General features: G+C 41.1%; 4 protein-coding genes across 7 annotated transcripts; 2 read left to right on the top strand and 2 right to left on the bottom strand.

Moving 5' to 3' along the window:
* The first annotated feature begins 13,795 nt into the window (after positions 1-13,795).
* On the top strand, positions 13,796-32,288 carry tp53bp1 (tumor protein p53 binding protein, 1). Of its 4 annotated transcripts, none has more exons than XM_076078603.1 (28): positions 13,796-14,309; positions 15,815-15,902; positions 15,983-16,064; positions 16,152-16,219; positions 16,323-16,457; positions 17,903-17,957; positions 18,046-18,206; positions 18,366-18,492; positions 18,593-18,687; positions 18,775-18,962; positions 19,143-20,229; positions 21,390-21,506; positions 21,598-21,777; positions 21,867-21,933; positions 22,731-22,823; positions 23,868-24,141; positions 24,616-24,684; positions 24,777-24,929; positions 25,687-25,898; positions 26,198-26,368; positions 27,518-27,900; positions 28,101-28,292; positions 28,551-28,736; positions 29,650-29,841; positions 29,934-30,028; positions 31,145-31,341; positions 31,759-31,904; positions 31,984-32,288. In XM_076078603.1, the coding sequence occupies exons 1-28, from the start codon at positions 14,130-14,132 to the stop codon at positions 32,178-32,180; spliced, it is 5,190 nt and encodes a 1,729-aa protein (XP_075934718.1). In that variant the 5' UTR covers positions 13,796-14,129; the 3' UTR covers positions 32,181-32,288. The 4 variants fall into 4 exon arrangements, with proteins under 4 accessions (XP_075934718.1, XP_075934720.1, XP_075934719.1 ...); XM_076078605.1 differs by having other exon boundaries at positions 22,734-22,823; XM_076078604.1 differs by having other exon boundaries at positions 17,906-17,957.
* On the bottom strand, positions 32,278-42,562 carry tubgcp4 (tubulin gamma complex component 4). Its single transcript, XM_076078607.1, has 18 exons — positions 42,391-42,562; positions 41,461-41,589; positions 41,163-41,285; positions 41,026-41,079; positions 40,844-40,900; positions 40,360-40,439; positions 39,692-39,893; positions 38,835-39,000; positions 38,632-38,756; positions 38,016-38,066; positions 37,830-37,935; positions 35,157-35,264; positions 34,710-34,854; positions 34,380-34,557; positions 33,629-33,763; positions 33,381-33,497; positions 33,156-33,295; positions 32,278-33,067 (listed from the first exon to the last, which is right to left on the bottom strand). The coding sequence occupies exons 1-18, from the start codon at positions 42,466-42,468 to the stop codon at positions 33,061-33,063; spliced, it is 2,001 nt and encodes a 666-aa protein (XP_075934722.1). The 5' UTR covers positions 42,469-42,562; the 3' UTR covers positions 32,278-33,060.
* A 394-nt stretch (positions 42,563-42,956) lies between these two features.
* cdkn2aip (CDKN2A interacting protein) lies at positions 42,957-47,054 on the top strand. Its single transcript, XM_076078709.1, has 4 exons — positions 42,957-43,088; positions 43,833-44,109; positions 44,694-44,809; positions 45,629-47,054. Exons 2-4 carry the CDS (start codon positions 43,850-43,852, stop codon positions 46,180-46,182), a joined length of 930 nt encoding a protein of 309 aa, XP_075934824.1. The 5' UTR covers positions 42,957-43,088; positions 43,833-43,849; the 3' UTR covers positions 46,183-47,054.
* Positions 47,055-51,740: 4,686 nt separating this feature from the next.
* cart3 (cocaine- and amphetamine-regulated transcript 3) lies at positions 51,741-52,669 on the bottom strand. The gene is made up of 3 exons (XM_076078699.1): positions 52,442-52,669; positions 51,966-52,049; positions 51,741-51,848 (listed from the first exon to the last, which is right to left on the bottom strand). Exons 1-3 carry the CDS (start codon positions 52,634-52,636, stop codon positions 51,741-51,743), a joined length of 387 nt encoding a protein of 128 aa, XP_075934814.1. The 5' UTR covers positions 52,637-52,669.
* Between the last annotated feature and the right edge of the window lie 19,232 nt (positions 52,670-71,901).

Below are 71,901 nucleotides of genomic sequence, written 5' to 3' on the forward strand. Positions count from 1 at the left end.
GTATCTGTGTAGTAAAACTTTGATAAATCTTTCTCCAAAATCCTTTTGTACAAAAATCCATGTTTTTGCCTGTACTGTCTCCCTGTATACAGAGAGGTGTTTCTGTTATTTGGCATTGCCTCATTGATATAAATGGGGAGTAATAGAACATAATAGAGACATCTAGCTGAAACAGGGTTGTCTGTGCATCTGCATGCAGCAAAATCATCTGCCTCTCAGCTCAAGGACAGCAAACTCTCAAGGGGGGAAAAGGGACTGAACACTGATTGATATGCAGCTATTAATTGTGCAAACACACAAACGTCTCAACACTACTGTGTCTCCATCACGGTCAGATTCCCTTGTCTGAAGTGTGTTTTTTGAATAGGTTACAGATGTCTGAAATAAGGTCTGTGGTTAACACAAGAGATTTTAGAAGAGTTTTGTTCTCTGATATAAAAGGTGAATTTAGAAGCGTCTACGTGAAGATTATCTTGATGAACAAAATGTGTGAAATCATAAACGTTTGCTTGACACATTATTTTCTGCAATAATCCAAAATCCAATGGAAGAATCTCATTGGATTATGCGGTTTTGAAGCCTCAAGTTCGGAATTTTGTCTGTCGCCATCTTGATTTTCTTGCAACCAGAGGGGGTTAAAGGGTTAAACCTGCACGATGTAAACACGGACAACTCCCAGACCGGACAGCGCCACGGTAGCAGCCTATCAATCACAGTAGCCCCGCCCTAAAGCATCCCCTGCTTTATGGTCTGTTTGACTCTAAATCAGGGGTGTCAAACTCATTTTCACTCCGGGCCACATCAGTGTCATGGTCGCCCTCAAAGGGCCGGTTGTAAATGTAAGACTGTATAACTGTAACTACTCCCTAACATATTGGTAAATAACTGTCTCTGCATTTGATTATTGTTTATTCAAGTGTTAAAATATTGTACATGCAGTTATATAAATGAAAAATTATATTTAAACACATTTCTGTTATTATAACTTAAATCATTTTAATTTAGGGTTAGGAAACCCACATTACTCTATCAAAGATCAAACTTTTAAAGAAAATAACAAAGACAAATATCATCAAACAAGTTATGACATTAACTTTGTTCAAAGCTATTTTTGTCACCTCTCTGCATCACTAATGTCCCCGTCGTCGTCCCGCGCATGGCAGCTACATCCAAGAGCTCCTCACTGAGATCAGGTCTTATAAACATGGATAGATGCTCTGTATCCATGTTGTCTGTGCTTTCATCAACAGCTAATGAAGAAGACGAGTACCTGCTCGTCTCTTAGCTAGCTGTGTTGTTAGATTGCTGCTAGTTCCTGAACTCGGTCTGCGATGGTGTTTCTTCACAAACTGACATTTGTAAAAGTCTGTATCTGGTCGGAGCTCACCTGCTCACACACCTTTAGCAGCACTGGGCTGTAGCTTCTGTAAATATATTCTGCTGTGATTGCAGTCTGCCTTTTAATTCTTGGACAATTTGATGTTTTTCTTGGAGGCTAAATTTAGCTCCGTGTTTGGTGTCAAAATGCCGACGTGATTTATATTCCTTCATCACCGACACGCATCATAGCACAGAAGACAGACCCGTTTTTCTCCTTGAAGAACAAACATGTATTCGCTTTCCCATCTTAAATTACATTTTCTTCCCTCTGCATCAATTCTTCTCTTCGTGGACATTTTGGGATTATTTGTCGATCTTTTTCAACTCAATCACTTGTTGGAAAACCTCTTTACGGTCTGTTCCCTCTCCTGTCCACCTGTTGTGATAGTTTTAATGTCGGTACACAGACAACATGCTGTCTCATAATTTCAACGTTCTATCTCATAATTTCGACCATGGGGATATTTTTATTTTCAAGTCTAACTTTTAATTTATTTTCCAAAATTAAATATTTTTTTTTTTTTTTTTTGCTGGCGGATTCACGGGCCACATTAAATGACGTGGCGGGCCGAATTCGGCCCTCGGGCCTTGAGTTTGACACGTGTGCTCTAAATGGACCATGATTTACTGAATGAACATCATGCTGTATTGAAGAAGACTTGAAACTAGAGATTGAGACCATAAACTCATGTTTACAATGTTTACTGAGGTAATAAATCAAGAGAGAAGTAGAGTCATTTTCTCATAGACTTCTATACAACCAGAGGAGTCGCCCCCTGGTGGTCACTAGAGAGAATGCAGGTTGCTATCTGGTCTTTCTTCATATTAGACTGCAAATGTTTTTCCTTCGTGTTTCCTAATAAACTGACAACTGGGTGTGTATGTGATTAGTTTAAAATATATTGCTGTCATAGCTGGATCTCATTTTAATGTCAAGCCAGATGTTATGTGATTTAAATCTGTTGCAACATTTATAATTCGTATTATTCTATAATCCTCCTCTGTTCATATCAACGCTGGTTTCTCTACAGCCGCTGGAGCTGGAAGACAGTGACTCCTCCTGCGGTGGTGATGGAGTTTCATTTGGATCTCTTCTCTGTGTGTAAATCTCTCCTCAGGAGGATGTGAGTTACAGGGAGTGAGTCAGCACTCCAGTCTCACGCACTCCAGAGTGTCTACTGGCCTCTGCTGGGAGGAGAGGGAGCTACAAGAGCACTGCTTTTTATTCCTAATTAATCCCCCAGTGGTTTGCAACCGAAGAACAAAATGACTGATAAATAATTTCAGTCATTTCAAACAGTTAAAAATCTAATTTCTTTAGAAATGCTGAAGAAATGGATTAAGTATAATCGTTTTTTTTAAATATATATATTTACTTATATGAAGAGAGAATATGATACAAAGACTAAGAAAATGAGGTTAAGAAAATCATGAAAAGTGACAATTTGAAAAACAAAAACAGATTAATGCATTATATATTTCACTTGAATATCGTTGTGCATAGTGTGTGTTAACATGTGCTGATGTTTGACAGCCTAAGTAGAAAATAAAATAACTTTAACTGAAGTATCACAGAAACTTTTTCTTTTCTTTTATTAAGTCTTGAAATTTACAAACTGCATGTTTACTTTCAAAGCAAGAACACATGATAACAAAATACGTTTTTTACATCCTGTCCGTCTTGATTTATCTATTTGACATTTACACATTTTCCGACACAATACATATGGTGGGTATACATTATTATTATAAACGATTGCATTTGCAAAGTTAAATGTAACATTATTTTGCTTTGGATTGCCTTTTTCCATCGTCTTTCATTTTTATTTTTAAGTTATTTTGAAGTGGTATTTAAATAATTGCGCAATTTCTGTGTTTCTAAATCAATGTAATCCCTGATCATCGTGCACGTGAAGCAGCTGTGTGTGTGTGTGTGTGTGTGTGTGTGTGTGTGTGTGTGTGTGTGTGTGTGTGTGTGTGTGTGTGTGTGTGACTCCAGAGGAGGAAATGGCATCTACATTTAAAAAAAATCCCTTTTCATCTTTACGTGCCATGCGTGTTGTATTCCACACCCTGACTCTCAGCAAAACAGAGGCAAGGGAGGACTGAGCGATGTTGGACGCGTTATCATCGCAACCAGCGGGACGGTGAACGAAACAAAAACCCCAAACAGCTGACATATTGATCTCTATAAGGTAAGAAAAGCGTTTTATGTTTCCTTTTCTTCTTACATTGCGGTAGAAATAACAGTGATGGTGAAGGACGCGGAGCAGCTTGTGATCTGTCAGCTCCAGCAGAGGTGGCTAAGATTAGACATTTTTTTGGGGGGGTAGTGGCTGCGCATTTTTTTTTTTCTTAACGTGGCATCCAGCCCGACCTGCAGAAATGACGACGTGACGCTCAACTTTGAGGTGCCAGTTACGGTTGACTGCACGAGGCTGATACACACCTGCATCCAAACCGGGGTGCTGGAATTTATATTTCCTGATCTTTGTCTGTGCGTGTTTGTGTGCGTGTAGGTGTGTGTGTGTGTGTGTGTGTGTGTGTTGCATGAATAGATGGATAGACGTGAGCCGCAGGATTCATTGTTGCCTCGTTGCCAGCCTGCATGTCTCCACCTCACTAATAGTATTGCTGCTGCTATCCTGTTAATACTGATGAGTGCAGGCCGCCCTGCTGCTGCTGTCTGGCAGTACATAGACACCTTCAGCTGACTTGGAGCACAGCAGGACAAAAAAGACCCAGAAGGGCTTGAAACACAGAGATTATAGGCTCTGCATGCTAGCATTCATATTTTTGGATTCTGCAGGATCCCTGCAGGAAATTGCAATTTCACCCTCTGACGAATCACTGTAATAGGAAGTTACAGTCTGCCTGTAGAGGGAATTAAAATGACCTCATCCTGCTTTTAATGGCGACAGTCTGATGAGGCTTTCTTTGTGGTACAAGCAAGCATCACCTCCAATACTTAAATCCCTTCATTGGCTTCCCATACAACAGAGTGTTCAATTAAAATATCCTCCAATTGGCTTTTAAGGCTTCAGCTCCTCTGTATATTTTTGACCTGCTGACTGACTACATCCCCCATCAGACCCCTGATGGCTTTTTCTAGTTGTCCCCAGAATACGATCAGGAGCTGAAAAATGTGCTTTTATTTACTCTGGACCTTCCCTCTGAAATGCTTTGCAGGAAGAGCTGTGATCTAAAAACTGTACATTTAAAGCTACTTCCTGTTTTCTTATAGGTCAATGAACAGTGTGTGTGTGTGTGTGTGTGTGTGTGTGTGTGTGTGTGTGTATGTGTGTGTGTGTGTGTGTGTGTGTGTGTGTATGTGTGTGTGTGTGTGTGTAAACAATATGTATGTGTATGTATGTCAGCGATGAGTATTGGGTGTATGTATCAATTTGTTGCATTCTTTTTTATATTCTTCTGTTAATATACAGATACCTTCTGTTAATATACAGTTACCTTCTGTTAATATACAGATACCTTCTGTTAATATACAGTTACCTTCTGTTAATATACAGATACCTTCTGTTAATATACAGTTACCTTCTGTTAATATATAGTTACCTTCTGTTAATATATAGATACCTTCTGTTAATATACAGTTACCTTCTGTTAATATACAGTTACCTTCTGTTAATATACAGATACCTTCTGTTAATATACAGTTACCTTCTGTTAATATACAGATACCTTCTGTTAATATACAGTTACCTTCTGTTAATATATAGTTACCTTCTGTTAATATACAGATACCTTCTGTTAATATACAGTTACCTTCTGTTAATATACAGATACCTTCTGTTAATATACAGTTACCTTCTGTTAATATATAGTTACCTTCTGTTAATATATAGATACCTCCTGTTAATATACAGATACCTTCTGTTAATATACAGTTACCTTCTGTTAATATACAGATACCTTCTGTTAATATACAGTTACCTTCTGTTAATATACAGTTATCTTCTGTTAATATATAGATACCTTCTGTTAATATACAGTTATCTTCTGTTAATATATAGATACCTTCTGTTAATATACAGATACCTTCTGTTAATATACAGTTACCTTCTGTTAATATATAGATACCTTCTGTTAATATATAGATACCTTCTATTAATATACAGTTACCTTCTGTTAATATACAGATACCTTCTGTTAATATATAGATACCTTCTGTTAATATACAGTTACCTTCTGTTAATATATAGTTACCTTCTGTTAATATACAGTTACCTTCTGTTAATATATAGATACCTTCTGTTAATATACAGTTACCTTCTGTTAATATACAGTTACCTTCTGTTAATATACAGTTACCTTCTGTTAATATATAGTTACCTTCTGTTAATATACAGTTACCTTCTGTTAATATACAGATACCTTCTGTTAATATATAGATACCTTCTGTTAATATACAGTTACCTTCTGTTAATATACAGATACCTTCTGTTAATATACAGTTACCTTCTGTTAATATATAGATACCTTCTGTTAATATACAGATACCTTCTGTTAAGATACAGATACCTTCTGTTAATATATACGTAGATACCTTCTGTTAATATACAGTTACCTTCTGTTAATATACAGTTACCTTCTGTTAATATACAGATACCTTCTGTTAATATATACGTAGATACCTTCTGTTAATATATAGATACCTTCTGTTAATATACAGATACCTTCTGTTAATATACAGTTACCTTCTGTTAATATATACGTAGATACCTTCTGTTAATATACAGTTACCTTCTGTTAATATACAGATACCTTCTGTTAATATACAGATACCTTCTGTTAATATAAAGTTACCTTCTGTTAATATACAGATACCTTCTGTTAATATATACGTAGATACCTTCTGTTAATATACAGATACCTTCTGTTAATATATAGTTACCTTCTGTTAATATACAGATACCTTCTGTTAATATACAGTTACCTTCTGTTAATATACAGATACCTTCTGTTAATATACAGTTACCTTCTGTTAATATATAGATACCTTCTGTTAATATACAGTTATCTTCTGTTAATATACAGATACCTTCTGTTAATATATAGATACCTTCTGTTAATATACAGTTACCTTCTGTTAATATACAGTTACCTTCTGTTAATATATAGATACCTTCTGTTAATATACAGTTACCTTCTGTTAATATACAGATACCTTCTGTTAATATATAGATACCTTCTGTTAATATACAGTTACCTTCTGTTAATATACAGATACCTTCTGTTAATATACAGTTACCTTCTGTTAATATATAGTTACCTTCTGTTAATATACAGTTACCTTCTGTTAATATACAGATACCTTCTGTTAATATATAGATACCTTCTGTTAATATACAGTTACCTTCTGTTAATATACAGATACCTTCTGTTAATATACAGTTACCTTCTGTTAATATATACGTAGATACCTTCTGTTAATATACAGTTACCTTCTGTTAATATATAGATACCTTCTGTTAATATACAGATACCTTCTGTTAATATACAGTTACCTTCTGTTAATATATACGTAGATACCTTCTGTTAATATACAGTTACCTTCTGTTAATATACAGATACCTTCTGTTAATATACAGATACCTTCTGTTAATATATACGTAGATAACTTCTGTTAATATACAGATACCTTCTGTTAATATATACGTAGATACCTTCTGTTAATATACAGATACCTTCTGTTAATATATAGTTACCTTCTGTTAATATACAGTTACCTTCTGTTAATATACAGATACCTTCTGTTAATATACAGTTACCTTCTGTTAATATATAGTTACCTTCTGTTAATATACAGTTGCCTTCTGTTAATATATAGATACCTTCTGTTAATATACAGTTACCTTCTGTTAATATACAGATACCTTCTGTTAATATATACGTAGATACCTTCTGTTAATATACAGATACCTTCTGTTAAGATACAGATACCTTCTGTTAATATATACGTAGATACCTTCTGTTAATATATAGTTACCTTCTGTTAATATACAGTTACCTTCTGTTAATATATAGATACCTTCTGTTAATATACAGTTACCTTCTGTTAATATACAGTTACCTTCTGTTAATATATAGTTACCTTCTGTTAATATACAGTTACCTTCTGTTAATATACAGATACCTTCTGTTAATATATAGATACCTTCTGTTAATATACAGTTACCTTCTGTTAATATACAGATACCTTCTGTTAATATACAGTTACCTTCTGTTAATATATAGATACCTTCTGTTAATATACAGATACCTTCTGTTAAGATACAGATACCTTCTGTTAATATATACGTAGATACCTTCTGTTAATATACAGTTACCTTCTGTTAATATACAGTTACCTTCTGTTAATATACAGATACCTTCTGTTAATATATACGTAGATACCTTCTGTTAATATATAGATACCTTCTGTTAATATACAGATACCTTCTGTTAATATACAGTTACCTTCTGTTAATATATACGTAGATACCTTCTGTTAATATACAGTTACCTTCTGTTAATATACAGATACCTTCTGTTAATATATACGTAGATACCTTCTGTTAATATACAGATACCTTCTGTTAATATATAGATACCTTCTGTTAATATACAGATACCTTCTGTTAATATACAGTTACCTTCTGTTAATATATACGTAGATACCTTCTGTTAATATAAAGTTACCTTCTGTTAATATACAGATACCTTCTGTTAATATATACGTAGATACCTTCTGTTAATATACAGATACCTTCTGTTAATATATAGTTACCTTCTGTTAATATACAGATACCTTCTGTTAATATACAGTTACCTTCTGTTAATATACAGATACCTTCTGTTAATATACAGTTACCTTCTGTTAATATATAGATACCTTCTGTTAATATACAGTTATCTTCTGTTAATATACAGATACCTTCTGTTAATATATAGATACCTTCTGTTAATATACAGTTACCTTCTGTTAATATACAGTTACCTTCTGTTAATATATAGATACCTTCTGTTAATATACAGTTACCTTCTGTTAATATACAGATACCTTCTGTTAATATATAGATACCTTCTGTTAATATACAGTTACCTTCTGTTAATATACAGATACCTTCTGTTAATATACAGTTACCTTCTGTTAATATATAGTTACCTTCTGTTAATATACAGTTACCTTCTGTTAATATACAGATACCTTCTGTTAATATATAGATACCTTCTGTTAATATACAGTTACCTTCTGTTAATATACAGATACCTTCTGTTAATATACAGTTACCTTCTGTTAATATATACGTAGATACCTTCTGTTAATATACAGTTACCTTCTGTTAATATATAGATACCTTCTGTTAATATACAGATACCTTCTGTTAATATACAGTTACCTTCTGTTAATATATACGTAGATACCTTCTGTTAATATACAGTTACCTTCTGTTAATATACAGATACCTTCTGTTAATATACAGATACCTTCTGTTAATATATACGTAGATACCTTCTGTTAATATACAGATACCTTCTGTTAATATATACGTAGATACCTTCTGTTAATATACAGATACCTTCTGTTAATATATAGTTACCTTCTGTTAATATACAGTTACCTTCTGTTAATATACAGATACCTTCTGTTAATATACAGTTACCTTCTGTTAATATATAGTTACCTTCTGTTAATATACAGTTACCTTCTGTTAATATATAGATACCTTCTGTTAATATACAGTTACCTTCTGTTAATATACAGATACCTTCTGTTAATATATACGTAGATACCTTCTGTTAATATACAGATACCTTCTGTTAAGATACAGATACCTTCTGTTAATATATACGTAGATACCTTCTGTTAATATATAGTTACCTTCTGTTAATATACAGTTACCTTCTGTTAATATACAGATACCTTCTGTTAATATACAGTTACCTTCTGTTAATATATAGATACCTTCTGTTAATATACAGATACCTTCTGTTAAGATACAGATACCTTCTGTTAATATATACGTAGATACCTTCTGTTAATATACAGTTACCTTCTGTTAATATACAGTTACCTTCTGTTAATATACAGATACCTTCTGTTAATATACAGTTACCTTCTGTTAATATACAGTTACCTTCTGTTAATATACAGATACCTTCTGTTAAGATACAGATACCTTCTGTTAATATACAGTTACCTTCTGTTAATATACAGATACCTTCTGTTAATATACAGTTACCTTCTGTTAATATATACGTAGATACCTTCTGTTAAGATACAGATACCTTCTGTTAATATACAGTTACCTTCTGTTAATATACAGATACCTTCTGTTAATATACAGTTACCTTCTGTTAATATACAGTTACCTTCTGTTAATATACAGTTACCTTCTGTTAATATACAGATACCTTCTGTTAATATACAGTTACCTTCTGTTAATATACAGTTACCTTCTGTTAATATACAGATACCTTCTGTTAAGATACAGATACCTTCTGTTAATATACAGTTACCTTCTGTTAATATACAGATACCTTCTGTTAATATACAGTTACCTTCTGTTAATATATACGTAGATACCTTCTGTTAAGATACAGATACCTTCTGTTAATATATACGTAGATACCTTCTGTTAAGATACAGATACCTTCTGTTAATATATACGTAGATACCTTCTGTTAATATACAGATACCTTCTGTTAATATACAGTTACCTTCTGTTAATATATACGTAGATACCTTCTGTTAATATACAGATACCTTCTGTTAATATATAGATACCTTCTGTTAATATACAGATACCTTCTGTTAATATATACGTAGATACCTTCTGTTAATATACAGATACCTTCTGTTAATATATACGTAGATACCTTCTGTTAAGATACAGATACCTTCTGTTAATATATACGTAGATACCTTCTGTTAATATACAGTTACCTTCTGTTAATATATACAGATACCTTCTGTTAATATACAGTTACCTTCTGTTAATATATACGTAGATACCTTCTGTTAAGATACAGATACCTTCTGTTGATATATACGTAGATACCTTCTGTTAATATATAGATACCTTCTGTTAATATACAGATACCTTCTGTTAATATATAGATACCTTCTGTTAATATACAGATACCTTCTGTTAATATACAGTTACCTTCTGTTAATATATACGTAGATACCTTCTGTTAATATATAGATACCTTCTGTTAATATATAGATACCTTCTGTTAATATACAGATACCTTCTGTTAATATATAGATACCTTCTGTTAATATACAGTTACCTTCTGTTAATATACAGATACCTTCTGTTAATATACAGTTACCTTCTGTTAATATACAGTTACCTTCTGGAGCTTTTATTTTGAAAAAAAGTAAGTCCAGTCGTAGTTGCCTGATAACAAACAGTGAGATACAGTTTTGTTCCATTTTTTGTATTAAATGTTAAGCACATTGAGTTTCTCGATGATGAAATGTGCTCTGTAAATAAAGCTGCCTTATCCATAGCTCTCTAATCTCTTGTGGTGCTCTTATGTTTCTCAAATGACATAATTTGATACATGAAGCACTCTTCTACGATGCATTCATCGCTAATTCTTTACTGGTAGATTCAAAGCATTTGTGCTTGTGATGACTGTTATTTGGGGCCTTGACTCTTGAGGAAGATGGTTTCTGACATGAGAAGACAACAACGTGTCAGTGTGACTTAGTTCAACCGGATTTCAGCTCATTTTGAAGACTTGCTGTGGAGCAACTCGCTTTCTTCAAGCAGCCTCAATCATTCAAATGATTGCTGCTTTAATACTTTCTCTCCCTCTCTGATCTTTGTTTGCTCAGACTGCAGTGTTACAGGAAATGTGTTGTCACCATGGAAACTGAGGCTGTCAAATGAGGATGACAAAGTGATGTTAATATTTGAGAGGCCACCTGCTATTCTTCAAAACCGTGAGCGTCACAGCAGTAAAAGCTCCTTATAAAATGGATCTGATCTGAATTTATCTGCAATTGGGCAGATTATACACGCAGATACATTGTTCTTAATGCACTGGTTAATTTGAAAACATCTGAAATACACATTCAGGTGTTTATTTTATTACTTTGTTTGTTTACGTCTGTAGATTTCTCTTAAATTCACCAAAAGTTACCATTACATAATGCCTCATTTGCATATAAAAACATAACATTTCAGTAAACTTGTAATACAATAAATAATGATCTTAATGTGAGTGATGAAGTGGTGAAGTTTCATGGTGATATCTATGAGTTCATGTTTTGACCCTATTCACCTGTAGAGTCTCTAAATGTCTGTAATGTAACTAAACGTCTCTTTAAAGGACGTTTCCTCTAAATGAGTTTGTTCTCAGACTCTGATCCAGAAATCTCCACTTCAGCAGCTCTTACATTCACCAAACTTTACTCTTTCATTCCTCTCTGTGTGCTGAAGGTTCACACAGAGGTTTGTTCACACAGCACTCAGAGACTCAGTTATACTACATTTATTAATAAAAACATGGAGAAAATAGTTTATTTTAAAAATGTCTTTTTACAGTATTTCCTGATTCATGGAATGATACAAAGTGATATCCAAAATATTCTCTGTTGAAAACCTTTGACTAATATGTCAAAAAACTGAAACAAGAATTTAGAACCTGACTTTATCCGATGTTCAGATTTCTGTTCTGGAAATACTGTATATGCAAATTAGCATATATTTGGTAAGATAATGCCTAATTTGCATATTTAAACTTACATATTCACAAAACTTGCAATACAAAAAGCAATTGTCTTAATGTAAGCAATGACGTGGAGAAGTTTCATGATGATATCTGTTAGTTGAATCTTTTACCCTATTCACCTGACGTGTCTCCTCTTTATCTCTTTCACAGTCAAAGGTACGATAGAGATTCATGTCTGTTATGACTTCAACACAGATATCACACTTTGTAGAGGAGAAGAAAAGATGAAGGATGAAGATAAACTGCTCTTAACTTGTCATTCAGTCTTTGTCTTAAAGTATTTATTAAGAACGGCCCGGACGCACATTCATTACTCCTTAAATCCCATTCAGTACTTTTATCGATTTCTTTCTGTAAAATGTACCTCAGTGATGAATAACACATGAAATCAGAAAGCTGGGTTTGTGCAGGAGGAGTGGAGGTACAACAGCAGGGGGAAATAAATCTCTCAAAAAGCGTGTAAAGCCAAACTGAGTGTGAGCTGAAAGTTAACCTATATTTCAGTCCCTGAACGCCTCTCAAGGACCTCTGGAGGTCTGTGAGATCCCACTGTGGGACGCTGTGCCCTGGATTTATCTCTTTCATAGGATTTATCATTACAGAGGGAAGAACTCCACAGTAATACATCACGTAGAAGCATCTTTATAATTATAAATACAAGACAATACCAATACTCTAGGGCAGCAATACTGTCGATGCAAAGGGACCAAACAGTGTGAAAGAAGGATTATAGACTTTGTGACACAATGAGAGTAAATACTTCATTCATTTCCAGATTCCAATATAAATGTTATTGATGATACACAGTGTATGACAACATACTGATATGTTCAATTAAAAACTCAAATATTCATCATTCCAAATCAAATAATGAAATATATGAATGAGTACTATATAATATAGAATTCATATTTAACTATATTTGTAAAGACTAAATGAAAAAAAAGTTTATTAAATATATATATTTTTTAAAAACTGTTTATTGATAAAAACAATTAAATATACAAACATTGCAAACATTACATAACATATACAGAAAAACAGAAATATGAATTGAGATAAAGAAATAATAATAATAATTTAAGAAAATAGACTTAAGATAAATAAATATTACATCATAATAATGAAAAAGAAGTTATTCTACCAAGCTGTTCTACTATATTTTGCGTTGATTAGTTTAATAAGAGTGTACATATATTCTTTAAATTCACATTAAATAAATTCAGCGGCATTTGGTATAACTTTTGTTTTTTTGCATTTGTGTCTGTAAAAATCCACCATATGTAATCAATAAGTTTGAAATAAAGTAAATGTTGTATTTATGACATTTTTTTACTCTCAATTTTGATATTATGATTAATGTTATACAATATATACTCTTTCATTCGAGTCCAAAAAGTTGTGGTTCATTGTTGCAAAAGATTACATTTTGGAGAAATATAGATATTGTGTAAAATGTTGATGTGTAGGTTACTTATTTAACCTTGGCTTTATTGATAATACAGGATAATATATGATATAGTAAAAGCTTTAAAAACCACGCCCTCTGCTACAGTAACCTGTAAAAAAAAAACTAACCTGGAACCATAAAACTAATCTTTCTCACGTGACGTCACCCCGCCGACCCGACCAATGAAATCGCTTCTTCAAAGTTTTGCCGCGAGGAGCGGTGCAGAGCTGAGCTGAGGTGGTGTGTGCGTGTGTGTGTGTTTTCTGAAGAGAATAACTGGTTAGCTGGTTTAAATAGATGTATGATTGAATCAACACTTTGATAACTTGTTAACGTATCAGTTACGGTGTTGAGTTCAGGCTCCGTGTGTGTGTTGAGGTTTCCTTACTGACTTTTCAATGTTGCAGCAACCACACGCTTTGTTGTTGTTGTGGGCTGAGCGTTAGCATGCTAGCTGCTAGCCTTTAGCTAACACCGGCTACTTCCAGGTAACAATAACAACAACCGTCTGTGGACTCGCATCCCGTCTCCTGTCCTCGGCCCCGACCTCATGGATCCCGGTGGAAGTGAACTGGACTCCAGCCTGCCTCAGCCCGAGAACCCGTGTCTGATCGTGGAGGACTCCCAGCCGGACGGTGTCGCTCTGGAGGACGACCCCGAGAGCAGCTACCGAGCTCTGCTGGCCCGGCGCCTGTCCAGCCTGCAACCTACGTCCCGCAGCCCGGTGCTGGTGAGCTGCAAACTGATTATGTACCAAAGTAACTTAAACATCCGAGGCTGGTTTCTGGTTTCTGATGCAGCAGTTGAGACTGTTTCATGTAGTCTTTTGAATATAATTGGTCAGCAGTGGTGCATGAAGTGTTCAGGTCATATATTGTGAGCAATTTAAGTTTTAAAGCGCTCCTAATTATGGATATTATGTGATACAGTATATTTACTTCAGTCTGGTCATTTCATGCATTAAGTGTCTGTGAGGGGGGTTGAGGAATGTGTTGGAAGCGGGGGTTGGAAAGTGGCTGGGTGAGGTGTGAAGTTTAGGACAATGGGTCAAGGGCCAAGGAGGGGCTTAGTTCTCTCTGTGTCCAAAAGTTATGGACCTAACAATATGCAGTTAAAAGCAAGTTTCCCTGTCCAATGAAGTAGTTTAACATGTTAAAGAAACATCTGCTGTTAGTGTTACAGTATCATATGTTATATCATTGGGTTATTGCATGAGCAGCGTTTATCATCACGTTAACATGGACACTATTACTACTCTCAGGTATCTTACACGATAACAATTCATGTTGTTAAAAGAAGATAATTTTTAAATTTTGTGTGAAATATTTGAATCTGGAAAAATATCACGTAACCGTCAAATACATTTCGTGGAGTAAATAGTACAATATTTTCTTCTGAAATACTCAAGTAAAGTACAAGTACCCTTTAGATTGTACAGTACTTGAGTAAACATAGTTAGTTGCTTTCCACCACTGCTGGTCAGCCATCTTGTTGACACTTTTCCACCAATATATTTTGGGTTTTTCTAACCCCATGAGAGCACAACATGTCCACAGATGGAGACATCCATCCATCCCATATTCAGGTTACTTGGTGAGATCGGACAAGAGGCTGAGAGGCTGAGAGCACTCTGGACAAGTCACCAGACATGTTTTTAATCTTTAAATGTGTTTGACGAGTCGACAGTTTATCACAAAGCTAAGCTGAGTGATATGCTGAGGAAGCAGAGAGAGGTTGAAATATTCAGAATTTAATCGTTTTGTTTATAATTAATTTGTTAGTTTGATCTTATTTTCTGCCAACTACGAGAAATCTTTTTATAGTAGTTTGTTTGAGAACAGAAGCAGACTGGAGTGTATAGTGACTCAGACGATGTAAACCACTGTCCTTCATTAAAGGCACACTGAACTCTTATGTGCAGTGCTATTTATTACAATAAGGTCTGTGGATTATCTTGAGTAAACGGGTCAGGATTTCTGAGAAGAGACGTTGCTGCTAAGTTACTTTTTTGGTGCTTTTTGAGACCCACAAGCTGAGTGTCGCATAGTGCCGTTATATTGGACAAAAGGCAGACATCTCTACGGCTCCAAAAAATAGGAAACTCGCACCAAAACAATCTGAATTGATGAATAGCACTACAGGTAAGAGGACAAATTGTCCCTTTAAAGTTAGAATTGTTGAGATTTATCTTGAAGTTCGTTACTTTGTTAAACTAGTGACGATTTTGTTTTACAGGAACTGATTTCCTCCCCGCTAGGAAGCAGATACTCTCAGAGTGACAGCCAATCAGAGAGCTCCCTCAGTAACAACCAAGCTGAACCTGGTCAGTGCCTTTCTAACAACATGTACTTCTATTTAACTTATACTGTACGAAATAAAAACAATGCTATTTTCTTTGTTTAGGCATTCTAATGGCGGCCAATCCCAGCTCTGCATTCGAGGAGGAAAGTCAAGTTCTAAACATTTGCCCTCCGAACAAGAAAAAGTATGTGAGGACCAGACATGTTTACTTGATGCTCAGGGTCAGACGAGGATAAAGTCTTCTCACTTTCTCTGCTCCCTATTGGTTCAGGTGTGCAGCAGAGGACACGGAGATGGGTTCTGGAGCTGATTCTACCACACACTGCATTCAGTCTGAGGGTACGAGTTCCTCTCACGTATTCAGAAAGAATAACGCCAACATCCAGTCTAGAGTTGAACATGACGGCATGTGTTAATGGCATCGATGTGTCTTGTGTTTCAGGGGGAGCCTCTCAATTTGGTTTTCTGGAGCTCTCTCAGAGTCAGGATCTGCGCGGTGAAGTGATGAACAGTCGGGAGGAAGAAGGAGAAGAAGACAGTGTTCCTCAGCCAGACGCCAAGAGACGCACCAAATTAGGTATTAACCCTCTGAACCACAAGCAGTTTGTTTGTTTTTTTGCTCCTTTCACATTTTACGCTCGAGGCCTCGTGGCCTCCATTTTCACAGCAATATAAAAGTCGTGCTCCTCTACGGAAACAGAACCATCGTGACTAGAAGTAGAGAGAACTCAAACATGTCTTTAGTGCAGAACAACACAGTTATGACATAAATCACAAAAAAGAAAAAATGCAAGTTGAATTGGTTTCATCATTTATTTTACAAAAATTGAAAAACAATGGAATCCATGTATTGTTCCTTATTTTCATATGCCCACAAGTGTTACCAATGTTGGGGAAACTTCTGGAGGTTTTTGACAATTTTAAGCTTTGTTTTTGTTGCTTTTTCTGACTGAAACACGTGATGTGTTCAAGGACTTTCAGAGAGATGAAATCTGACTTTAATGTCGGTTTTCACAGCATCAGTCTATTATAATGTGTGTAGTTCTGGTGGCTGTTTAAAGAAAACATGACATCAATCCTGCTGGCGGGTTCTGCTGTTCAGAGGGTTTTAAGACTAAAATTCTAGACGCTGGGAGTTTCTTGATATTTAGGCGTCAACTTTGAACTGATGCGGAGAACGTGAGCTACACTTCTCCAATGATTTACACATTTAAAAGGCTGCAGTCGGGCCCGGTTCCTGGGTGATTCAATACAATTCAATTAGAATCTATTGACTGTGGAAAACCCTGAATGAATGAGAAACAACACATGCAGCAGCAGCATCCATACAGAACGCTACAGGTCACTCAGCTGAACTGAGACATGGCTCTCCACCACCATCATGATCACAGCACCACATGTGGGAAGATCTCCCAGAAGGACGGAGTTCCTTTCCAGTAGAGTTTAGAGATTTGAAGAATCTGAGAAGGAAAAACAACTCACGAAGGCACTTAATGTTTCCTTTCATCAGTACGTAGCTCCAGTACATCTGGGTTGCTCCCCTTTTTTAGACTAATAAATATACAAAATCAACTCGCAAAATCTCAAGACGGGAAATATTCTTCGACCTATTTTCCTCATTAAACAGAGAAATACAAGTTTCTCTCCTGACCGAACTAAGACGGCTTAATTGCCTCGTTAACTCAGCGTAGAACACACTTCATTAAAACTGGACAGTAGTGTGAGGAATTTAGGTTTAAAAGCATTCCTAGTATGTTTAAATGCACCCTAGTGGTGGATATTATATGTCAATATTTACTTATGGAAGTTTTAAACCGTGGAGTGTGGTCATTGAATATATTGAGTGTCTGTGAGGGGAGTTTCCAGGTCACGACCATATAAAGTGGTGAGTGAGGTATGTGCTAAGAGCGGGGGATGGACGCAGCATGGCAGCGAGTGTAATGGTTCATTATTTAGTACCTGATCACAGCGTTCACACCGTTTAAAGACTCAATCTAACTTCTACCTTCTTTTCATCGCCAGCAGAGCAGAACGTCAGCTCCAGGACCTCAGAGAGTCCGGACAACAAAGCAGTGAGGTTCGGCTTCATTCTGTGTTTAAATCTCATCACCGGGACGCATGCTGGCCTGGGGTGAGCAGTGTTGTTTGTTTCTGTCCTCCTCCAGGTCTGAGGTGAGCTCCAGCAGCTCACTGGAGTCTTCGGGTCAGTCAGGGAGGCAGCTGGGCATCCAGGCTCTGCTGCACTCTGAGGGCCTGCAGGCCTCCGATGAGCAGGACTGTGAGATCCTGTCCTCACAGGAGGACATGTTCGACGCCGACAAGACCGGTAAATGTGTGTGTGTGTGTGTGTGCCGTGATTTGTAGCAAATGGGCTAAAACGTTAGAGCTGCAGGGAAGGGATGTCACGATACCCGAAAGACCTGAAAGTTAAGACTTCTGTCTTTTGTTCTTTGTCCCCTCTCCGTTACCTCGGGGCTCCTCTCAGGTGCTGCGGTGGACAGCACGGTCTCTGAGCCGGAGCAGCAGGGTCGCTCGACCGCGACGCCGGCTCAGTCCTTGCGGCTGCTGCATCTGTCTGGACAGGGAACACTGGTGCAGGAAAGTCTGTCCCAGTAAGTCACGGGAGGAGCTCTCATATTGCTGTCAACTCACAAGCACAACGCAGAAAATACCCTGAAGTTCTGCTCTCTCTCTTTGCCCACTTTTTCCTAGGAGCTCCATTGACTACGTTGCCCCGACCCCAGACACCTTCAGCCACACCCCTTTAATTATTCCCAGCTCACCGACGGGACCAGAGAATGAACGCGGTAAATGATTTGACCGACTTTGACGACTGAATTTTAAATAGACGGAACAAGTCGGCTGGTGAAAAGAGCTAAAACTTTCCTCGTCAGGTGCCGATGAACCGATGGATACCTCGCTGCCCCCAGAAGACCGAGCGGGAGAGAAGGAGGAGGAGCCGATGGAGACGGAGGCCGCCTCTAAGCCACACCCATCCGCCTCGACTCCCGTCTCCCAGAATTCCCCTGGTTTTGTGTTGGAGCGAACTCTCTCTTTACCCTCCCAGCCAGAGTTCTCTCATGTATGTACTTCTTTATTTATTTTCTCATTTGACTTATGCAGTCTTTTCCTTTACTTATTTGCTGTAAGGCTGCAGCACACGACACACTACTGACATTTAAATGAATCTACTAATTGTTGAGTAAAATGTCAGAAAATTGGAAAATATTCCAAATATTCCACGTGTGTGTTTGTTTCTCAGGACGTGTTTGTCCCGACGCAGAGCCAGGACGCACCGCAACAGTCCGATAAGAAGACAGGCGAGACGCAGTCTCAGCGCCCGGAGTCGGCTTCCTTCACTCTGCCTCTGCTGCTCTCTTGCGGTAGTCCAGCTCGGCAGACCTCGGAACATCTGGAGGAGGACAGCCAGGCCACTCAGATCGAGGAGCTGCCCGGTGTCGACGCCAGCGACTCTGTGGTTTCACATCAGAGGAGCGAGAGCAACGGCGTCCCTCCGGAGTCACAAGCTCCCACCAGTTCCAAAGCCTCCGCCTCTGCTGAATCGCCAAAGCATCGCAGCGAATGTGCCAAGAACGATTCGTCCGATGCGGTGCCAAAGTCCGAAGCGCACAAAAAGACGTCTTTGAATGTAGAAAATGTGAATGTAAAGGACGGCGAGAGTGACGGCAAAGAGGCGAGCCCCGCCGACGTGGCGTCCTGCTCGCAACCAAAGTTGGATTCCTCCGATCTGACTGTTAACAGCTGTGTGCAGGAGACCCCCCCTGCAGACGCTACACCCCGAAGTTTGACCTCGCCGCCCACGATCTCTCAGACGTCTGCTGTGGATGTGGCGAAGGGTTCTGCAGACTCAAGGAAGGAAGGAGGAAGTGCAAAGAGTCCGTCGGTAAAATCGTCGTCACAGAAGTGTGGAGCGGTTGTTAACAGTCAAACAGCGAAAGAGGTGATGGGTGAGCGGAGGCAGGGTGGAGTAGAAGAGGAGGAGGTGATGGAGGAGGGTTCAGGGATAGCTGTGGCCCTCTCCCAGAGCCAGCTGTTGTCCCCTGAGCCCATGGAGGAGGAGGAGGAGGAGGAGGAGAAGAAGAGTGAAGACCGAGGAGAGGACAGCGTCATCGTTGTCACAGACAGCGAGAGAGACTCCCAGGCTCTCCAGAAAGACGCGACGCCACAATCTAAGACCAACAGCTCCCAGTCCATCTCCACCAACGGTCATCAGTCCCAGGCTCAGGCCAAGAAGGTCCACGCGGCTCCTGATAGGCTCTCCCAGACTCAGAGGGCGGGGCCTGACCCAGAGGGGCTCAAAGACAAGAGCCTGAGTGACAGCTCGGGAGGTAAGCATGGCACAGACGTACTGCATGTCAGCATAGTGTGATATCGTGACTTAGTGAAAAGACGTTTCACTAATATGACAGGTTGGGACTTCTTCTATGTGAAATGATCTAGTTGCACCTTTCAGGCCTCTAAAATGACTGTAATGTAATAACTGTAATTACTCTTTGAATGAATTGGACATGACGGTCGTCACGCCCCCAGTTCAGAGGAACAGTTGCAAAGCAATGTACTGCTGTGTTACTTGTTTTAGACATCTTTAAAGACTCAACAGCAGTTTAAGTTTACGCCAGTTTACCTTGCCGGCGGGGGACTGAGGCTGCTGCAGCCATCTATGCTCTCGCCAAAGCCACCAGACCTCATCGAAAAATATCAGTATTTTTGAAAGTTTATAGCGCCTTCGTACCAGTTATGTTCTAGTCGAGATCGGTTTCAAGCCTCTTTTTGGAGGTCTCGTCATCAACGCCATGTTTAAGCGGACTTGTCTCAGACAAAGACCAGTGAAGACCACCACTGTGAGGATATCACTGACATCATTACCCTGATTGTTTGTCCACATTAACCTCACCGCTGCAGAGCCTTTTGATTATTAGATCAAGACGTTTCTCATGGTACACGCATACACACACATTTACAGTACAAACGCAAAAGAGGAGAGTGAAGAGGAATCTCGATGTGTGTTTTTGGGAATGTGGATCTTTCAGATCAGTTTGAGAACTCAGTGGTTTGAATGTTCCACATTTTATTTGTGTGAGGGTCTCGCACTGGTCTGGTCTTGTTGTGGTCTCGATACACTCTGGTCTTTGTCATGACTTGGGATCTGTTGAGGTGGTCTTGACTACAACACTAGTTCATACACATGAGTCCAACATGTTAAAGGGTTCCTGGTGGGTGTTTTGTGGAGTTCTGGAGTATATATTGAGTTAGAGTTCTCCCTCGAAGGCTACGTGTTACAAGGATCCAACAAGGATTTCTTTACAACACATTACATCTAAAACCCATTAAATGTTCTGTGACGGTTATTCTGCAGAGTTCCATTAGAGGTAAAGGTGGCGTCCCAGTTGGAGTCGCATCATTCCTCATTCTGATCGGCTTTAACAGGAACCGTGCACTGAACTAGATGCAATCTGATTCCAGGAATGCTTTTATTTTTTTACTACAGATATTTCTTTCCACTTCACGCTTCCTAAAGAAGGGGAGCTGATTGGTCCTGTGGTCGGAGCCACGCCCCCTCTAATCAGCCAGCTGAAGCAGACGCTGAGACACAGCACTCCCATCGGTGGGTTCAACGACACACAACAACAACAACAACAACTTGTCTACTGAACGGTCTGAGGCCGAGGTTCTTTAATCTGTTTTCTTTTCTGCAGAGATGACGTCCTTCTCTGAGAAGTCGGGCGTGGCGGCTGATGGGGCGATGGCAGCCAGTGACATCGTGTCGGGGGAAAGCGGGGACGACACGACGGAGAAGGGAGACGGGAAGCTGAGTCTGAGGATGAAGCTGGTGACCCCCGTGGAAGAGGGCAGCTCGGAGCGCTTCAGCCTGCAGAGTAAGAGCTCCTCCTCCTCCTCCACGCTCTCAACCCTGCATCCTCCTGGACCCTCTCTTTAATACATTTCAACATGTTCTACCCCCCAGAGCCAGCGCTATCAGAAGAGGACGGATCTGTCCCCAAAGTTGCCACTGTTGCCAAGGCTGTAACCAGGTAACCTGGCACTCTGTCTTCATGCACATGAAGTGAATTCTTTCATTCAGTCTCTGGAGGATGAGAAGCAGCTGAACACGCTCTTCAGCCTCGACGGTGTCACTTCACACACACACACACACACACAGACACACACACACACACGACGTATTGAGATGTCCTTGTGGAAAATAGTTTAAAGGTCCAACTGATGAGAAGTGCACCTGTTCTAGTGGTGGGATGTGTTTTCATTCATGTTTATCTGTCAGAGCCCACGTCATTCTGTGTTCTTCATTCTTTATGAACGTCACTCAGAAATAATATTCATTTCATTGACAGTTTACATTAGTTTCCAGTGACATATTGACTTTATTTTGGGACTTTGCTGTTGTGAACATAATTGTTGCTGCTCTAGAAACAATATTTAGTTATATCTAAATTATGAATATCTTCTAATTCTATATATGTTTTTAAAAACAATTATTTAGTCGAAGAACCAAGTATCAATAAGAGTAGCCCGTAGTTGTACTAGGATCCTAAAGATACCTGTCCCTCCTCGTAGGCCACCGTAGTTCTCAAAGACGCCTTAGAGAGGGAGGGGCTGAGCTCATCAAAGCACAAGATGCCACTAAAACATACTCACTGTTCCTTTAACGAAGCTCTGGAGTTATTAGAAACGTGGGTGTCGTGCATCATAAAATGATAACAGATGCGACTAAGAGACGATTATATTCGTTGCAAACTATTTGTATTATCGATTTCTTAAAAGGTTTAATGGATTACTCGTTGCAGACTAACACTTTTGTTTGATTTCCCAGCAGCCTGTCGGTGTTCAGTCGTGTCAGACAGGTGCACAGACTGCAGGAAGCCAGGGAGGACCTCCAGGCTGGAGGCCACAGCACACCTGTCAGGTGAGCACGCTCGCTGGTACAGTACAGGAGAGCATCTGCTAGTCTAAATACCATGTGATGCACTCTCTCAGAGCCAGATGGGCTTCTTTAGCAGTAATGACTCTAATAAAGCTGTAGACACTGCTAGAAGGGCCAGAACACCGAGCTTTCATTCCTACAAGTAGAACATGTTGTACCCACTCGTCTTTAACCAAAACTGTGACAAAATATTAAACCATTAAACACCGACTATAACTGCATGCAGTATTGTTGAAGAGAGAACGAGCTAAAACCAACCGGAGAAACATATACTGTGTGTGTATATATATACACACACACACACACACACACACACACACACTCCTGGTCCTGCGAGACTGAATTCAATATATAATAGACATGAATGTGAAAGCTAATACAAGAAGAGTTGATTTTATTTGTGTAGAATGAAGACTTTTGTGCTGCAGGTCTGACCTGCAGGAGCTTCACATGTCCGTGTGAATAGTTCCCCCTGTTGTAATGTATTCTAGTAGACGGAAATAGGTCGTGTGTGTGTGTGTGTGTGTGTGTGTGTGTGTGTGTGTGTGTGTGTGTGTGTGTGTGTGTGTGTGTGTGTGTGTGTGTGTGTGTGTGTGTGTGTGTGTGTGTGTGTGTGTGTGTGTGTGTGTGTGTGTGTGTGTGTGTGTGTGTGTGTGAGACCTACTTCTGGAGTCTGGAGGTGTGATGGATGGTTATTTTCTATATATTCTCTCGGGCCACGAGGAGCAGTAAGATGTGAGGGACGCTGTGGTTGAATTCTCTCTTCATTCCACTTGTTTCTTCTGCTTCTTGCCGTAAACGGTTTACAGAGATGTGCTGTTTTTCACCTCAATATTAATGAGAGCCACACAGTTTATTTAGCTGCTTTTGTTTTATGGTCGTTTCCATCATATATAGATATTATTATCTAAATAAAAGGTTTGATTTCTGCCGAACTACAGAATACATGAAAGAAACCTACAATGGTCGTGTTACACCGTCGTAGTCGACAGCGTCATATTTGTGCCTTCTTTACATTTGTACCAGAGGGCAGCTGTTCGCCTCACCACAGAGAGGCTCCCCGCCGTCCTCGCTGGGATGCAACAGCCTCCCCAACAGCCAATCGGAGCCTTCGCAACAGGAAGCGTCGGCGGCACCGCAGGAGACCCGTAAGGCTCCTCCCGGCACCGCCGAGCCCTCCGAGGACAGACGAGGTCCGCCTCGAGCTCCAGAGCCGCCCGCCCCCAACAGGACGGATGCCAGACAGAGGGCGGCTCAGCAGACCTTCGACAGCACCGTCGCCTCCAGTCCGTCCAACAAGGTGGGTCACTGACTGTCCACAGCCGGCTCTGTCCGCAGTACAAAGGGTTAATGTGTCAAACCAATCGTTTGAGTTGGGAACGTGTTCAAAGAGAATTCAAATGCACACCGTTCTGCTCCCAGAGATCTCCTTATGTAGAAGTTATTCTTTCTTTAAAGACTAAAAAGTCTCAAAGTCCTAAATATGATTCTTTGATTTTGAGTTTTAAATATGATCTCAGGTCTTCTGATTTATATTTCCAACAGCGTTAAATATCAGCCTTGTTTCAAAATGTCTAACGCTATAGTTTTGAAGTGGGGTTCTATGAGCCACCACCTCCAGCTGCTCCTTTGTTTCTGTTATTGTGCGAGTTTGGTGATTTTAAAGTCCAAACTCCATCTACTGCAGTAAAACACTGACTCAGTGCTTTATGCTAGCTCTGAGGTAGAGCTAGCATGGAGGTGCAGTCTGATCACTCTGTCCTGTGTGTCTCAGCTCCGTCAGCGAACAGTCTCCCAGCAGACCAGCTTCGATGCGCCGGGGCTGCGCTCCCCAGCTGGCAGGGTAAGGAGATTCAGAAGGAAAGTTCTGCTCGCGCGTGCGTGCGTCTCTCCGTCTCTCCCATTGACACGCTTGCATTTTGTTTTGCCTTAAAGGGAGAACCAGAGTCTCCGTCCTTTAGAAGAACCACAACCCCCGCCCACCGCAGACACGTGCGCACCATCCAGGAAGTGCGCACCACCATCACACGGATCATCACGGACGTGTATTATGAGGACGGCAAAGAGGTGGAGCGCAAAGTCACCGAGGTAACCGACACGTTTCTCATTTCTCACAGTTATTAAACGGCTTTAGTTTGTCTTCATTGTGAATTTCAGCTCATTGTTTATCTGTCCGGGCCTCAACGTTACTGTTCTGGTTCACTGTCCGTACGTTTTCAAAAAGCTGTAAAGTGAAGGGTAAACAAAAACATCTTATTTCCCTGCAGGGCTTCTTTTCATAATGTTGTCAGACACTAATAATAACAATCTGAGTCTGTCTAGTGGCGTTCTCCTTAAATACTGGACCAAGTTCCGAAGTCTTTGCTTCCATTAGTCACTTGGACACAAAAACACGGGAAAGTAGGATCCAGGTTGAAAAACGGGTGGAGCTAAATACAACCGTAGAGACCTGTCAATCACCGTGTAGCCCCGCCCTAAAGCATCCCCTGCTTTATGGTCTGTGTGACTCTAAATGGACCATAATGTACTAAATGAACATCATGCTGTATTGAAGAAGACTTGAAACTAGAGATTGAGACCATAAACTCATGTTTACAATGTTTACTGAGGTAATAAATCAAGAGAGAAGTAGAGTCATTTTCTCATAGACTTCTATACAACCAGAGGAGTCGCCCCCTGGTGGACTCTAGAGAGAATGCAGCTTTAACACATGAAGCTTTGGCTTCACATTTTGTAAATGTTATGTTAGTTATTGTTGTTTGTTGGGCTGTATAATATATATTTAACACGTATCACTACTTGACTTTAACATCAGCGTGACCTGTGTTTATTTGTATGTTACCAGGAGAACGAGGAGCCCGTGGTGGACTGCCAGGTGTTGGACGGCGACATCTCCCCGTGCCGCACAGGCAGCAGCTCCATGACCTCCGGTGACCTGGGTGACATCAGCTCCCTGTCGTCCAAGACCTCCAGCCTGCAGCACAGCTCCGGAGGAACCAGCAGCAGCGGCTTCACGCGGCCGGACTTCATCATGCCGCCCAGCCGAGGGGCCTTCAGGTACTCTCTCCACCTCCAACACTGACGATAGCGGCTTCTCTTCAGTCCTGCCAATATCCAGCCTCTCTGGTTTCTCTGTCTGTACTAGTTGCATGCTGATTTCCTGTGTCACTCCTTCACCTGCTTTGCCTTTCTAACACCCTAATTTCTCAGTGATTCACTGATCCCTGCCTGCTTCAGGTACAAGTTGTTCGCGGGCATGAATCTGGGGGTCGCTAAACGCTCCCCGTTCAACAGCCCCCAGATCAGTGCCCGTGCAACCTGACCGGATCCCATTGGTCCCCTCTGTGTGTCTGCAGTCCCAGGAGGGGAGGCGGGCAGCAACAGAGGGGTCACAGGGGTCACAGGGCGGGGTCAGTGGTCACAGTGAGCAGAGGCTACGACACCCTGGGGTCCCGGGCCCTCGCCCCGCTCACCCCCAGAGGGAGGGCTAGGAGGGGCCGGCCCCCGTCCCGCTCCTCCAGGTCCAGGTGAGTCCTCGCTGAGGCTCACGCTGCACTTTAAGCAGAAATAACTTGAACCCACAACACCTCTAATAACACTTCACATTTCCTCTTTTCACTAATCCTCTCACTCTGAGCTGCAACTATACATGTTTATCAGTAGTGAATCAATTGTTTCTTTCTTGTAACTGTGATAAACGAGTGAAAACTCTCCCTCACAAAGATAACGACGTCAGATAAGATTTGTCCGACCAAAAGTCCAAAACCCAAAGATATTAAACGTACAATGACCTGAGTCTAAATCCGCTTTACTTACTCGTCAAGATTGTTGATTCTTTTTGAATCATTTCCACTCATTTCTGTATTAAAGTCAAATATTTGGATTTCATAATTCTTCTTTTTCTAAGTGTGCTGTCAATTGAACTCTTTACATCACAAAGCTGATTCTTACAGTGAAGCTGCTGAATGCACATATTTGATTAAAAGTGGTGGTTTTATTCTCAGCGTGGTGACGGCTGAACCAACAACTCGAGGTCAGCGGTACCTGTTACTGAATGATACTCGTGTATCTTGACATAGATGATATCGTAATGCTCTGAGTGTCTGTAGCTTGGCTGCACACTTTATTATAATGGAACAGCATGTTTTCTTTAAACAATCACCAAAACTACACCGTTTATCAGCCAGAAGCTGTATTGAACCATCATTGTTGTCAGATTTTCATTTTTACCACGGTCCTTGAACACATCATGTGTGACGAACGCTTCCGTCCAAAAAAAGCAACCGAAGCTTAAAATTGTGATATTTCACTAAAAACATTTGATTCTACGTCTCATTTAAAATCTCGCCACAAATAAACCGTTTGCTTAAACAAGACCTGAGCTGCTCCGCGGGACTATGAAGCCATGAGTGACTCATCAGAGACCAACAGTCATGTGACAATAAATCAGTGAGACTTTGACTGAACTGCTGCTGAACAGAGCAGAGAGGAGAAATGTAAATAGTTTGATATATAAAGCATGTAGAGCCTCCATTTATTTTAACATTGGTAACACTTGTGGACACTTGGAAACATGTTGCATATACAGATATAATATACTGCATGTGAAGGAGAAAGTGAGTTCTTACAGGAACCCTTCCAGTCCCCGTCTGATGCTCTCTGTTTGGCTCTCTAAGGGGAGGCAGAGTCCGCTCTCTGCAGAGGCCACCGCATTCCTCCTCGGAGGACGAGCACTTCACCCGCATGCTCCCCCCGCGCCTCCCCGTCAGCCCCGCGGACCCCGAGCTCCCCAGCCACTCCGACTCCCTGCGCTCGTCTCCGGAGGAGGCGAACTCGGCCGGGAGCAGCTTCGTCGGCCTGCGGGTGGTGGCCAAGTGGACGTCCAACGGCTACTTCTACTCGGGCCGCATCATCAAAGACACCGGCGAGGGGAGGTTCCGCCTGCGGTTTGACGACGGCTACGAGTGTGAGGTGGTGGGGAAGGACATCCTGCTGTGTGACCCCATCCCGCTGGAGACGGAGGTCACCGCTCTGCTGGAGGACGAGTACTTCAGCATAGGTGAGGGAGGACGTTCTAATGAACTCTGACCTTTTGTTTCAGGGGTTTTAAATCAGTGGATGAGCCAGAAAGAGATTTTCTCTTCAAGTTGTTCTATTCAAGGATGATTTATTGTCCTGAAATGCAGCTGTAGCTCATTTAGTACACAAGAAAAACATGACAAACTCTGTGTGCGTGTGCGTGTGCGTGTGTGTGCGCAGGTGTTGTGAGGGGCCATAAAACAGAGGGCCAGGATCTGTTCTACAGTGTGGAGAAGGAGGGCCAGAAGCAGTGGTACAACAGGACGGCCATCATCCTGTCTGTGGAGCAGGGCAACAGGCTGAGGGAGCAGCACAGCCTCGGGCCCTACGAGCCCGCCGTGCCGCTGCCCAAGGCCTCCGACATCAGCCTCGGTAACACCGCCGACGGATGCCCTTGTTTATAAAGTAGAGTTTAAAGTGAAAATGCAAAAAAAAAAAAAGTTGTCAAGAGGCTGAGGGATGAAACGCCTCCGTATGACGAAAGATTCAAGGCAGCGTAGACAAACATGACCGCTGACGTTACAGTGACTCGGATATATTACGGAGATCCTAAACAACGTATACAATCTGTCACTAACTTGATGAAGGTGCATTGTTTTGATAAGAGCTGGTGTTTAATATCCTCCGTAGATAACCTGGTGGAGGGGAAGAGGAAGCGCAGAGGAGCCCCCGAGGGTCAGAACACCCCCAACCAGAGCTCCTCCTCCAGAAGCCCCCGGACCCCCGGCCCCTCTGGCAAGAGGAAGCTGATGAGCTCCGAGAACAACAGGTCGCCGGCCAAGAGAGGACGCCGGGGGGGCTCGGGCGCCCGAGCCGGTACGGAGACGCGCTCGCCGCAACCATGACCGCATCAGAACCGGGGGGGGGGGGGGGTTATTTTAGTGTTTTTAATTTCAGGGTTTGAATCTGTTCTTTACCCTGTTTAAAAAAAATATGATGTTTTTAAAGTTAGTTTTAGATTTTAAACAGGTTTTATTCTCGTCTAAGGTTCTAATCAGCCGTATGTGCACTTTGCAGCTGATTAGCACTTTTTAAATGTTTTTTTAGAAGAATTATTTTAGAAAAAGATGATTTTTTTTTAACCTGTGTTTTCATTGTGGTGCTTTGAGCACGTGACATTTAAAAAAATCTTTTTTTCTTTCTTAATTCACTCACAAGGAAGCTCTTGTCAGTAATGTGTGGTTGTTTTGTACTGAGCATAACTGAGACATTTAGGACAGACATGTCTCCGTCTGCTGCTGCTGCTGCTGCTGAGGCCGACCTGGTAATTAATGACGTGCACCAGTGTTACCGCGGTGTTGGTCCACAGGTGGAGGGAAGACAACGGGTGGATTTTGTTGTGCAAAGTCACGGGTGATTTATCTCCGAGAACCGTTTGAATACCGTCGGTTTATTTATGTTTGATACTCAAAAGGTCGGTTCAGACAAATGGACTCTAGTTTTATGCAGCGATGCAGACGGCGCGTTATATTTACCCAAAGTTTATTTTATAATTGTCTTCTTATTGACATAGACAACTAAATATCCAGTAACACTTTATCATCTCTTATACATTCTTCTTTCTTTTTACACACAGAAGATAACATGACAGGATTTATAGATAAAAGAACTGATTACAAGATACTACACATCGACCACATACATATATACATACATATATATATATATATATATATATGTGCTGTCTCTTCTTCTCTAACTCTGTACTTGTTTGTGTTCCTGTCTGCAGCTCAGCGGGTCGGACTGTGCAACACCTCCGGCAGCGGCACCGATCTCCCCGGTGGGTCCGGAGACGTGGCGGAGACTCACGGCCCGCTGCCCCAGAACACGACGCTCTTCATGGGCTTCGCCTTCATGCTGACGGCCTCGTCCGAGATCGACCGGCTGACCAACAAGCACGCCAGCGACGACGAGGACGACGGTGAGGCGAACTGCCGGCCGCATCGCTTCCTGTTTCCTGTCATGATTCATTTTCCATAATTATTGTACTTTTGTCTTTTTTTCTCTCCACAGATTACGTGCAGACGGGTCCGTATAACAAGACGTACACGGAGTCCCAGCTGCAGGCCGGTGGAGGATTCGTCCTGCAAGACTTCAACGAAGAACAAGTGAGTGATCAGGACATCATGTTCAGTCTCTTCCAGGTGTTCCCTCCAGTGTTCAGTAGCCGTGAGTTATTAGTTTACTACAGATACTAAACTTTAAATCAATCAAGTTCAGCCCTCAAATACACCGATAGTGTGAGATATTGTTCAGTGTTGTGTTTGTATGTGTTACGTATGATACGTGAAGCATCTGTGGTCATTTGTTGCTGAAATATTTTTGTTCGTATATTTATTTTTTGTTATCTCAGGTAAGATTGAGTTTAACAGCGTTTACATATATCAGTAAAACTGGTCATGGATTATTTAAACATAATAATAATCATAGTAATATGTTTTATTCAGGAAGTGCTTTTTAAGAAACTCAAAAACACGTCACAAAGGTGATGAAATAGAGCAAGTTACGCATAAAAATAAATAATAAAAAAATACAAGTAAGTTATAAATGTCAAAACACTTCCACGGTGTCATTTTTCTCGATTCTTTAGTCACGTATTTATTATTCTAATTTGTACTGTTGTCACATTCATACAGCTCTCGCTGCATATAGTTTAAGATGTGTTGTTATGTACGGTGTCTTATGTGGCTGTTTAATCTGAGTCGATTGAGCGGAGTTCTCCTGCTCGTGTTGTCGTGCTGACTGTGCCTACATGTCCCAGGATGCATTGCTCTGACCCCCGGAGGGTTCTCGCTCTGCTGCATTTCTTCGTCCGTATACAATAAATACGTCTGAATATCAGTCAGCCAAAGCACTGTAAAACGTGTCCTCGTCCATAAAAGTATCTGTACAAGCGAAGGGGAACGAAGAAGTTTGGGGTTTTGAGCCATCTATAGGCCACGCCCCCTGGTCCCCCAGAGGGCGGAGACTAGACTTCCACGCTGAAACATTCTGTAGTTCTTCCTCGCCTCCAACTACGTCACTGCCAGGTCACATGACAGCGGCCAAAGCAGGAAGAACAGATGTTTGCAGCTGTGACCTCATCGTCCTGCGTCAACACAGCAGCACTGCAGTCACCATCAACACTGATTAAACATCCACATTAAGGAATGGTGATCAGTATTTCCTGACATGATACACGGTGAATGAATAATGCAGCCATCCATGTTTTTGTGTCTCCGCAGTGTAAGGCAGCTTACCAGAGTCTGCTCATAGCGGACCAGCACTGTCGCACCAGGAAGTACCTGCTGTGTTTGGCCAGCGGTGTGCCGAGTGTGTCGCACATCTGGGTGCGAGACTGCTGCAAAGACAACAAGCTGCTCAACTACCGGAACTACCTGCTGCCGGCCGGCGTGGGGCCGGATGAGGCCATAGTGGAATGGTGAGATGAGCCTCTTCTGTTTTCTGCTTTTCATTCTCTGGCTTCACTGGATGGACTCCATAGCTTCTCCAGTGACAGTTCAGAAGGTTGTTAGTCCTCTGAACCCCAAAAAGCAGGTTTATCGTAGCCAGAAGCTACTAAAACCGTCACCATCGTCAGATTTTCATTTTTCAAAACACTCCTTGAACAGATCAAGTGTCAACGTTTCCTTCAGAGAAAGCAGCCAAAACAGTGTTTGTTATATAACTTCTTACAGCATACTTGTATTATGGTTTCTTTGACATAATATACTGCGACACATTATAAGACCTGCGGTGTCGAGGAGGAGAAGCTGCCCCTCTGGAAAGGTTGCCTGGTGTCGGGTAGAGGTGCTCAGCAGCTGGACCAGTTGTTTTAAGAGATATTTTCTCCTCTCAGGCATCCGCGCTGCAGCCCGTTCAAGGCTCTGCGGGTCCTGCTGGTGTTTGAGAAGCCCGTGGAGCTCTGGGCACAGCTGGTCACCATGGGCGGAGGGTCGTGTGTCCGACAGTTCCCGGCGGACAAAGACGCGGACAAAGACTCAGGTAACACGGCCCCACCTCGCCATGTCAAAATATTACGCTGGTCAAGGCGTTATTGACTGTTTCGTTCCTCCGTCTGCAGACATTCCTGCCGGCAAGTACGACGTGGTGTTGACGGACCGCGCCTGTCCGGCATCGGTAGAGAAGACCGTGACGTCACAGGACGTCCCGCTGGTGTCGGCCGAGTGGCTCATCCAGAGCGTCATCCGCGGGGAGCGCCTGGGTTTCCAGAGCAAGCCTCAGTACCGCCACGACTACTCCTCCTCCTCCTCCTCATAAACATGTGCTAAATGTTCAGCATTAGTCCGTTGCATGCCTCTGCTGTATATAACGTTATCCTGTCTGTTTTTAACGGGATAATAAATTGTGACTCTCGTTTCATTTTAACTGATTCAAGTTTATTTTCTCCACACAAAACATTGGTTTAATATATATTTACAGTTTATACAAAGACAGGGAGACGTAGCCAACGGTCTCATCACCCAGACCTCAGACCTCATGTTCCTACTGACATCAGTGCTGATCTGCTTCTGCTTCCATATTCAGTGGAAGTGAACGGAGTCTGTTTGTAAAACTCACAGCAGCAGCTCGTCTTTGCCAGAATTGTTCTAAAGCCGGTTGAAGTACTGTAAACGTATTTCAGGGAAACCACTTTAAAGGAATAGTTCAACATTCACTTTCTTTTTGCCAGAGAATCAGTCGAGAAGATCAGCGTCACACAGGGAACTGTTAGCTTAGCATAAAGACTGTAAACAGCTAGCATGGCTAAGCTAAGAGCACCGATGACCACAAGTCTAACAAAGTTCTGCTGCAGCCTCATGATGAACAGATGAGTGACAAATCTTTACATCTTACTCTCTGCATGAAAGCACATTTACTAAAAATGTCAACCAATCTTTAAATAAAATATATAAACCGTTCTTAAAGCAGACTCCAGAGAGCCGGTGCAGGAAGCGTCACTTTGTGTGTTTAATACACAGTACTCGAACACGCTCAATGGAACTACTTGTTTTTAACCAAAGAAGTAGTTCCACTGAAATCATTGTGTCTGAAAATACAAATGTCATTTTTCAGTGCTGTGAGTGCGACAAACAAAAGCCCGGCTACCTCTGTAGAAATGTCAGAGCTTCTCTTCTGAATCCTTTCTTTTGGGCTCTTCTTAAACACTGGAAAGAAAGACATCTGGGTTAATTCTAACACTTGTCTCAAGAGAGTCCGGTATATTGAATTTGAATGAAGTATTCTGGGTCCTACCTGCCCAGAGTGCCTCCAGCCTGGGTGTAGTACTTGTTGTAGTCCAGTCGCAGTAACAGCTGAGCCAGGTCAGAGTTGATCTGATGGTTCCTCACGCTCGAGAGGATCTTAAACAGCAGGGAGGACTGCCGTCTGAAGCCCTGAAAGTGTAACGCCCCGTGTTACTAAATATATATATATTGACGTGTTCCGACATCGGACAAATGAGGAGGTGAGCGACTCCACCTTGACCAGGATGTCCAGCTGAGCGGTTCCCCTCTCGTCCAGCAGCACCACGCTCTGACTGACCAGTGAGCAGAAGGTCTGACACAGCTCCAGGATCTCGTTCAGACAGTGGAACACCTGAGGACGCAGTTCATGAGGCTTAATCTGGAGGCATCATTCAGCTCAGTGTGTTTAGTTTTATGACTTACTGTTCAAGGTAACACGGGATGAGTAATTAATATCTACATATGTGGCTCAGTGATTTATACCGGCTTCAGGAGGATGAAGGACTGGGCGAGCAGGTTACTGAGGAAGTGGTCGTGGGCCAGTCGGATGCTCTCAAAGTCTCTGGTGGAGTTGATCTGCTGAAGCAGCTGAGAGAACTGTGACTCCAGCACATCCACCTGCAGACAAGCAACAAGACAAAGACTTGTAAAAAGTACCTCAGCTAACGCAATGCCCCAATCACACGTTGGAGGCATGAAGCTTAAAAAGGTCTGCAAGAAGTCTTTTCATGAGAGATCTAAAGCTATGTGTACACACGGTACGCTGTGAAACATGGTTTGGGTTTATGAATTAAACTGCATGTGCAAAAGTCTGATTTCTACTCCACATTTAGCCACATGTGGATGTAGGCCATTAGTCCGAAAGTCAACGAAAAGAAGCACAACTTCAATGATTGTCTTCGTCGAATTGTTAAAATTCTCAAATAACACGAGAGCAATCGTCACGTCAGGCTGTGTCTGTATCTCACGATGATTCTGTAGAAACTTAAGTGAAACATCTGATATTGTAGCAGATCATTTTGACGAGTCAGGAAATACATTTAAACTTCAGTGAAGTTTGTTAAATCATGTTTTAAAGATTTAAACAGTGAGGACCGCGTGTACTCATGATTTAAAGAATGTGCAAGATGAACACAATCTTGCTGCACCACCTGTTTGGATAAATACTGGTTTGCATGTGTACATATTTGCATACATAAACATTGATTACACATCTGGCTCCTATAACTCTTACCTGCAGGTAGTACTGCAGGTTGTCGATCAGGAACGCCATGTGGTTGCGTAGTCTCCACTTAACGGCGTCCGTCTGGCTGGACTTGAGGTGCTTTCTCTGCATTTGCAGAGCCCAGCAGTGCTGCAGCTGAGACTGCACCCGCCGCACGCTCAGCAAGTACCTGAACACAACGTTGTACCTGAGAACAGAGAGGAGGATCGATGAGGAGGAGAGGAGGAGGAATGATGAGGAGGAGAGGAGGAGGAATGATGAGGAGGAGAGGATGTTCACCAGCTGTACTCAAACAATTAAAAACACAATACTTCATCAGGGAGCCAAACGAGTACACACTTCTCCAAGATGGCCGGAGTGAAGAGGATGTGCAGCGGCCACTGAACCTTGTAGGTGAGACCGAGAGCCGCCCAGCCTGTGGGAGGAGCCTCGCGAGGGGAGGTGTCTTGTGGAGGCGTGGCTCCATCTCTGAGGCCCGTTGCCTCTGAAAAAAAACCAACAGTAATTGAATATCGAGCCTCACTGAACACATCAATGAGTCTGATAATCTTCCACAGTATGCATCAAAAAAATTGCTGAGTAAATTTCTCTAAATTAACAATTCAAATCATTTTTTCCAGCACTAGTTAGAAGATTTGATGTTTTCAATCAGCAGTTCATTAAAAACTGAAGAATAGAGTTACAGTTTGATCATAAAACCACTGGGTGGCGCTAAACACCAAACAAAAGGGGAGCACGTGTTTCCTCCTTCAGTCTCTGAACAGGAAGTGCCGGTGGGCAGCACACCTTTGCTGTCTTTGCCCTGGTAGTCCACAGTGAGGTGCAGCAGAGGCAGCAGGTTGTCGTCGTCCAGCAGCACCTTATGAGCGGCCTGCTGAAAGGCCACGTTCACATCTGTGGAACACAAAACACAAGAAAACACATTCAGCTCTTCTTCAAGTCCTGAATGTAAACTGAAAGCTGGTGCTGACAGGTTTCCATCAAGCTCAAACCCGATCAGACCCCGACACACTTTCTCCATTGGCTGAGTGAAGTGGACATCAAACCGGTGCCAACTTCTCCTTCTCCACTGGAGGTGTGGCTACTACCAGGTACATTTACAACCTGCATTACTGCTACTTTATGAATATTATATAAGACCATCAACCTGTATCTACACATTCCATTACACCACCCTCAAGTATGTGTTATTGTCTTCTGGCTGTACGCGTTATTGTCTTCTGGCTGTACGCGTTATTGTCTTCTGGCTGTACGCGTTATTGTCTTCTGGCTGTACGCGTTATTGTCTTCTGGCTGTACGCGTTATTGTCTTCTGGCTGTACCCGTTATTGTCTTCTGGCTGTACGTGTTATTGTCTTCTGGCTGTACGCGTTATTGTCTTCTGGCTGTACGCGTTATTGTCTTCTGTCTGTACGCGTTATTGTCTTCTGGCTGTATGCGTTATTGTCTTCTGGCTGTACGCGTTATTGTCTTCTGGCTGTACGCGTTATTGTCTTCTGGCTGTACGCGTTATTGTCTTCTGGCTGTACGCGTTATTGTCTTCTGGCTGTATGCGTTATTGTCTTCTGGCTGTACGCGTTATTGTCTTCTGTCTGTACGCGTTATTGTCTTCTGTCTGTACGCGTTATTGTCTTCTGGCTGTACGCGTTATTGTCTTCTGGCTGTACGCGTTATTGTCTTCTGGCTGTACGCGTTATTGTCTTCTGGCTGTATGTGTTATTGTCTTCTGGCTGTATGCGTTATTGTCTTCTGGCTGTACGCGTTATTGTCTTCTGGCTGTATGTGTTATTGTCTTCTGGCTGTACGCGTTATTGTCTTCTGGCTGTACGCGTTATTGTCTTCTGGCTGTACGTGTTATTGTCTTCTGGCTGTACGTGTTAATGTCTTCTGGCTGTACGCGTTATTGTCTTCTGGCTGTATGCGTTATTGTCTTCTGGCTGTACGCGTTATTGTCTTCTGGCTGTACGTGTTATTGTCTTCTGGCTGTACGCGTTATTGTCTTCTGGCTGTATGTGTTATTGTCTTCTGGCTGTACGCGTTATTGTCTTCTGGCTGTATGCGTTATTGTCTTCTGGCTGTACGCGTTATTGTCTTCTGGCTGTACGCGTTATTGTCTTCTGGCTGTATGTGTTATTGTCTTCTGGCTGTACGTGTTATTGTCTTCTGGCTGTACGCGTTATTGTCTTCTGGCTGTATGTGTTATTGTCTTCTGGCTGTACGTGTTATTGTCTTCTGGCTGTATGTGTTATTGTCTTCTGGCTGTATGCGTTATTGTCTTCTGGCTGTACGTGTTATTGTCTTCTGGCTGTATGTGTTATTGTCTTCTGGCTGTACGTGTTATTGTCTTCTGGCTGTATGTGTTATTGTCTTCTGGCTGTACGCGTTATTGTCTTCTGATATCTTCACGTCATTAAGTCAAACAGTAGACGACTGTTTCGGGGATGCAGTTTAACTTAATACACCGTCTGGTGGACTAAAGGCCTCAATCACGGTGACGGATGTCTCCTGCTCACGGAGGAGTGTGTCCCACAGTTTACCTGTTTATCGATTTGACTCCACTCACAGGGACTCTCCGTAATGAAGAGCTAGTGGGCAGAGTGGGCGTGGTTCAGTGGTTGAGTTGTGAAAAGACCAGAGCGAAGCATTAAAGAGCAACAACAGCTGCGTGGTGGGTTCACCCTGTGCACACGTACAGTACAATGCTTCATCACAACCCACTCAGCTTAAGGATGATTTACTTTGTTGAGGAACATTGTTTCAGCTCAACTTCATGGCCCTCAATCTGCAAATAATTTATATTGATAAAAGTTGTCTTTTCCTTTAGACGCTGTGCAGAACTTTGGTGACATGTTGTCTGAACTGAAATGAACCAGACAGAAGTTCATTCGGCTACTTATTCAGTCATCTCATATTCATAACATCTGAAGTACACTGTGCAATAGAACTCTGTACAGAGTGCGTTTTAAACAGCTAATCTCTATTTGTAAAAAGTGGTTATGTGCTCATGAATAAGATATAAACCAACAAAAACTAAACGGTACTCGTGTTTCACCTGCTGCAATACACAGTAGACTTTTTCTTGTGAACTTTTTTTTATCATAAAAAGTACTTTATAGAAATATATAATCTGTCATAGTATTAAATGTCATAAGACATGCGAGGATATATAGTATGTGATTCAAATATAATAATAATAAAGTCATCGTATTGTATGCCATAAAGAAATGTCATGCAACGTGTCTCTGTACTTCGTAGTAGTTCGGGGTCTTTGCCTCTTTTTCCTCTGACCAAACCAGCATTAATCTGATTATGATTGATTGTCCCAGGATGAAGAGATTGGATCAGTGACTATCGACGGGCGGTGACACCTCGTTGTGATCGTTACAGGTGAGACGACCACACAAGCCTTCTGTGGAGGAGAACGACTGAGTGAAAACGTCTTCACAGAACTAAACGCACCGTGCTCGGTGACGGCTGTTGGAGGCGTCTTCAACATGTGCTGCGCGAGGTCAATAAAAACCTGGTAGAGCTCGCCACGACCCAGCAGGTAGAAGTCCTTAATGATCTGGAGGAAAACACAAACGTCAATACTGCTCATTTTGAACTGATTTATGATCCAGAAAACAAAGTGCGTCGAGTACAAACCTTGAGCTGTTCGAGCAGATCGGACTCCTCCACCATCAACGTCCAGAGGTGCTGAAAGTCAGTGAGCGTGGATTGTTATTCAGTTTAAAGATTTCACTAAAGGCAGTCAGGCTCGCCCCCCGAAACCTGATGCTGAACGGGAACCGGTTCTACGTTAGAGACTCGCATCACGATCAGAGAGAAGAACACATCCGAGAACTCTGGTCGTCTCAAACACAATAAAACCATCACGAGTAAGTTCATCACAACATGTGAGCAACACACAGAACATCAGTCTGTTTGTGGAGCAGCCGTCAGGTAATGGTAGTGATGTCATACGGTAGTGATGTCATACGGTAGTTTCATCACAAGAACAGGATCATCAATGAAACATAATCACTAAGATCATTGTTTATCTGTGATGTATTTTCTAGATTTTATAACTTTTTGTATTGCTGCTCATTTGTTTACATACAAGAAAAATAAAGCAATGTTGATTCTTTTCTTAAGTAATTGTATTTCTTTCTCACATTATAATAAAAAAAGAACCGATGAGTATCGACAAGGAACCGAACCGATAAGCAGCATCGATGAGAGTACCGATACCCGTCCTTAGTGCAGTAGAATATGAGCTCACCTCTGCCACCGTGCTCCTGATCCGATCAATCAAGTTCTCAAAATCCACCAGGCTGAAGAGAGGCTGCTGCTTGAGTCGGTGCAGCTCGGCAGCAAACATGTCCTCCTGGTGCTTCAGTATGGAGCCTAAAACAAAGAAAACAATGAGATGTGACATAAAGACTAAAGTTACAATAAGATACTACAAGCAGAACGAAGGGCTACCAGCTCTTGACGGGCTGTGGTTGTGGTTTTCAAACATCTGGACGGACTCTCCAACGAAGAGGATCTTCTCTGCCACTCTGACGGGAATGTAAGAAGGAAGCATCTCTGCTCGCAGGGAGAACTGCTGCAGAGACGGAGCCAGCATGTTCTCCTCCTCGATCAGCCTCTGCCCCAAAGCACAGACGCACACAATCAAGACTCTGTTCAACAATATATACGTACCGATCTCTTGGCCTGCGTGTCTGAAGCTTTGTTTATAACTCGCGCCTCCACAGATGGAGCGAGCTATGAGCACGCACGAAGGCGTTTATACTCAACGCGCTGTGAGCTGCATTATTCTCCTAAACACCAGAGGGCGAACAAACAAAATGAACTGTGAAGAATGGAATGGACGAGTGTAACTGATAGATATGCACATAGACTGCCTGTAGGTGTAACCAGCAGAACGTAATAAACCTCCACAATGAGGAGGAGGGATTGTACTATCTGTAAACTCATATTCATGGATACTTTACTACCTTCATACAAACCCTGTAAAGACAAAAGTAAAGTATTAAATGTATAAAAGGAAACAAAGGTTGAATATCCTGTAAACTATTTGATTTGGCTGCAAAATATTTACTCAACATTAGATTTTTTATACTTCCGGTTTCTGAAAACGAACAGCGAACAGCCTTCTTTGTTTAATCCCCAGACGTGTTAAGAGAGTTTCTATCAGAGAACTATTTTTGTGACAGTCACGTGATCTCGCACGCAAAGTTACAAATGATTCAGATGTGCACGACCAAGCGCCGTGACCACTCGTCCTGTGTGATTACGTCATTTCATCATAAATGAAGCTTGGCTGTGATTCTCACCAGGTCCTGGAGCTCTCGGAGCTGTTTCCCACTCAGGCCTCCCAGCCCCAGGTCCTCCTCCTCCTCCTCCTGGTTGGCAGCAGCTCCTCCTGCACTCGGGCCCTGCTTCACAAAAAACTCCTCGCTCTGGTCCAGCAGCAATCCGTGCAGCATCCAAGCTGCCAGCTGCTTGTACATCACACCGTGGCACACAGCAAGAATCCTGCAGAATGTGTCACACAACACGACACGCTAAATCAAAGAAGAAGACAATACCAACGCCGACCCCCTCCCTCTGGAACTCTCTCCCCCAACACCGCAGACATTCTCCCTCACTCCTCTCCTCAAAACTCACCCATTCAAATCTGCGATACATAGTTATGTAATGTTATTGTCTTTTTACTGTTATGTCAATTAAATTGCTGTTTTCATTGTTACAAAGTTAAAACATCTGCAGCAAAGGAAGGATTCATACACCCCTCCCATGTAAAACCAGAACAAATGGAAAACCTTAAATTACAAAATTACAATAAATTTGAAATCATTATTTCCTCACGTCTACTGAAACAGGATTACTTGGTGTCTCTATATGAATTCTGCATCAGAAGAGAACTTGTTGAAATCCTGCCGTACAGAATCTACAGTTCATCTGAATCTTGGATTAAAGTCATCCCCAATGAGAGACTTACTTCTCTAAGGCCATGCGGACGGGAGGAAGCCCACCACAGCTGTGCTTGTACACCGTCTCCAGGATCTGACAGCCATGGATCTACAGCAGCAACACACACGCGTTACTCCGGATCATTTCGTTTGTATGAAACGCTTTGAGCGATGAGAAGGCGCCCGAAAAGTAAAGTTACGTTTGCAAATTGTTGAGCAAGTTCTAGGAAATTGCAGAGATTTGGGCTAAATAGAATGTTAGGAAACCCGTCTTATTGCCCGTCGACTGCCTTCATGCACATAAAGTAACGTGGATGTGATAAGAGGACATGATGGATCAAGCATCCCTAACTGACACATCATTACATGTCATTGCTGCTTTCCACATACAAACTCATTTGTGTTTTCTCTCTCAATGTTCTACAAATGATTTGGTTCTTTGTCCTCTTGAAGTGCTGAACGCCGCCCTGAACTTACATTTCCTGGTGAAATGCTACTAGAAACAATCCTTACCTTCTGTGATTTGATCGACTCTACCACCACCATCACGGAGGGAAACAGCAGCTGGAACTAAAAGAAAAAGGTACAGTGTCAGACAAACATTTAGCTGGAGAAAGACTTTCCACTGGGAGTGGTTTTGGTATATTTTTCAATGAAAGAAATCTACGAATTATCTCTTAAGATGAATCCTTTACCTGATCAAGCTTATAATTCACATGAGATATCGTCAGATGTGGATCTCCAAGGAACTGAAATACACGCAAACACAAGTTAAATGAGCACATTTCACGTGCTCCACCATTTATTCCTGTTGTGCGTGACATCATTTTACCTCTTGTTCGAGGTCCAGCAGGGCCTGTCTGTACGGCTGCAGGATCGAGTCCAGCCCTGTGCAGAAAGCCCGCAAGTAAATTCCATGAAGTCCCGTCTGGTTGGGCAGGTTGGTGTGATGTTCCTGAAGAGAGAACGTTGTTGAGAACATTTTAATCACAGAGAAACCCTGTGTTAGATAGGGACGGCTAGGGAACGGTCTAACACACTTTATATCATCCTTAATTAAACATGCTAGGGGGGGGGGGGGGGACTGCTAAATATCAAAAGTGTTGTTTTATGGCATCGAGGGACTTTACCTGCTGATGCACATGGCCCGTGTGCTGTTCTATAAACTCTGTGAAGCGGATGTAATCGGAGCCCAGCTTAGAAAGCCGGTTGAGGACGCTGGTCTCACTGGGGTGGAGGAAGGGCAGTTCCTGGGACACCTGTGGGTGGAACAAAGTGCTTCATGTTGGAAAGGAAACACTGTGGGCATCGTTTAAGGAGTTTGTCCTTTTCTGATACGTGGATCCAAGGACAGAGGGCGTTGTATGTGTACAGATTGTAACGTCCTCTGAGAATACTTTGTCATTTTGGGCTATACAAATGAACTGAATTGAATTAATACAAAGGTTACTGTGGGGCACAACCTATAAACACTCTTTCCTCTGCATGTAGAGAGTCCAGTTTAACCCTGTAGAATGCCAGTGTTACACCACCGCTTAAGTGAATCAGTCGGTCTAACTTTCTGTCAATGAACATATGAACAGTCCTGTTCCTTACAAGCACAATGAGCTATGATGGAAGCGCATCCTTGCATGTTGTTACGGTGGTGTCTCTCTTGAAGTCTGGGAAGAGACTATACTGTAGAAAGTACACTGAACAAGTTCCCCAAGTCATTTAGCGGTGAGGATGCATTAGTAGTGTGGCACAGTAGTGGTTAACACCGTCACCTCACTTTAGTGTGACGTTTACTTGTTCTCCTTCTCAACAGCAGGTTAGGTGAACTGGAGGGTCTAATGAATATGCAACATAAAGATAAGATAGAACTTTATTTATAGCCCGAAGGAAAACGTTGTCGGAAAAAGTAGTAGTGTGAGCAAATATAATGCAAAAATATAAACAATAAAGTAAGGTGCAAAACCCAATTGTACACAATACCAGAGATGCAGAAAAATACATCATATTTTAGCTAACTAACGTTAGCATGTCAATGTTAAACAGAAGCGTTGTTTCTTCGGTTTTACCTGCAAACCCGTCCGTTTGTTCCACGTGAAGATCGTCCCCGGGTATCCGCTCAACGCCAGCAGCAGCTCGTGAATCATGTTAATTCACCTTTAATTGATTAACGTTGGAAAATGCAGCTGCGAGCGTCTCATTCAGCCATCAAAACAAAACCACCGCCGTCAGCCCGCGATGTCGCAGGTTGACTACGTCACGACGCAAAGCATCACGGTGGCACGGACTGGTTGCTAACCAACAGTAACCATGGACGTAGTAACCGGCGCTCCGTCGCTTTTTCCTTCTACGTTGATTTTACATAAACATCACAAAGGTGTCTTCTATTATTCAGCTTTTGGGATCTACGAGACGATACAAAAGTATCCGCTGTTTTTTTGAATTGTTTTATGTTAACAAAAGTAAACGAAAGATGGGGTGCTTCTGGGAAATGTAGTTCCTCTCGGAAAAAAAGTAGCATAATTTTATATAAACATCACAAAGGTGTCTTCTATTATTATCTATTATTTTGGGATCTACGAGACGATACAAAAGCATACGCTGTTTTTTTATTCATGTTAACAAAAGTAAACGAACGATGAGGGCGCTTCCGGGAAATGTAGTTCCTCTCAAAAAAAAAAAAAAAGGTAGTATCGTCAGTCTTGCGTCATCAATCGGTCATGTAGCTAGCTTAGCTAGCAACACCTCGCAACGGAGAAAGAGCTTGGTATGTCGTAGTTTCTAGTAAAAATGATTAAAGCGGCTTCATTCAGGCTGTAAAAGCTTATTTATAGCATATTAGTGTCATATTATGATTGAGTTCGAGCACGTGGTAATCATATGCGACTTTCTAGTAGAGCTATTTGTAATCACTCGGCTAACTTAGCCGTCTAACTTAACTTAACGGTAGTTGCTAAAGTCAGTATGTCAGTGGCGTTATCAACGTTAAAATGTTAGCTTAATTATGCTAACGTTAGCAACCAAACACCAACTGTCTGCGGTCTTAAAACGATAACTAGTAGGTAAACAGCTATATCAGACTTGTTGAGTTTAATTAGCCGGATTCAAGCTAGCTGTACTAACATGACGTGCTACACAAATACACGAGCAGGTGTTGGTTTCCTATGCTATAAACGTGACAGTGTTTGTTATATTGCAGGGATAATATTATTATTAATAATAATAACTGTATTTATATAGCACCTTTAAAAACAGTTTACAAAGTGCTTTGATCGAGAAAGCAGCAAAAGCAAGACAATAATAACAACAACAGAAAGCTCAGAGAGACAGTCGGTACCCTAACAATAAGATTATATATATATATATATATATATATATATATATATATATATTTAGTAAAATCAACAAATAAAAATAAAACAGAAAAGCGACGACATCACATTCTGTACAAAATGTGTCTTAAGAAGTGATTTAACAGAGATGACTGATTCTGCATTCCTTGTCTCCTCAGGTCGTTCCAAAGCCGGGATGGCGAGTGAGACGAGCGAAGAGGACATTGTTTCCGAGTACCTGGTCCAGAACCCACAGCTGGCCCAGTGGGTCGACACTCTCAGGACCTACTGTGAGAGCAACAAACAGTGGGCTGCTCGGAGAGAGTTCATCCTCAGAAACATGGAGGCTTCTTCTTACACCACCACACTGGAGCTCGGAGTCCCCAGCAGCAGTAATCTGGACAAGCTGCTCTCTCTGTCCATGGTCTGGGCCAATCACGTGTTCCTCGGCTGCAGGTAAGACACACACCGACAGAGCGGAATGATGTAAAACTCCAGGAAGCAAAAGATAAAGCTATGCTCGACGTGGAGTCCACTTATTTATTTATTTTATGTACAGTTTAAAACATAAATGTCACCATTTGATGCACCGTACCAGATTATAGCTTACTCAGTGTACAGAGCTGAGCAGCTTTTAACACACTTTTTAAGTTGGTTTTGAAAGTGCTGATGAAGCTGCAGCTCCTCGCATCATCAGGCAGGGTGTTATTATTATATATAGACCACATTAGACCAGATCAGACCACATTAGACCACATCAGCTCCTCACAACGTCAGGCAGGGTGTTCCACTGATTTGTTGCTTTTACAGAAAAAGCTGATTGACCAAATGCAGTGTGGCGAAATGGTCTGGTACAGTCTCATATAGATGATATTCTTGAGGATGGTACAGTCTGGTATAGAGGATATTCTTGAGGATCTAATAGATATTTACTGAGCGAGTATACACTAAGTCACGTAGTGGAGGAGGGGCCAAACCATTTAAAATGTTATAAACCAGGCACAAATTTGCCACTTGTCTCTGTTCTCTTCACCCTTCAGCTATTCGCAGGCTGTGATGGACCGGATCAAGGAGATGGGTGAGGGGATAGTGGTCATAGATGCCCCCGTTCGCAAAACGACAAAAGATGGAATCCTGGCCAGAGGAAAGCGGACTGGTAATGCAATACACACGTTTAATAAGAATAAAACAGATGACTGTATTTACTGTGGGCGGTGACACGAGACAAAACACTCACCACCATTATTTTATAGTTTTAGCTTGTTGGTAACGGATACATAGAGAGAGAAATGACACTACAGTAAGCATTGTGGCAGAGCGCTGTAGTCTGGGATCGTCTTCAAATGTATTTCTAATATTATGTTTCCCCGTGTATGTGTATGTAAGATATTAGAAGCCTTTCAACACGATGCAATCCAGCACCACCAAAAGCTACGGCCTCAAAAACTACAATCGGCTTTGAGTAGAGATGAGTGATGAAGGATTTCATCAGCAATCAGTTGTTTTTCCACACAACCCGTTCTTGGTGATTGATAGTACTACAGAAGTGCACACTATGAATGACAACGTACAGTACATAAATAGTAATACCATTTTGATATTGAACCATATCACTTATTTTATTTCTCTGTATTCAGCCATAAGACGTGTAATGATTCTGATGAAAGGCTGTCTGAAGATACGATGCTGGTGTGTCTTTTAAACACACATTAGCTGAGAGGATTAGGAAATGTGGTGAACTTGAGTCGCCTTTATAAGAGCTGTGACTAAGTGAGATAGTGGGAAGGACTCGGTGCAACACAAACTTTGTTGCTCTTTACGGACCTCCAACATGTTTCCTTTACAGCAGGGTTTCACCTACAGGTTGTTTTTCTCTTTTAACACCCACGCCTGGGACCGGAGTCTGTTCCCTCATTAAGATGTGATTCTTTGTGCACTCATCGCTGTCTCCTGCCTGTTGTGTCATTATTCTCAGAGGGTGGCGCTGACGGCGCTGTGAAAAGAGCCAGATGTGGAGCTCCGTGGCCTGCGAGTCAGAAATCCGGACCTCGTCCACAGGCTCCAGCAGAGCACCAGCCCTTCTTCAACCGCCTCTACAAGGCGGTGGCCTGGAAGTTGGTGTCGGCGGGGGGCTTCGGTCCAAACTTGGACCATTTTGAAATACTTTGCAGCTGCGTCGAGTCGTGTAAAGAGACCCTGACCAGCGTGTTTGTGCCACTGAAGGACATCGACGGCCTCCCCGCGGGTCGCACGCAGAAAGAAGGCCACGTGTGCGAGATCCGCTGTCAGACTGTGTACATGGGGACGGGATACGGGCGGGACGAGGCCGCCGCCAGGGCCATGGCTTCCAAAGAGGCCCTAAAAGTCTTTCAGGGGCGAAAAGTGTCCGTAAAGATCTGCAGACGGAGGTTCAAAGGGAGAGATGTGGAGGACTTGATGTTGTTGGACGAACAGCCTCGGAGTCAGGGCTCTCCTCCTGCTCTCAGCTACCCTTTTGAGGCCGAGCAGCAGGAAGACGCTTCCTCATAGAGCAGACGGTTTGTGACGTTCGCCCTGCCGTGGTGCCTGCTGGGAACAGAGACGAGTGACGTCTACTGAATGGAGCTACTGAAGGACTTCGTGACCGTGTCGGGGAGCAGACTGTTGAGCATTTCCCACAATACTTTGGTGTCATAATGCAGCTGGCACGGTGTAAGAGCAATGTACACATAGCTGAAGATGAGGAATAAGTCCAGACGTTATTTTTGTTTTTCAACTTAATTGATGTCAACATTAATTTCTATTTCTTTTTTTTAAACAAATGTACCCGCTAACCGTTTGCGTTTTAGGATTGTTTCTGTATCGGGTTGCGATTACATTCTCATTTCTACTGACCCAAATGTTAGTTGATAAAAGTTATGACAGTTATTTAGAGGCACCAGCGTTTAATTCTCATTTTTCTACTTTAAAGAAAAAGTGTGTTTCTTCAATCAAAGTATTGCTTCAAAGAATTGACTGACTAGTTTGAGGTTTTTTTTACAGTATGTTTCAGGAGGCCAACTACAGTACCCATTATATGATATATTATTATATTATGAATGCTACTGCTTTTATTTGTTTTCTTTATTTAACTTCACTGATTCAAAAGAAAAAAAAGAAAGTGAGACCCACAACGCTGGGATGTGTTGGAGAGTCACAGTTCATAAAACATGAGACAGTTTGGCACCGTGTGCACAGCTGCGTGTGTCTGAGGGTGAAGTGCTGCTGTGGTTTCTTTGAGTTCTTTCTTTGTTCCTGTTTGGGTTGAAGGTGAACAGGGTTGCATTGAGGTGTGAGTTCCCACACTGTTCCTGTGTGTTACTGTACGTTTACACCAGTGGTTCTGTTTCTAAATATATTTTTAAATAAACAAAATAATTTAACCGCGTAAAGTTTTATTTGGTTTCTACCTGCAGATTCACACAAAAGACAGTACAGCTAAAGAAAATGATAATAATTTGGATCCATAAGTAGAGTTGTGTCGCCTCTTATTAGCAGTAATTGGCAAGTTCAGACAGCAGCCGAGCAGGATGACTCCGCTCCTCGTTAGAGACGCTTAAATAGCAGATCGGATAAATAAAGAATCCTAAAACTCTGTGATTTGAGCGACGTTCACGCTTGACCTCCTCCCACAGTAGAAACTGAGCTATTGTTTGTGTCAGCAGGATTCCTCCGGCCTCATCAGCACAGTTCACCGGACTTCATCCACACGGCTGCACCGGGACTCGTTTCACTCCGTTGGACGGTCTGAACACTGATCTGTGACGCGGGCCTTAGAGCAGCGGCGGCGGGTGGACGCTCGTTTTTATTTCAACGTCCTGCGTGATTTGGGAATGGAACAAAGTTCCACCGCTAGAGACGGCCGTGCCTTTGTGTGAATTTGAGCCTCGAGGCCGGTGTGGCTGTGAGAGTTCAAACCTGTTCATTTAGAAACTGATTTAGTTTGACCTTTTACTTTCCCACATTATTGACCGCGCTATTGAATTCTACCAACAGTCCCCTTTATTATGTATTTGTCAATCCATCAGTTGGAACACTGGATGTAAATGCCAGTGGTGGAAGAAGTATATTTTAAAGATTTTATTTCTACTTGATGTAGAATTTCTATTTGAGGGAAATAAAGTTTCATATTTTACACATATTACTGGGTGATTCCATATTTCAAAAACACAAATATTGACAATTTGTGTAGTTTATTATTATTATTTATTTTATTTGTTGTGGCTCGGCGCCCTAGCGCCCTCTATTGACCAGCCGCCACTGACCATCTGAACTCAGGTAGACATGTGAGTGTTGGCACGCTATCAATCAACGCCGCTGCCTCAAGCAGTGTCTGGAGTTGATGCATCGAGCGGTTCACACCCAACAATGTCATCCTCAGAGAGCGATCTCTATTTCAGACTATCATTCGTCACCCGCTCCGCTTCTCCATCCATCACACTCTCAATCACCCTCTGCCTCTTCTCGGTTTTTCCGTCACCGTCTCTATCCGTCATTCTTTACCGCTCTGTCAAATTATCACACACAATCAAACGTTTAGGCCCGGCGGGTTGTTGCCGCAGGTGTTTGAAGTGTCTCGCTGAGTGAGAAAGAGCCCCTTAGCCACACATGCAATCTCAATCGGAATTAGACTTAATTCCCCGAGAAATCGATAACAAATCCTCGCTGTCTGGAGAAAGTATTGCCGCTCAGGAACTAAGATAAACGGTGTGATTGTCGGCCCGACCGCCCTGAATGTGTCTGGGTGTCCGCTTTTTAAAGTGTTTAATAAGACAAAGTGGATCTATGAATGTGCTTTCAATCCCTCAGTCGAATTTAAAGACTATAAGCAAATAAGCAAGATTGGAGTTTTTTACATATCAACAGCTATAAAGGTTAAAGGGTAACGTCGCTGTGGATCCACTTTTCTCATGTTTTTGTGTCTAAGTGACTAATGGGGACAACAATTTTCTGAAATTGGTCCAGTAATGAGGGAGAACGCTGCAGACAGCAGCTGCTAAATAGGCTGAAATGCAATCAGGAGCAACTGCTCACCGTCAATCGAGAGGCGAAGTCCCGCCCCTTCCTGTGTCCACATGGGACCTTATTTTGGAAAGAAATATGTACGTTATGGCTAACTTCAGTAACGACACTTCCATAGTTATTTTTACCCAAAGCACGATCTTTTTTTTAAATCTAAGTATTTCCCGATCTTTTCTTCAACCTAACTAAGTATTTTACAATCTAATCCTTAAAAAAAATGAGCCGTAAATTGCTCTAAAGTTAAAATTCACATGTCGAATTTGTATGCAACAGGGCAAGATTTGGGTATTGTTTGTTTGTTTGTGTTGTTGGAGCAGTCTTTGGTTGAATGCAGGTCAACAATCTGTGTCAAGAGCAAAAGAGGCGGAACACTTTGGCTGAAATGCAATCTGGGAACCCGCAGCGCCCACAATGTTTTAGTTCCTTAGCAGATGGGTTCAGAGATTGAGCTAAATGTGAAGAAAGACGTTTTATTTTCCCGTTACGTCCGTCCTGTTATCAGACACTTAAAACAACAATCTGAGGCAAAAACAAGCACTTTTACTTTCTACATTGCAGCGCTCTCGTTCAATGTCGGACCAATTAAAAAAATATTTGACCCCATTGAAACAAAAACACAGTTTGAAAACACTGAAGTAAGCCCTCTAAGAAAGCTTTTATTCGTCTCACTTTGCAGTTTAAAATGCGGTCGGTGAAATATTAGTGATGATGCAGCTTTTTCAGGAAATCACAGCACAAACACGAAAACCTGTGATTAGATTGATCGACAGCACAAACGAAATAGTATGTTGACTCCCCAACACACATGCAGGTGTACACACACATCACACACACACATCCCAGGTGTACACACACATCACACACACACATCCCAGGTGTACACACACATCACACACACACATCCCAGGTGTACACACACATCACACACACACATCCCAGGTGTACACACACATCACACACACACACATGCAGGTGTACACACACATCACACACACACATCCCAGGTGTACACACACATCACACACACATCCCAGGTGTACACACATCACACACACACACATGCAGGTGTACACACACATCACACACACACACATGCAGGTGTACACACACATCACACACACACACATCCCAGGTGTACACACACGCACGCACGCACACACACGCACGCACACACACACACACACACAGCAGAGCAGGAATGGACTAAGTCAACATTTTGTACTTGTCTCCGCTGCATTATTGATGACTGCTGACAGGCAGCAGAGAGGAAGAGTATCATTATTATTATTATTATTATTAGAGGGAATAAACCAGTAAATGTTCAATGATGATGTTTATTAGATGAATCTTATTGATTCACATTCCAGTGTTTTCACTATGAAGGGTTTATGAACATGTCATGTGAAGTATTCAGATCCTTTACTTGGGCAAAAGTATTAGTACCACAATGTAAAAATACTATGTTACAAGTCAAAGTCCATCATTCCAAATGTTATTTTAGTCAGAAAATACTCCAGGTGAATGGGTTGAAAACTAATAACCAATAGATATCACCATGAAACTTCCCCACTTGAAATCCCCACATAAAGACAAATGTTTTTTAAATATGCAAACGAAGTACTTTCTTATCAAATATGTGCTAATTTGCATAAATGTCTAGAACAGATATCTGAATATTGGTTAAAGCCAGGTTCAAAATCTGTGTTTCATTTGGTTGACATTATAGAGTCAATGGTTTTCACAGAGGGAATATGGGATATCAGATAAAAGTGTTTACCTTTTTTCTTCTCAACTCGCTTAGTTCATGTAAAGAAAAGTAAAACCTATTGGGACAAAAATGATGGTTCCTTTTTCCCAAATCCATCTGATTGCCTTTGTTTATAGCTGTGTGTATATCTACTCACGTTTTTGTAATTGTTCTTCAATCTCTTTTTTTATTTTCTATATTTGAGTGTATTATTTTACCTCCATATGTTCTGTATGTATAATATCTATAATATCCCTGAATTCTTTTCACATTGGTTTTTGGTCAATTAAAACCAAAAAAGTCTTAATTAAACTGTGTTTAAAGTCAGCACGGAGACACTTCAGATGGATGTGATTGTGAAATCAAACCTCGTCCTGCAGCTCAAACGTCAAAAATAAAGTAACAGAAACTGATGTTTGAGTGAAGAAAAGGACTTTGATCGTAAGCTGCCCAGCACATCTGGATGTGTTGATGTTAAAGCTTAAATATGAGGTTGCTGCACAAGTGCCATGAATCCGATAGACTGTCTTCTTTAGTTTTAATCTTCAGTTTAAATCTGAAATCATGAGCTGCAGGTTCTTTCTCAGCTCCATTATGCACGTGGCGGTCTCTGGCCAACAACAACCCCCTGGAGGCGTGACGTCACAGACCGCAGTCACAACTACGTCATTCCTCAAATATTGACTGACCTCTTTAACATCTTAAAAAAAATAAAACAATCAACACATGCACATTGAATAGTGTTCAGATGAAAATAATATGCACTCACTCCACTGCTTTACAAAACAATAATGTTTATTATTATTATTATTATCATATATCACTATAATTATGATTCCATACACAAACAATCTGAAACAAAATAGTTCAAAAGACATATTTATGCATTTTTCCCCAGACGAAGAATCACTATAATGTTCATGATGCTGCTGTTAAGACTCAACAGCGTGCACGTGGTCCTCTTATAGTTTATTGTGCATTGTGGGTTATTTAGAAGCTACTACATCACAACAACGACCCTGTGGTTTCACAGACATAAAGTGGTTCTGGATATTTAACTTAATGGGACTTTATTGTATTCTCATCTCCTGTCCATCACGATAAATATCCTCACAGTTTCTTCTGTGATATAATGTATTTATATATTTGATCATAGAACTAGAGTTCTTTTTCGTAAGTGTCGGCCAGTCACCAAACCTGCTCCTCAGCTGAATCATAAAAATATGAGAGTAATTACAAAAGAATCTTCTTCTTCTTCTTCTTCTCTCCTTCTCGATGCTACATTCAGAGCCGGTGAGGCTCATAAGCACTTCAGCAGGAAAAAGTTGCAGAAAGCTCCCCGGGGACAGTCGCACATCTTGCCGATCCGAGCGCCTTTCCTCACGGCGCACTGCTCCCCGACATCACACTGAGGGAGAAGCAACAGCACCAGAGGGTTGATTCATTTCGGCTCCCCCCCCCCCCCCCCGCGACATGAATGCAATCAACGCAATAGCAATCAATACAATGTGTTTAGATACAGTACCGTTGGGACTTGGCCAAATTTCTTTTCCCATGAAGGGAGTCGTTTAGCTTGCAGCTTTTCGAGAACTTCTTGGAGAGCTCCGAGCTGACAGACAGATAAGAACAAACAAGAAAGTTCTCAATGAATGTGCCTTTTTTATTTTAGCCACACATATAATACAACTGCAAACGGATTCTACAAAGTTATATAATAATATGCAATGTAGTTATAACAGTTGCATATTTTGTTTAAAAGGACACAACTCGATGATATGAAATGTCAAACGCGTAATTATCTGCACAGAACAGAAGTACATCTTAAATGCATGTTTTTCTGAATGGAGTTCATTTGAGGCGGCAACAAACTGGAGCTCAATGGCCACATTTACTAAAACTGCTCAACACAACACAACTGAAATTCAAAGTAACGTGCAAAAATAAACACATTTAGCTGTAAAGGTCTTTTTTTGCAGAAGTGAAGTAATAATAAAGCTTTACCAGCTGCTTCTCACTCGTCAGGTTCGGACCTTTCGGATAGAAGTCCCGCAGGGCTCTGGGGCTCAGCTCCTCTTCGGACTCGGGGTCCAACACTTGGGCTCTGGCGGCTCTGGAGAGCAGCAGCAGCAGCGCGCAGAGGAGCGCCCCGCTGAGCATCCTGGAGGTGGTCTGCATGGTCCCGATGCGCGGCAGCATGTGGGGCCCTCCTCTCTCTCACTCTTGTCTCAAATAGTCCCCCTCCCCTCCCCGCGCCAAACACCTTTTTTTTTTTAAATCTGACTCCTGCATCTGTTCGCTCCACCTTATTCTTTTCCTTTTTTTGGTCATGCGTAACAGCTGCCTTGGGTGAGTCATCCCGTAAAAGTTGCTGGGCAAAATATGCCTCAAAAAGTCAACAACAACAACATCATGCAGCAGTTCTGCAAGGGGTCGTTACTGATTACTTGGATGGAGGATGGAGGCTTTAAAACAGAGGAGGCACTAAACAATTGTCTAATATATTGTCATCATAAGATTATCATTTGAATCAGACACTTTGTGAATCTGTTGGATTACAGCCTCAAATGAATCAGCAATGATGAACACTGCTTTGTTTAGTATTCCACGATGATCAGCAGTAAGTCGCCACATATTACTTTAATACTCTTCTATTATTACCCCAGAATGGCATTCTGCAGCCTCTCCTGCATTTAAACTTGGTGACTCAGTCGCTCCTTCTTCTGCTGTAAATGATGAAGAAAACCGAACAGAGGCGCTAAACGCCTCTCGTTATTCTTCCTTCAACCTCCCACCCGTAGTGAGCTTTATCCCTTTGAAAGTTGTTTGGACTTTTCATACAGAGACCGAGAGCCAAATGGACAAACTGATTTTATAACCAGCTGTAATCAAGTTATTATTGAAAGGGAAATGAAGATTTGTCAAACCGCTGAAGTCGTGTAGCAGACCATCTCGTTAGTATAAAGACAAAATAGGTACAAATGTCCTTGTTATACAGTTTTGTTTCACTTAGAATGTGATTAAACTACTGCTACATAATGCAAAGCATTATGCTTAACAATAAAACAATTGTCTGTTTTTATTGGTGCAAAAGCATCACAAACCCACAAATTAAAGGGGTAATTACTTTGAACTCCATATTTGAGATAAATGATGTTAGTGATGCGGTCAATGGAAGCAGGAAGAGTTGGGAAAGAGAAACACTGCAAAGCAAACAAATATACTGCAACAGTCTACTGTGAAATAAATCTAAATGTATATAAATACTCCCATTTTGTGTTTAACTCACTAATCATGTACCCTAAATGATATCATTTTACCTCTTATGCAACCACTGCATATGACACATGACTGCTGCTGTTGCAGATATTGCTTTCTTAATCCTGTGCTTGAGTATTGTTTCCCCGGTTCACTGCACTGATCGCTCGTTTCTGAGCCGCCTGTTTTGGGTCCATCGGCGCTGACGGAGATGGAGGAGCAGGAAGCTTTGATTGTGCTCGAGGCTGCATGACTCATGTTTCTCTCTCCCCCACTTTTAATGACTGAGAAACCAATTTAACATTTCATTCACAACAACCAGGCCACATGTCATTCACAAACACGACTTCATTAGTTTTTGTGCGATGGCCCCGAGAGTCCTGCAAGGAGACGCATCACCGCTCTGATCTGTTCCTCTGGAGGTTGTGGTGCAACGTTCCTCGAGGACATTAGGTGACTTTGCTCAATCTGCCCTCAGATTGAGCACCTTCAAGCATGAATAACAACCGTTTAGCAGAACAAGTCATATTTAGAGTTGGCTGACTCAACACTTTAAAAAAAATATAATCTTCACCAACATCTGTCTCTTAAGCAAATGCTTCACTTTCATCTCAAGGAAGTCTCTAACTGTACAGTCGGTTCATTTGAGCTCTCTTCGCTGAAGACGCAACACAGTCAACAGCAAAAATGTTGACATTGTACATTTCTGCAACCCACGGATATCAAATGTCACAGCCAAATATATACGTTTCATAAATAAGTTTCATATCAGCCTCATATCATGCAGCAGGAACTCACAAGGCAACATGTTTAAATTGTGAAACGATTCGTTAGTTTTCAGCAACAAACCTTCTTGGTTAAGGTTAGAAAAAAAAGTGTATTGTTTGCGTTAAAACAATAACGTAACAAAAACGTAGCCACGGTGAGTTTATAACAAGCGCCCGTAGTGGACTGTCTTATGTAAAGCTACGCAACTTTGGGTAAAAAGTATAAAGTCAATGTTGACTCGGTTCCACACGGGACACGAACAGCGGCGTCCTCGGTGAAAGTCCTGTGTTTTTTGCTGGACTTGTCCAATACCCCTCCCACACGCTTTGTGGACTTTCTTGATCGCAATATTGTACAATTATTATACCACGGAACTTTCAATAACGGTTAGATATACTACGTCACTTCCTCTCACCGACATTCAACGTATCCCCAAAACATTCCTGGCGATTAGGCTGGAAGACGAGGTTAACGAGAGCCGTGAGAGCGAACCAACACAGTGAAGCTGCTGTAAAGATCTAAACAACCTAAAGGTGGAAAGATGCTAAAACCCAGAGCTGAAGAATCGGATGAGAATTCTCTGTGGGTTCATCACTTTGAGCGAACTCTTTCACATAATAGTCTTTTTTCCCCATTGTTCATGCACAAATAAGTGCAGCTTTAATCACTGGAGGAAAATGATTGATAGATTACTTGCTGGGTTTTGACAGCTCTCTTTCTGTGCCGCTAGTGTATCATGACGTTTGTTTACTTCTATTTTTAGCAAAACAATTTGGAGTGGTTGCCCAAAGGCAGCGGAGTCCAAACATGTTCCACAAAGAGTGGAGGGTTTGTAGCTTCGTCCCTCCAACGGTGCATTGTACAGAGTTTATTGATCAGTTGATCCATCGATAGTTATCAGAAACAACAACCGGACACACGTCTTAAATCACACACACACCACAGACCAAATAAAGGAGAATGAGTCTCACTGTCTGGATATCCTGAGGGAATGTTTCTTAATTAATATTCAGAAAGATACGTAAATGGAATGAGAGCTCTCTTTTACACCTTTGAAGAGTTTACAATTTTCTAACAAAAAATTTGAATGATAATCACATTTACACCCACAGGCAATTCCAGAGTTTCCATTTAAGTGCGTGATGGGGAAAATAAGTAGGAGACCCAGCAGGAGATATATTGGCAAAGAAAAAACAATTTTCTTAAGTTTCTAAGTAACCTAACCTGCGTGAACCGAGAAGAAACACATTGAAATAATATGAAATCTGGGCTGTGAGTGCTAACCACTCATGTGATACTACGAGTAACATTTATTTGATATATGTATTTGATATATGTATGAAAGAAACAACCCAGAGATTTAAAAAATAAATAGCTTCAAGTTGATAATGCTTCCATGAGGCTGGAGCAAGATATCGGAAATAAGCTTTGCAGGTTTAATGTTAAAGGCAGCGTGCTAACACACGTCATCTACAGTAGGTGTGAAACCACTGGGATCTCTGCATGTCAGTGGGTTCAATGCAGCATATTGGATTTTTGTTGATATTCGATATCCTGAAATGTCGATATTTTCCAACTCATTTTGGCTGACTACTAATATCGATAAACGCACATATTTTTTCCACCCATTTGCAAAGAACATCAAGTCTCTCCTTTAGTGGAATCAACATTTGACCCTGCCTTCTGTTATACTCAGAGCTGGAAGAGGCATCAGCATTAAACCCACTCAAAGATGCAGCTCATGGTTTCCTCTATCGATCAGCAGCTTAACTAAAAACTTTAGTAAAGAAGTGAAACTGAAAGACCAAAGTAGGGTTTACATGTTGTTCTTCTTTTTCATTTGCAAGTGCATTCATCATTTAATTGTAAGAAGAAATGTTATTTCTGTCAGAGGCAGAAATAACATACGATGTTTACATTCACAATGAGCAAAATGAGAAAACAACTTCAACTCAGGTTACATGTAAAACACGTCACATTTATTTAAATGTGACCTGTTCAAACTAAATTAAAAGATTCATCCTACTTTAACAGGTCTACATGCTGAAAATAGGCACAATCAGGACAATTTGATCTATTTCACTAGTTATAAAACTTTGTAATCTCTGACCACAGGAAACATGTGACAGTGCAGATTTATTTGTTTTTGCACCCGCTTCGTCAGCGGGTCATGTACTCGATTTTGGTCTCGGAAGCATTCTGGTTCTGGATCTGGTTTGTAGTCCGAGTAGTATTAACCAATCACGTTCGAGCAGTCTTTGGTGGAATGAAGATCAACAGAGCATGTGGAGGGCAAAGGAGGCAGAATGCTTTGGCCCAAATGCATTCTGGGAAACCCAGCGGTGATCGTCTGATGATGATTTTGATTTTCATCGGTTTACAATGAGCTGGTAAAATGACTACTTATGAAACAATCCAGTCATACACGTCGTCTCTCAACCCCAGCTCCAGTCTCTCTGCTCATGTTGCCTATTGGTCGTAAATAACGAGCAGCAAACGGCCTGTTGTCATGTTGGAGGAAATGTTAATTTCCGGCCGATGCCGATATCTAATTTGAAAGCCTTTATCTGCCGCTTCTGACGACGATATCGTCCTACATCCCCAGCCAACACTAATGTCATAACCCCTGATAGATGAATATATTTGTTGGCCCGCCTCACCGTGCCTCTCACCAGATTCAGTTATCTCCTGACAGCAGGTGCAGCCCACCTGTTGCTTTGGTGATGATGAGAAGTCACTGTTGACAGCAAACAGCAGGACAGAAAAAAACCAGCTGTGTTGAACATGAACGTGACATTGAGCTGAAGGAGGTGGCTTCAGAACAACAAAGAGCTTCACCTAAAGATCGTTGAAGAGAGTTGCACTCCATTTACTGTCATTCTTCTCCATAGTGTAATTATATTATTGTTATTTCTGTCTGTCCTGGCAGCAGGATCCCTCCTCTGTTGCTCTATTTCTATTGTTTTCCCTCTTCAAAGGTTTTGTCTTTGTCTCATTTACTTTATAGGGACTATATGCACTTTAACATAGCTCCAATGCAGAGCATGAAACTGGTGCACAGAGAGTTTATAGCATACATTACTAATTTACAGGAGTATTTACAGTGCAATTAGCTGAAAACGGGTCTACTTTTAGCAAGCACTTAATCTTTGTTGTAAAGGACTTTATATCTGGAATTCATTTGATTTCAGTTGGTAAAGTGTTCCAGAGTTGATAGCCCTGAAAGCTAATTGTCCACATTTAGATCTATGTGTTACTTTACAGTTATGCTCCGATCCGTTACTGTCGTGTCTTTGAATATATATCTGGAAAAAGGTTTTTGGGGGCCGGACTATTATTAAAAAAAACAAAAATCTAACATAAGTATATTGTGTCTTTTTCGTATTACAGGCTTTTTGTCCACTGTGTTCAGGCCTGATGTAAGAGGTTTGATTGTAGCTGGTGAAGCTTGAGCTAATTCAGGATTTTGCTTTTCAACAAAGGACATTTCTGAGCATTTCCTGTTATTCAAATAGATATTGTAGCTCCATCTAGTCTTCCACAAATGGCATCAAAATCCATCACGATAAATCATTTCCTCTTTTAAATTGGTTCCCGGCCTGGTCTCTGATGGCACCCCCCCCCCCCCCCCCATTTCTCTGGAATCAGATAAATCTCCAAAAATGTCTCCAAACCTAAAAATAGCCTGCCTGCTTTCGACTTGTGCTTTTCTCTGCACGGCCCTAAAGTAAAGATGGAGGTATTGTCTGAACTCATGTCCAATCATGCCACGTAACATAAATGTGGAGTAGATGGTGTAATGAGATGTTTCTGCTACAATAGTTCAGGTAAAAGTAATAGAATGGGGATTACGGTCCAGTTTAAGTTATTACTTTCTTTCTTATATGAATAAATTCTGATTATATAATATCTCTTCCTTTGTTACGTCATCAGGCTGCTGGAGTCAGGGGATTACTGGCTACGTTAGCCTCAAGCACAACCGCATATTTATCTTCAATATGTATTTTATATTCACTAAAGTAATCATTATTCGTGCACTTTTTTTACTTTTTGATTGCTTTTTAAACACCTTGCATTTGCAATACATCCATTAGTGCATACTCTATTATAGTGAGAGCTCTCTGTCGTAGTTAGACCATCAATTCACTGCTGTGATTTTACTCTTTATTTCAGTGTGGATCTGTGTTTTGTATGCGTCTCATAAGCTGCTTTCCATCCATCCATCCATCCATCCGTCCACCTGTCCACCCATTCATTCATCTGTCCATCCATCCGTCTTTCTTTCCTTCCGTCCATCCGTCGACCCATCCATCCATCTATCCTTCCATCCACCCATCAATCCGTCTGTCTGTCCAATCCTCCATCCAACCATCTGTCCACCCATCTATACTTCTTTTCATCCATTCATCCATCGGTCCACCTGTCCCATCCTCCATCCATCCCGTACATCAGTAGTACATCCCTGAAGCATAATTACTCCCCAGTTACATCAGAGCCATTCTGTATATATACCCCTCTCTCTCTCTCTCTCTCTCTCACACTCAAGTATGTCTTCCCAGTGCTGGTTTCTGATTGGTCATCAGATAGCGTACCAGCCAGCTCTGGTTGTAAAGAACCGTCAGGGTCGGGAGTTAATTCCTGTGGTGACTCATCAATAATTGCCGTATCTCGAGTCTCACCAGTCATCGATGTGAAATAAGACCATGATTAATGAGCACCGTCACTGTACTGGTGTGTGATATGAAGCCACGTCTTAAAGGCTCTCTGAGTTTGTTCCATCGTTCGCTGTCACATCTAGTTTCATGACTGAGTGACTCATCGTCGTCTGTGTGGATGCTTTCATGGGATCTCAACTTGAACAACATCCTGTATAGTTCTGGCCATGTTCAGTAAGTTAAGTGATTTTTCTTTCAGAAAGCTGCCCTCAGAGGACGTCTCCATTGTTGTTGGACATAGAACTATGACTACCACTGCAGATCATTTCAGTCTGTATGCCGATGTGTCAAGAAGCAGAGGTGTGGACAAATTTGATTACTTGACAAAATAAAATTAAAAATACTTGTAACTTGACATGCACTTTGACACCAATGAGTCGTGACTTCACTTGGACTTGAGCATTTTGACTTGAAAATACTTGATACCTTCCCCCAAGCCCATGCATCCATTCATTTCCTGAATCAACTAATGTTAACGATATTCACTCTCAGCAAGTAACAGCAACACTGTAATTCCTCCAGATCCACTTTGTTTGAAGCATTTCGACAGCATCCAATCAAGTTGTAGGAGAGAACCATAAAGGACTAACACCTCATTACTGAGCGCCAGAGGGAAAAAATGAGACCAAAGATCATATTGTTGTACAACAACTATGCGGTGGTCAACAAAAAACAAACAGCAGTATGCCAAACGTCAAGATGGAAAATTACAGAATGCAGATGGTGACGAAAATGTCATTACATTTGGTAGAGAGTGCATTATGACTTGTTTGCACTCAAAACTAAAAGTTTAGGACTTTACTTGAGATTTGACTTGGGACTTGTCTGTCTTAATTTGGGATTGAGTCTTTACTCAAAGTGATTTTTCACAACTGTGCAACACAAAAGTTGATCTCACTAACAGCTGATAACTGATCTATAAAATATATATTATATACTTATTGATTTTTAGAAAGTGGTACACAAAGCACGGCAAGTTCATTTATAGCTGAAAAAGACAATTCAAAGTGCTTCACAGGAAGCATAAAAAACATTTACATACAAAGTAAATAAAACAAAAAATAAGTAAATTCGTAAATGAAAGAATACAAACAAGACTGATTGTACAACTCTGTGCTGCCGGTGAGGTTGATGATAATGATTGCAGATAAATCAGAGCCTCCAAGTGTCAATCAGCGGTGCGTCCAGGTGTAACGAGGTGTGTTTGCCGCAGCAGGAGGCAGCTCCTCTGTTCACACCATGCTCATAATTATCTGACTGATTTACTGACAGACAGAGATTTTCTGTATCAACGACCTTGAACAGCCGCCAAATTAGACTTGACCCGAAAGAGCACATCCGGCTTCTACAGCATGTGTTTCAAAACCTGTGTGGGTGGAGGAGATGATTAATGCAAAAAGTCCTGTCAGGTCCTTCCATAAAACCAGAATGCTAAGCCCCTTGAAGGCTGCCCGGTACACTGAAGACACAAGACGTTTCCCAGCGTGGGCAGCAGACGGCCGTTTTTAAACTGTCTGTCATGTTGCGGAACATTTCAAGCGTGTTAAAAGGGATGATGAAGCAGCTTTGATCTTCCCCTCACTGGGATTAATATTTCAACTTTTATGAACTGAGAGAAAAGAATATTAAAGAGCAGAATATCAAAGAAGACATTGCTCTTAATAATAAACTATTCATTAAGGAAAAGTACCTTATACTCCACCCTTTTCCTTTTTGAACCCTCGGGAAGAAAAAGGCTCCGAGTTCACTGGATCGGTAAATAACATACACTTGGACAAGTTCACTCTGTCAGCCCGGCATCCTTCAGAGGCGCTCTTGTGCGTCACTGTGAGGTAATTAAGGGTTCTGGGTTCTGGACCTTTCTGCTCCTGTCTGCCTACAGTGGTCCTTAAATAATGCACACTGTTCTCTGTGCTGTAATTGCAGTGTAGAGAAACAGTCTGGTGACAGTTTTTGCAGCAATGATAAGAATTTCCCTCATCTCTGCACACGTATACGTGTGTGTGTGTGTGTGTGTGTGTACTTGTACAGCTATCTTTGTGAGGACCAAAGACCTTCAGAGTGAGGACATTTTGGCAACCGTTTCTGCCGAGTGAAGCCGATGCGGAAGTGTTTTAAAACTCGCATTCTCTCTACTGGCCTCCAGGTTCCAAAAAGTGAATTAAAAAAATAAAATGTAACTAGCCATGTAAACAGATTCAGTTAAAGCCCAAAATGTCAACCTGTTAGTTAAAGTCAATAATTCATCCTCTGGGGACAATGAATGTCTGTACAAAGTTTCATGACAATCCATGACAAGTGTTGAGCTATTTCAGTTGTATCAACTCACCAATAATGACAATCAATAGTTGTAATACGTGTTGATTTCACATTTGGAAATATCCACCATGTCCACTCGGGGGGTTTGCAGAGGTCAGCACCTGCAGCTGATTCAGGGTCAGCGTCTACCTGCAGAAATGATTGTTAGACAACAGGCACAGCTGGTTTCATGTTACAGGATCATTAAATCCTTGGATTTAAATGCACTTGGGCTCTACTGCCACTGGGACTTAAATCAATTGCAATCTGAAGAGTCTGCTATTGCCAGGAGATAGATACAAAGTCATTGCTTGCCACTCAGGATGGGGAGAAGAAGAAGAAAAATCCATAACTGCTGAACTATTCCAGGCTTTTCACAGCCATGACGTGGCAACTCAAAGTGACAAGGGAGGTCACATGGAAGAGAAGATACAGACAGGCTGGAGACGGTCACCAGGCTTCATTTCTCAGATGGAGAAAGTTTCTCAAATAAATATTTAACTGTGTTCAATTCCTAAAAGGTTCTCTTCATCATAAAGATCATGATATATAATTGAACATACGTGTTATATATAAGGCCCATGTGTGATGCACTAAACATCTGATGTTGGTGGATAGAAGCAGGTATTTGATCAGATTCAGATAATTAGTGAGGAGAAATACAGGCCAGCCTAATCCTACATCCACAATGATGAGCAGCAGATGTTTCCATGAAGAGTCATTATAGCAAAATGTCAAAATGTGTCTTTTTCTCCTCTTAGAAAGTGCATTGACTCGTCTGAGCATCGAGCCCAAGGTAGACTTCTTTTAAATGACCTCTTCAAACTGTAATCTCAGATTAGGAAACATATAAAAGAAGTGCTGACGCTCACTCCAGAGTTCTGATAATGGAAACACTTACAGTCTTTTTTTAAGAAGTTCACTTTTCTTCTTATGCTTTTAGTTTAATGGCTCCCTGAAAAGGTTCTTTCGATGACCCCGAGAGGTTTAATCGCTGAAGGAAACCCGCTAACATGGATTCGTCATCTTGTCACTTCAGAGAAGATGAAGGTGGAGAGCCTGGGGAGAAAGATCCAGAAAACTCTTCACATTTTCCTCCTACCAACCCAAAGTGTCTGGGTTGCTGGATGTGATGTGTTCATGTGACATTACCAACCACTAAACATCTGACAGGAGAGACAAGTCATCCAACGTGAGCTGTCGTGAGGTTTTTATTTTCCTCCTAAATTTTACACAGAAAAACAGAAAAAGCTCTCCAACGAGCATCCCAAACTAATTACAGTTCCTAAATAATTAATGGTGGAGAGTGGCTGTTATTAGAGTTGTTGTAATGACTCCCATTAGTCACTGAGGTTTTTCTCCGTTTGCTGGCGGACCAACGCAACGCGTTTCTGTTTGACAGTCAAACTAGAGTAATGTCTCCATTGGGGAAATGACTCCAGGCCCAAAGGTCAGTAGTGACCATCTTTAATCACCTGTTGTTTACTGATAAACCATCGTTCATGTCAGACTGCTTCTCCATGTGAAGAAACACAAGACAGAACGGGTCCATGCAGCAATTAGAATATACAAAGTGTATCTGCAGAACCAAACCGTTTCAGTGTTTTAACGTCTCACATTTTATTATTCAGGCTGCAGGAAGTGATGACGAACGCCGCAATGCTCTTATGAAATGTCAAGGTGAAGACTGAATGTGAATTTCTCTATTTTCAGAACCAGCTTTGTAATTTTTTCTTCATATTAAAGCAATGACATTAAAGAGAAGCTTAACTTTAGCATTTATCAGAATAGTCACATTTAAATAACCTCGCCTTTTCCACCAGTCATCACTGTGAACTTTCACCACATAGTCTTTTTCATCAGATCGCTCAAATAGCTGAGGTTCATAGTTCATTCTGAAACCAACAATTAATAAAACAATTCATCTGGAGAGTTCACTCAGCTGTTATTGAAGAGATGCTTAAAAGATATGGTTGCTAATGTTGAAAAACTAGCAAGAGTAAGCTAGATTTTTTATAATTATCCAATCTAAAAACTAAGCCCGGTGTTGCCAAATATTTTCTAATGAAAGCAGCCTTCGCTCCAAAAGTTGCTTAATTAATATAGCAAGAAAGTTGCCAAGTCGGCAACACTGACAGCCTGTCTCTTCAGGCCTCCCTCTGAAGCCACTCCCCCAAAATATAATGAACATGAAAAATAATTAAAGAATAGAGCCAAAGCAAAATAGACAATTAGTTAAGTTAGTTGTGTTTAGCAATTGAAAAAAATAATTTAATTTGTAAGATTTCATGCAAACAAACAGGGTTGTGGTTAAAGCATTCAAAGCACTACATGTGTGATGTGAGGAGAAGTCCTTAAAAGTACTCAGAATTAATTGAACATCTGAAGTTTGAGATTATTTTCTCAATTTCAAATAGTTGATGTCATCAGAAATAGTAAAACGTTCAGTTGTACATCGCTTCCTTGTCATTCTTGGTTGACGTTGTGTAAGAAGCTGAGAGAACATCTTAAACAGAAAGCCACCACTGCATCATTTTACATCATAAAATGCCAGATTAGGACTTTAAGGACCAAAAGCGCTGACTGCTGAGAAGCTGCACGTTTCATTTCAAACACAACATGTGATTTCAGAGGAGGAACTAATTAGTGAACTCACCTGCTGAAGTGTTGGACTGACTTTTAAAACAAGCCTGCTGGTTCCTGAAGGTGTCAGACACCAGAGTCCTGCTGGCTTTTCTGTCCTGCTTTTACGCTCACCTGGCGCACCAGGTGGTCGTCAACCTCTGATTGATGATTAGAGGGGAACACCAGCAGGACCAGAGCCACCACACACAGGTTTCAGTGGATATTTGTGAAGAAACAGCGCCATCTTCTGGTGGCAACCGCAATGGCAAAGCATGGAGCCTGGTTCACTCTTTGCTGCAAGTTACATTTGAATTACATTAGCTTTGGTTTGTACTTTGTCTGACTGAGTTAAGACAAAGTTAAGAGTTATTATGATGTTTTTTATGGGATTGATTGAGATGTTTCTATGTTTTATTTGTTTGTAAGGACTTGCCTCCTGTTGGCCAGGTCGTCATTATAAATGAGAACTGGTTCCCAATAAATCTGGTTAAATAAAGGCATGATAAATAAATACAAATAAACTAGACAGCAAGTGAAGGCACTTAGTTAAGTTAATTAGCTAATTAGCATATTTGCAGATAAGCACAACAGTGTGCACCTACAGCACTGATACAGGAAGCTGTTTATAGGGAATCAATGGCTTCACCTAAATCTAGCACACACATCTGCTACATTATTTATAAATAGACGGGTCACGCGACATCGAATGTTCACCCCGGTCTAGCTGAGAGTGCGGCAAAGCTTGAGAGTGATACTGGAGGAATCATTTACAAATGACGGCGACAAATCTACATTTGGACATTGGCAGGAAAACAGATTTCAGTCTGATATGTTGAGCACATAAAACTGGTTTGTTTTACAGTCCATTCAGGATGAATACATACAGGGAGAATCTGACAAAGTTATACTGGTAAATGGTTAAACTGTTTCTGTCTTTTCCTGTCAGCTGACTTGAAAAATGATTCCCTTAAAAACTCCTAAAAATTATTTGTCACATGAGTGAAATAGAGAGCATTTTGTCCGATGCCATGAAGGTCCCGGGGGCAGTGACAATGGCCGTGCTTTAAAGACTCACTCAACACAGGTGTTTTTATATATTTTCCCTGATCACACTTCCTCTCAGGAAAAACATAATGTAAAGTTATATTCACTTTTTTTTACAAACGTAGGCAATGATATTGACTTTGAATCTTGCTAGCATAAGGTTAGCTTTCTGGCTAGTAGCTGTGCCAAAGTGTTCTATGAGCTGAGCAAGCCAGAAATATCTTCCGTTGCCGAATCGTATCAAAGGTTTGTCCTATTTACTGGAGCAGTGATCAATGTTTCCATTGCATAAGAATCTTATGGGATGGCAATGATTTTTCCAGGGTTACCAGGGATCCTGTATGGATTGTGAAAAAAACTTTATATTTTGGTTGCGAAACGTATGAAAATACAAATAAATGTAAATAAATAAATAATTGTATTTGTCTTTTGGCAGTGACCATGGTATAAGCAGGACAATGCCTGTCAAGGAGCCCATTATAAGTGATTAATGGACTCGATTGTCCCCCGCACACTGGCCTCCTTCCTCTTGTTTCTGGTGATAATTTCAATCTTATTATTCGTTTGCTTGCATTGGAGTAAATGGATACTGCTAATTGTCACATGTATTAGTAGCAGAAGGATGTTTTAAAAGCTACTGACATGAGATTCAGTTTGGAATAATTAAAAAACAGATTAAATTTTCCAATACAAAGGAGGTGAATGAAATGTGTTGGTGCTCCCAGCGCTGAGAAATCCCCATCACTCGGGAAAAACCACAGACGTTTTTTACGAACACTTTCCATTGAAACCTTGTCTGTTCAGTGATGTAGTCTGGAGGAATGTCATTACCATCAGTGCTGCTGGTGGCTGACACAGATTGTGTTTTCCTTCCCTGCAGGTCATTGGCATCCCAATAAAATGATCTGCGACCCGAGCTGGAGCTCAGAGTAATTGCATCCTCATTCTTGTTCACTGCTCCGCTGCATTGTCCATAAAACACAACGCAATGAAAGTGTGTTTCTTAAGGTCTAAAAATGAAGGTTGCCTTGAGTGATATTTGAATTACATCTCAATCTAATGGATATCCATTCATGCCACTGGCTCAACACTGGAACCATTTATATTAAGAAAACCGAACCCAATTACATGCTTTGCCCAGAGATATGCATGATGGATCCTTTTCATGAGCTTCATAGTTTACAGAATCTGAATGGAATCGCTGTTAGTATTTCCACAACATCCGGAGCATTATTATGATTTATAAACACAGGAGGTCGAAGTTTTACACCGTTTCACTGTTGTCTCATGAACTGATCCTTCTATTAATCTGAAGAAATGTGGATGCAGTGTGACCCGTCTTTTATGCTTTATTTACAGCAACCAAACAATGACTCCGTTTATCTTTACATCCAAGCAGAAATGCCCTCCTATTCCTACACATCATTCTTTGTTCCATCCATTTGGATTCACCCACTAACATCTCAGAGGAGATTCCTCATATTCTTCTCAGTGTCCAACCACCAAAACCCTGGAGACAGAATCTCTAAACTGATTAAAGAATGTTGACGTAGAAATAGAAATGCTCTGAATTCTGTGTTGACCAAGTTGATTCAACAGCAATTAAATATCATTGATGCAAAAAGCCTCCGTCAATCTAACTATATGTGATTTCTAATGATACAGACACAGTATGTTAATAGTGTTTCTAACTCTTTCTATGCAAAGCACATAACCAATTACATTGTTATATTTGTGCTAGTGCAAGAAATAGCACTCACATAGTCACATTTTGTTATTCATGTATTTATAGATTTATTGTTGGTTGAAGAATCCTTGATGTAATTGTCTGCCCTGCTTCTGGAAGGTAACACTATGTCACTGATGTTTCTGGTACATTATCAGACGCCTTGTTTTACAAACTGACTTAATGGGAAAGAATAACTGGTCAACCGGCTCACACCTGATTTTTTCTTGAAGGTTGATATCTGATATATTTACCAATAAAATGTATTTTATAACATTCTTGTTAAGTGTTTGTTTTTGTTAATCTTGCTTCATTATCCAGTGTTTGCCATGAAGTCATATAAGAGGATAATACCATTGGTGTTGTCTAAACATGTAAACATGCTTTACCATCAGCCTGTGTGATTGATCCTCCACTATTCACCCCATCAGAGAGGATCCATAGTATTGATCAACTCCTTTCAGCAATATTGTGTCTCTCAGTGTTGAGTGAAATAATGAGTTTGGTGCACTGCTAATCACTAATTAACAAGAAGAGAGCCTTATCACAATGTGTAGTAATTGGTACCTTGGTGTAATGAAGTCCTTTTATGCACATAACATTCTATGGGATCCTAAAAAGAATAAAATGTTGTAAAACATTCAGACATTGCTGTATTGCACCTTTTATGTGAATGTCCAATCAGCATTAATGTAGGCTGTTTATAAGAAGTGGACGTAGTCACAGTGACGTCACCCATTGGTTTGTGGACTGATGTTAGGAAGCCTGTAGTTTGGCCGTCGCCATCTTGGATTTTTGCAACCAGAAGTGACCACTTTTGCGTTAAAGCTTGTTTAGCTGCTCCACAGTGGTATAAACAAATAGATGAATAAATGTATGTTAATAGCCAATAAAGTCTTACTGCATCGTCCATGTTTTAAAAATCGGCTTCCATTTTTATCTTATATAGATATTGAATGGTTTCCATTAAAAGGAACAATACAAAACTACTACGAGCCCATTTCATATCACTGAGATGACACATTGGACAAATCAACTCAAATTCAACATTAGATAGATTTCAATTAAACACACAGATCTACTCATTGTAGCAAACATAATAATTTACTCATATTTATCTTCTGATAAATGATCAAATCGATCGGGAGTTGTTCTTTTTCTTTTAAACTTATATTTTCACAGCTTTGGTTCACACTAATCATCAGGTAAGAGGGCTTGACAAAATGAGTGTGCACCTCATTTTTGGGATTTACAAAATCTCTAATCAATGAGGTAATACAGTCAGACTGGAGGGCAGCAGCAGGCAGCATCAGTCTTCCAGCTTCATTTCATCACAGGGTTAAAGGTTAACAGCTGACCCACCAAACGTTACCTCTGGGGCGCTCACTAACTGATCAGTCTGTCTGTTGGGCCGACTGAAGTAATGGAAGGTCTCTCCAGTAATTGCTTCATACATCTCTAAATCTCTTGGGAAGCATAAAGATGTGCTGTCTGTCTGAAACAGTGTCAAAGGAAACCTCCAATGATCAATATCCATCGCCTAAAAAGTGATCAGGAATCTTTCTGGTTCACTGAAACTCAAATCTTCAGCAGTATGTGAGACGTGCAGTATTGTTTAAACATTGTTATCCTCCCACTCCGTTCTGAATGTTAAGATATGATCTCATTTCTCTTGGTACCAGTTGCTTTTGGGTTTTTTTTAGGCGCCCTGCAGCCTTTGTTTGGTGAAGTAACCTCTTTAAATGAGCGTGTGGTACCTGTTTGCCTCAATGATACATTCATTCATTTGAATTAATTTATAAACTGCTGGACTTTAATAGCTCTCTCTGCACATCCAAAGCATATCGGTCGGTATTACGTTACCTGAGGGAAAGGGAAGAGTGAGAAGAGGGTTGTTTCAGTTGGTTGCAATCTGCAACCTCACCACTAGATGGCACTAATTCCTACACACTCGTTTAAGTAAAAGATCTGAGTACTCCTTTCACCACTGCTAATAGAAACAGTTATTGTTGGGACAAATGCAGCCTTCACAGTCAACATATAAACAACATTTTGAACGAGATATAAATGTGTAAAATACATTTCTCAGTCAGCGCTTGGTATATATGAAAACTTCTGCAACATTAAAGATTGACATAATATCCACGGTGTAATTCTCGATGATACTTTAGTTAGACATTTAAAGTCCAATTGTAACAAAAACATGTAGGAATGATATTGATCTGTTGGTCTAAGGACGGCCTGATAAACGGGACGATGATGAATCGTACTTGTTTATGGCGGCTACTAGTTAACTATCTTTTTTTTCATCACATCTGGCATCTAGTTTTGTCACATTATCATTGCAGCTAGATCACATTACCTGAGTGTACCCAGGAAACAACAGCCTGCCTCAGCTGCACAAACAGAGCTCTTTGTACAAACACAGGCGCTCACTGTTGCTTTCAGCAGGCTGGCAACAATAAAAGCACACATGTGGAGTCGAAAGACCGACAAATAACAAGAAAGAGTCCATTTGGTTTCACAGTTTTAGACTTTAAGGCTTTTGTCAGAATGACATTTGTAAAATAAAATACTCTGGGTTTTTCTATGGACAGCAGCAGTAAAAACAACACAGTTGAGACAGTATTGTTTGGAAAGCAGAGGCGGAGGTTTAAAAAAAACAAGTGTATCACGGATACTGATGTTTGTCTTTAAACGTGGCTTTACAACAGATGAAATACTTCAATTGCTTGATGTTTCACATGGATTGCTGAGCCAACGCACCCTTGCATAGAATTTTAAGCAAGAAGCAGCTCTGGAGTATAAAGAATAAAACCAATGTGGCTGAGGTGGCGACCTTCAATAAACAGCAACTGGAACTTTTTTATTTATTTATTTTTTTGCTGGCAGAAAAAAAGTAAAAAAATAATAATCATCTTTTTTTTTCTTTTTTTCCGCCAGCAAAAAAAAATTAAAACTTTTTTTTTTTTTCGGGGGTGGATTTGTTTTTTGTTTTTTTTAGTTACCTTTTTTTGGGGGGGGGGGCTGGCGGAAATGGTCTTCCATAGTTATCAGCTCTTTGGCCTGAAGTTTCTCCGCCAAAGTTCTCCTCTCAAACGGGTCTTGGGGTAAAATCTCAAGTCTCTTAATTGTCATTTCCTCGCTCCTTGCTCGAACCGGAAGTTGTTCTGCGCCGCCATATTGACGGCCGTCCCAAAGCTCTTATTTCTGCTCTGAGGAGCGAGGATCGAGGAGGGAGGAGGGATCTCTGAGGAGCCATGAGCGAGGACCCACGAGAACAGACTTCCAGGAAGTGTTCTAACGGCCGACACGCCCCCTCATTGTTCATCAGTCATGTGATGTAAACAGTGAAGATTATATTAAAAACGTATGTTCTATATTAGATAATTTAGAATCTCTCTCTCTCTCTCTCTCTCTCTCTATATATATATATATATATATATATATATATATATATATATATATTCATTAAATCATAGGACGCATTTTCTTTTTCTGTGAACTGAAATGCAACAAATCTTTGCACCTGTATAATGATATAACATACTCTTATGTACTAGTTATTATCAGGAACAGGACGAGATTCATATTTAATAGCATGTGCTCATCAATGCATGGAATATGATGACTTATTGAATATGATACCACACTGATTATTTTCTGCAACAGCCAAGAGCAAAAAAAACAAAACAAGGAATGCTTTAGCCAAGCAGAATTCCACAATGAACACTTTTCATTCACGATTGACTTGTTTTTATTGCAGGTTAAATTGCCTCAGACACTGAGCGAGGGAAACATTACACTGCTGTTTGTCTCCTATCTTGTCCACGAAGCTTGTCCCCTTTTAAATGAGCTCTTCAGTCTTTTATGGCTCTGCGGATTAAGACTTCCGGGACAAAATGAAAAGCATGTATCTGCCGGCTTCATGCCACATGTGTCGGCGAGCCGGATCTGCTCAGCAATTCTATTTTATTTTTTTAATCATATTGAATAAGCATGGCTTTTTGTCACAGCTGGACGCTTCGCTTTCATCCGTCACAGTTTGTGGCGAAGCCCAGCAGAACCACTGTGAATGAACAAGCTGAGGTGTTAATGTGTGCAGCAGTGGGGAGTCCAACTTTAAGAAAGGTCAGTTTATGAAAAGAGTTTCTGAAACAATTTCAGCTTTAAGAACAAAAAATGTTTTGGCTCCAGAAATGTTTACCTCTCATGCTGAGGGTTGTGTTATTAGTTATATTTTGCCTTTTTAAAACGTGTTTCCTTTGGCTCCACCTCGAGCAGTAGTATTCCATTCAACTGTCATAAGCGGAGGAGAGAGTTTATTTCATTGTTGTTTGGTAAACTGATGTCACAAAAAGGATCTCAGAGCTTCAGTCGTGTAGTGAAAACACGACTGAAAGTACTACATTACAAGTGGATAATGCACCTTATGCACAAATACAATGATACTGACATACAGTATGTGTGAAATGCAATGTTCTTAAAGGTACTTTGTTACACTATATTTGGGAATGTGAACACATTAGGACCCTTTGGAAAGATGTGAATTGTACGAATATGAATGTATCACAATACCAGCCATCACGTTTAGACTACATTTACATCCTGAAGATGTCCGACTGAAAAGAAAGGAATATGCATTAGACATGTGCGTCTTACAAGGAAAACGTCTTATTGCAATAGAAGAACTCTAATGTACCAAGTATAAAGAAAAGTTAGGAAATATGTCAATGGAGAAGATGAATTATATGGAATTATAGAAGGTTTTGAGGAAGTCCCTTCACATCTTTTCATGAACATTGTGGAGTTAAAGATGTGAGAAGGGAGAAGTTATGCTTAACTTTACTGTGACGTATTACAAAGCTTGTATGTGTGCGCGTGTGTAATATCTGCTTATTTTTGGTATCATGCTTTTAAGATGTGGCGGTTGAATTGGGTTTTTACTCAGCAAGTCAACTTGGGTTACCTGGTCAGAGATTTAATTTATATTTGTGTTATGTTAAAATTCAAAATAGTGAAACACCTGA

Source organism: Anarhichas minor, unplaced genomic scaffold (genome assembly GCF_050575085.1).
Source record: "Anarhichas minor isolate MPS153535 unplaced genomic scaffold, ASM5057508v1 ptg000067l, whole genome shotgun sequence".
Classification (NCBI taxonomy): Eukaryota; Metazoa; Chordata; class Actinopteri; order Perciformes; family Anarhichadidae; genus Anarhichas; species Anarhichas minor.

Coding starts and splice junctions, on each gene's coding strand:
- tp53bp1 (XM_076078603.1), top strand. CDS start 14,130: ATGGATCCCGGTGGAAGTGAACTGGACTCCAGCCTGCCTCAGCCCGAG. Junction 16,065..16,151: donor TGCCCTCCGAACAAGAAAAA/GTATGTGAGGAC, acceptor CTATTGGTTCAG/GTGTGCAGCAGAGGACACGG. Junction 29,842..29,933: donor CAGCGACGACGAGGACGACG/GTGAGGCGAACT, acceptor TTCTCTCCACAG/ATTACGTGCAGACGGGTCCG.
- tubgcp4 (XM_076078607.1), bottom strand. CDS start 42,468: ATGATTCACGAGCTGCTGCTGGCGTTGAGCGGATACCCGGGGACGATC. Junction 41,590..42,390: donor ACAAACGGACGGGTTTGCAG/GTAAAACCGAAG, acceptor TTCCACCCACAG/GTGTCCCAGGAACTGCCCTT. Junction 35,265..37,829: donor AACAGCCGTCACCGAGCACG/GTGCGTTTAGTT, acceptor TGTGTTCCACAG/ATGTGAACGTGGCCTTTCAG.
- cdkn2aip (XM_076078709.1), top strand. CDS start 43,850: ATGGCGAGTGAGACGAGCGAAGAGGACATTGTTTCCGAGTACCTGGTC. Junction 44,110..44,693: donor CACGTGTTCCTCGGCTGCAG/GTAAGACACACA, acceptor TTCACCCTTCAG/CTATTCGCAGGCTGTGATGG. Junction 44,810..45,628: donor GGCCAGAGGAAAGCGGACTG/GTAATGCAATAC, acceptor CATTATTCTCAG/AGGGTGGCGCTGACGGCGCT.
- cart3 (XM_076078699.1), bottom strand. CDS start 52,636: ATGCTGCCGCGCATCGGGACCATGCAGACCACCTCCAGGATGCTCAGC. Junction 52,050..52,441: donor TGACGAGTGAGAAGCAGCTG/GTAAAGCTTTAT, acceptor TCTGTCTGTCAG/CTCGGAGCTCTCCAAGAAGT. Junction 51,849..51,965: donor AATTTGGCCAAGTCCCAACG/GTACTGTATCTA, acceptor CTTCTCCCTCAG/TGTGATGTCGGGGAGCAGTG.